Genomic DNA, 72,089 nt, shown 5'->3' with positions numbered 1-72,089 from the left:
GTAGTTTATCCTAATTTATGTCCTCATTTGCCCAAACTAATTTAAAGGCTATTTCAATAGCTGTGAATGACGAATGTAGACTCAAAGTGACTATTTTGAAAAACACACCAAAACGTATGCTAACATTAGCGTAGTTGACATTTCAAATGATCCAGGAAAGATACCATAGAGGTATACATATTAACAAAAATACTTAAAGTCGACTGTAGGTAATGCTACTTAACCAATCTGACACCGTTGTTGAACTTTTTTGAGATAATGTTAACTGGCGATAAAACAGAGAAATCTTCTCCAGCAGTTTGTATTTACGGTTGCCATGGCAACTCTCAACCAGGCAAACAGGCCTTCTCATAAATGCATCTTTATGAGAAGCTGTTAATTATTTATTGTGTTAATAAAGGCTGGCTGTGTCCAATGGAAGACTTAAGTTTGTTTCAAACAATGCACTGAACAATTTTGTTCGTTAATGCCCTAAGTGACTTTTACATCCCATCCACCCACTTGCCATTTAAGGCATGTGATGAATGAAACGCCAATTCCCTGGTTTAGCCAATCACAGCGTTCTATTCAAAAAGAGTCGTAAGAACAAAAGAATCAAGTTTAAAAGTGTAGTCACGTGTGTCCAACTTTAAGCGGCGCTGTGCAGACCGATCGGTGTATGTTGCATCAAAATACCGCGAGAGAGATTGAGAACTCCGTGTGAAGTCGTACCGATCGGTCTGCTTATGGAGTCGACTCACCAATTGTTTTCAAGTACTGATGCCATTGGAGAAATTCACTCACATACTGTCCGCTATTATGAATTTATTTCGTGAGCGAAAGTATCCGATAATAGTGCGGTGATAACGAGCATTTTTAGGCGGGTCATCATCTCAACACGGAGGCCCACACGACATGCTTAATGCAGCTCAACTCTGTTAAATAACCCAGTGTTTGTCTCCTAATACGACTGGAGTCATCTCATGTGAGTGAACACGATTTTAAACTTATGTTTAAGTACACCAACACACACCTTCAAAAGCGATTTCAGGGATCCAAACCACGAAATATACCATTATGTAGAAGACAAACTAATGCTGCCTTCATATGCTCTCGGAATTATCGTACGAGTTTCCTAGGTAAACATTGCATATGAACGCCCTCACATTTTGAAACTTTAATGCAATGAGCTCGTAATCAGGACTTCAGAAGTCGGAATGATCAAATTTCTCCATAGCACGTGAAGGCAGCATAAATATAGGCCTAAATTACCCGGCATGAGAACAGCATAATCCATCCAGACACATGACTCGCCTCTTCTGAGAAAATGTTTTTGTTGTAAGGACGTGTCTATTTTTGTATCTTATCTATTTTGTATATAGCACTTAATTTCCAAGAAGATAAGACAAGTGCTTTAACTTAGTTAAAGCACTTGTCATACGAACATCTGCTAAATGCCTTAAATATTATTAAAATTTAAAGGGATAGTTACCCCAAACATGTCATCATTTACTCACCTGTATGAATTTGCTAGCAGCCATGTCACTGGCAAGACGATATCACTGGGAGCTGCTGGTAGAGGTGTTAGTGAGGCCAGGGGGTGCTCACACTATGGGCTGCGTGGGTCGGGTCCTAATGGCCCAGCATAGTGATGGGGACACTATACTGTAACAAGCATAGGCGTAATTCTATGGGGGGACAGTGGGACACGTCCCCCCAATATTCAAAGAAGGACAATTTGTCCCCCCTAATATTTGATCATACTGTATGATTATGCGGGCAATATCGATGTGATTGCAAATACGTCTTTCTTTCCAGCTCCGAAAATATAAAATCCCGGCAGATCCATTTCCCAAATCCATTCGACTGGCCTTACACTATACACTAACAAAACCTATTTCTCCTGAAATCCATGTCATGTTTTCCCTATACCTTTAGTAGCTCGACGGACAAGTAGCCTGATAAAACGTAATTAACAAAAATAACTAGGGAATCACCAAAATGCAAGAATGATTCTGCATTCATTACTGTAAGTGGCGATTGACAGTGAATGATAATGTATAATGAACTGACGGTAACTAACGTTGCACTGTTGACGCTCGCGCAGCCTCTCGAGGAGAAATCGAAACATATGCACCGCTCACACAGAGAAACTCAGTAACACACTGCCGTAAATATGTAGAAATGTGGAGTTTATTTATATTTATAACATGATACAGTTGCAATGTCACATTACCAAGAGTGCTGTTTTCCTGAATAACATCACGACTGAAAACGTCATGCTGATTTCAAATGACAGCTCCATAAACAATTATTAACATTACGTCACTTACATTTTGATGCAATATTGAGTGTTTTTGTTCTATTTCAGCAGCGAAAATAGTTCCAAAAGATCACAGCAGAACGAGTGTCACCGCAACAGCGTGTTAGTGAATGATTCAGCGTTTTGAATGAATATATAGAATCAAAGATTCAATGAACTATTCGTAAACGACCGCCTCATTCTTGAATGAATCAGTGTTTGAACAAATCGACTCAATGACTCGCTCATTAAGACGGTCACCTGCTGCCACCTACTGGTGCTTTAGTTTCATCTTTACAACATTTCTTATTTGTATATTCAAAAAATATTTAAAACAATCTCATAACATTATTTAATGCAGTTGTAATTTTTCAGTGTAAATTATTTAATTTTACTGGTAACAGCCAGTGTCGTCTTCTAATTTAATTTATTGATACAATTTAAGAATATAAAAGGAAATCTGAATCATAGCCTATATTTAATAAGATTAGGGGAAAATGCCCTTTATAAAAGGTAAAAATATCACAAATATGCATATGTCAAAGCTGATTGAACACTGGTGAGAAAATTGCTTCAGAATAAATGTTATTTACAACACACACACAAAAAAATATTTTGTATTGCCGATTACAGCCGATGTTGTATGTTACAGCCGATGCTGTAATCATTACAGGGTGAGTATACGTTGGTTTGACGATCAGATGTAAGAAAATTCCTTGTTGTGTTACACAATTACAAACATTCAAACTCTGACTTTTATTTTATTTTGATTAAAAAAATGTGTGCATGCGCCACCACAACAAGTCCCACAGCTGTCCCCCCCAATGTGTGATTGACAATTTCGTCCTTGGTAACAAGCGTCATTCGGATGAGACATTAAACCGAGGTCCTGACGCCCTGCGGTCATAAAAAAAAAAAGGGTGTAACCCTGGCATCCTGGCAAAATTTGCCCATTGGCCTCTGTCCATCATGGCCTCCTAATCGTCCCCATATATTGATTGGCTTCATCACTCTTGTCTCCTCTCCACCAATCAGCTGGTGTGTGGTGGGTGTAGCGACAAAGGACCATCTTGTCCCTTAGGCTAGAGGTGTTGTAGGGTTATCTGACGCGTGGGATCCAAAACATGACGCTTCCAGTCCAGTACTGCAATTATCACCTTTATTGTCACAGTTACGATGCTCAAACACATAGTCCTCCTCATACCCACTCCTGACACGGTCAAAAATTGTTTGCTTCCCTCATTACACCTGACCTCACTTCCTCTCTGGCTACCTATATCCATTAAACCCACACTCCACCCGGTGTCTAACAGTGGAACTACAACAGACATATAAATAAAGCATAATGGCTCTTACACTCCGGCCCCTAATTGTACATGACAGGTAGACATTACAATTCAATAAAATATTAATACAAAGAGCCATAAGTCCAAAGCAACACTGTATTCAAACAATCTTCTGTTGGTTAGAGTTCATAGTATTTGCAATCAGTCCTTTTCCATGCCGTCATACAATAGACAAAGCTTTGTCACAGGTCTCTCAAGTATATTGGTTTTAGTTTGTACACGCACAGAACGTACAAGTCCATTCTTATCAGGAAAAACTTCCAAAACTCGTCCCATCAACCAGGATCCACGTGGGGCTGAAGAGTCCACAATGACAACAATGTCCCCTGGAACAAAGCTCCTCCTTTCCCTGTTCCATTTCTGTCGTTCTTGAAGCAAAGGCAAATATTCATTTGTCCATCTTCTCCAGAATAAGTCGCACATATATTGGACTTGTTTCCATCTCCTCTTGCTGTATAACTCCGATTGGTCAAACAGTCCAGGTGGTAGAACTGGTTTGCCTTTCATTTGAAGAAGGTGATTCGGAGTAAGTGGCTCTAGGTCATTAGGATCATCTGACAGCTTTGTTATTGGGCGATCATTTAGAATAGCCTCAACTTCACATAGCACAGTATGAAATCCTTCATCCTCCAAAGTTTGCTGATGTAAGATGGAATTCAGAATTTTCTTGACCATTCTAATCACACGCTCCCACACTCCTCCATAATGCGAGCCTCCTGGAGGATTGAAACTCCACTGGACACCTTTCTGTAGCATTGCCCTTTGAATCTTGCTTTTATTCCATGAACTGAGTGCTTCTCTTAACTCTCTTTCTGCTCCAATAAAGTTGGTACCGTTGTCTGATCTTATATGAACAACTTGTCCTCGTCTGCAAATAAATCTGCGTAGAGAGTTAATGCATGCATCAGTGTCCAAGGAATGGGCAACTTCCAGATGAACTGCTCTACTTGCCATGCAAGTAAAGATAACTCCATAGCGTTTCACAATGGAGCGTCCTCTTTTGACCTCTATAGGACCAAAATAATCGACTCCTACATTCGTAAATGGAGGAAGATCGGGCTTAAGTCTCTCTTTCGGCAAGTCTGCCATCTTTTGTTCACCCACCTTAACTCCAAGACGTCTACAATGGCCACAACTTGATATAATCTTCCGGGCGGCAGCATTACCTTTAATGATCCAATATCTTTTTCTCAGCTTGGAAAGCATATGATTTCTTCCACTGTGACCTAACTGTTGATGAATATGCCGCAAGATGAGTGTGGCAATGTGCTGATCCTTAGAAAGAATGATAGGATGCTTCCTTTCCTCAGGCATTGCAGCATTCCTCAGTCGTCCTCCAACCCTTAAAAGACCATCTTGAAAGACAGGATCCAACTTATACAACTTGCTGTCTCGCTTTACCTTTAAAACAGATGATAGAGCAGCAATTTCCTTTCCAAACTGTTGCTGTTGACTAAATGCAACAATAGCCGTTTCAGCTTCAGTCAGGTCCTCCAAAGTTAAGTTCGGTGTAGCTGTTGAGAATGTTAGCCTTTGAAGCTCCTTCTCCATCTTCTTGGATGATGGTAATACACACTTTGGATCCAAAGAGGCTTTGATTTCTTTCCGCTTTTGACTACGTAGCCTCAGCATTCTTTTTAACTTCAAAAACCAGGCAACAGCAACTTTCAACTTTGTCCAATCTGAGAAGTGTGTAATCAGCCTATGAGTGGCATTTGTTGCACTTGACACATCATTCACAACAGTGGTGTTTACACTCACATTCCTCTTTACCTCAGGATCATCGACTTTAAGAGTAGAATCAACTATTTGTGCTGGCCATTCTTCCTGTGGTTTCCACAAAAAATGTGGTCCGCTGATCCATTCTTCACTCGATAACAGCAAATCTGCTTTCATTCCTCTTGAACAACAGTCTGCAGGATTTTGAGCTGTAGGTATGTATCTCCACTGTAATGGTGTTGTAATTTCTCTTATTGCAGAGATCCTGTTGGCCACAAAGGTCAGAAAGCGTTTGTCCTCATTTCTGATATATTTTAACACAGATGTACTATCTGTCCAAAACACTGAGTCCACCAATGGAAACTGTATCTCTGCCCTCAACATTTTTTCCACTCGAGCAGCAAGTACAGCAGCTGTCAATTCAAGACGTGGAATTGTTACATGCTTCAATGGTGCTACTCTTGATTTGCTGAGTAGGAAAGTAACATGAACATCCTTGTTTGTCTCCATCCTAAGATATGTTACAGTGCCATATCCAAGTGTACTTGCGTCAGCGAAATGATGCAACTGAATGTTGGTAAGTTGGTCCAATCCTGTGGGCTTTAAGCATCTATCGACTTTAAAGTCTGCAATCCTCCCAAGTTCTTTCAACCATAAAGACCATTGTCTTTGAAGATCTGAGGGTAGCAGATCATCCCATCCACATCTTGTCCTACACAGCTCTTGAAGAAGAATTTTCGCTGTAAGAGTGAATGGTGCCAAGAATCCTAAAGGATCATATACAGAGCATACCATCGACAGAACACCACGTCTGGTGCAAGGATGATCTTTGATGGTCATTTTAAACCTGAAAGTGTCTGATTCAACACACCACAACAAACCAAGAGCTCTTTCCAGTGGTAGTTGATCTTTGTCCAGATCCATCAATTTTATGCCCTGGGCTCGATGTTCTTCAGGGACAGTTTGTAGCACAACACGGCTATTACTGACCCACTTGGTCAATTGGAAACCTCCTGTCAAACAAACTTCTGTTAGATCTTTGATCATCAAAATAGCCTCTTCCTCTGAAGCTACACTTTTCAGACAATCATCCATGTAAAAGTTGGCCTGAATTGTGTCAATAACCTCTTCTGGAAAGTTGGGTTTATTGTCTTCAGCGGTCCTGCGTAGTGCAAAGCAAGCACAGCTTGGGGATGACACAGCTCCAAACAAATGCACGTTCATCCTATATTCAACAGGTTCATGCTTTAACTCACCATCGGGCCACCACAAGAAACGAAGAAAATTGATATCCTCTGCTGCAACTTTGACCTGATGAAACATTGCTTTCACATCAGCCATGAATGCAATAGGCTCTTGTCGAAACCTCACAAGAACTCCCAGAAGTGAATTTGTCAGGTATGGACCTTGCAGAAGTTGATCATTAAGCGATGTACCTTTAAAAGCAGCTCCACAGTCAAATACCACTCTTAATGTTCCTTTCTTGGGGTGATAGACGCCGTGGTGAGGGATGTACCAAACTTTCCCTTCATCCTGTTTCAACTGATGCAATGGTACTCTTTCAGCATAACCTTTGTTGATGACTTCATCCAAGAACATTTTATATTCTTGATGAAAAGTCTTATTTCTCTCTAATTTCCTTTTCAATCCCATTATGCGCTGTTTAGCCACACCAAGGTTATTCGGCAACATGGGATTTTCCATTTTGAAAGGAAGGTTCAATTTGTAGTGTCCATCCTGAAGCTCAATTGACCTGCTTACCCTTTCCATAAATGCATGATCTTCTCTGGACATCTCTTTGTTCTCAGAAGCAATCTCATTAAAGTCGTGGTTATACTGTTTACTAAGCATCTTCTCCAGTTTGCATACAGAAATCCTATTGACAGTAACACCTGGATATTCAGTCTTGTTCCTGTTGTCCTTGCTTCCTTGGAGCGGCCCATTCACAACCCATCCCAGTAGGGTTCTCACTGCATAAGGTCCCTCTCCATCACTGTTTTTAACCTCCCAGGGCTCCATTACCTTGGAAGCATTTGCTCCAATTAGCAAATCCACATCCGCAGGAATTTGAGGGATCTTAACACCTTTCAGGTATGGCCACTTGTCCAAATCCCCTTGAGTAACAATGTTATCTTTGGACACAGGCATTTTCTCCTGAGTGAAGACTTCTGGAAGACTGTAAAAGATGTCATTATGAAGGCTAGACACTTCCAATCCAGTCAAGATAGAACTACTAACAGACCTTTGATTGCCCATTGTTTTCAAAAGAATATTAGTTTTCTTTCCTTTTAATTTCAAACTGTGCATTAAGTGTTCTGAACAAAATGTGGCAGAACTACCAGGATCCAAGAAGGCATAGGTTTGGATTACCTTTTGTCCTTTACTGGATTTGACTTGAACCGGTACAATTGATAATGCACATTCTCCATCGCTGGCCCCTGTTTGGCCACATGCTTGAAGGGCAACAAGCGCACTACTTAGTGATGGACGATTTTGCTCTTGTCTCTCCTTTTGTTGAATATGCAGAAGGCTGGGATGCATTTGGCCACACACTGTGCAAGTCATGCGCTCATCACAATCCTTGCTCATGTGCCCAACACGAAGACAGCCAAAGCAAATACCTTTCTCCTTTAGAAAGTTCAGCTTTTCTTTATGCATCTTGGCTTGCATTTGTGTACACTGATCCAATAAGTGATCACGTTTGCAGCACAAACATACAACTCTGGACTTTGGTCTTAAATCAGAGTCACAACACTGAATTGACTTACTGTTATTAACAATCGTTGCAAAGCTATTTCTTATTTTACTCCTAGGTTGAGGTTTCTGTTGTACAGTTGGAGTACCCAGGAGATCACCAAAAAGTGGATCAGATGACATTTTGACTTGACGTTCAACAAATGTTACAATATCTTTGAACTGTGCCCTCCGATTGTGCCTTTCCAATAGCTCACATGCAACAGTTCTCCACTTTTCCCTTAATTTGTACGGCAACTTCATAATGACCATTTTCAAATTACTTGGCATCTCCAGCTCCTCCATGTACGCAATTTCCTCCATTGCATTACAGCATCCACGCAAGAAGACAGCATAACTCTGCAATGAACCCACATCCTCTGATTTTACTGAAGGCCATCCAAGTACTTTCTCTACATATGCAGCAGCTATTTTGAACTCATTGCCAAAATGTTCCTTTAACAATGCTTTAGCTTGCACATATCCTCTTTGCGCATCCATGTGCTGGCAACTGCGCACAAGTTCCTTAGGCTGACCTTGTGTGTGCTGTTCCAGAAAGTACAAACGATCTCGGTTATTGTTGGTTTTGTCCTCTATTCCATGTTCAAATGCTCGGATGAAAGTTCTATATTTCAAAGGATTGCCATCGAACACAGGAATCTCTCGTTGAGGCAGCATGCTGGATTGTTGTTGTTGTACAAGAAGAGAAGTGATCTCATTTTGTTTCTGCATGATACTGTAGATGTTTGAAGTTGATGTTCCATTGCTGTTCTGCATTACATTTGAAGTTTGCATTTGTGACACAGAATGAAGATCAGTTTGAGCTGCACTTTGAGTTTGCTGAATCACCTTCCTTGATCTTGCTTGCTGAGAACAATTCTTTGGCATATATTCCTCTGCATGAGGGTTAAGAGTAACTTCTTTGCCACTTCTTGCAGTCTCTTTTTCACAATATGAATTCATACCATCAGAAAAGGTTTTAGGATATTGGTTGTCAGAGTTATTTAAAACAGCAATTTTGGCAGTAGCAGCTGCTATTTCTGCATCAATATCCATTTGCTCTTGTCTTTGCCTTAGTTGTTCCTGTTGTACCTCCAAAGCATGTTTGTCCTTTAAAGCAGTTGCACGTGCAATTAATGCAGCCTTTTCTGCCTCTGCTATGATTCGTACTGAAGCAGCAGAAGATTTTCCAGTACGCACACTGCTAGAACTTTTCTTACTGGATGGTTTACTTAACACAAATGAGGAAATGTTTGAAATGCTATCATTTGGTTCAATGTCATCTTGATAAGCATTGTCATCAACACCAGAACATGAAACTTGACTCTCGGTACTCAACCATTTTTGAACATCATCCATAAAACCATTGTATATTAACATCTTCCCATTGAACCATGTTTGCTGTCTTTCTTTTTCTTCATTGGGCAAAAGAACCATCACAGAGTTGTGCATTTCTTTAGCCTCATCACACAGTTTAATGAACTTCTCAAAGGAACTTTGCACTTCCTTTTCATACTCTCGGTTAGGCATAAAATTTCTTATGATAACCATCAAGTTTTTGGCTTTATTTACTTTACTCCTTCTTGTTTTCTGCAACGTTTCCAGTTTTTCTTGTAGTGCCTTTGGAGTAAGTTTGATGCAACGCTTTTCTTTCACAGACTCCATTACAACCTTCTCAGTAAGCACATTAGTCTCTGTTTGTTTACCAGCAGCCACAGCACCTTCGCCATAATTACTTACACTCATTTTCACAGAGTTGTTGAATTCATTTACCTTGTCGTTAATTTTTTAAAACTTAGGCAACCAATGCATTGGATTTACGCTATTAAATGTGTGCACACAGAGTCATTCATAAGGTAGCGCTACACATACCTCGGATTCATCCACTCGCGTTGCTGCAACTGGTCCTTGATGCGTCCAATTGTATCCAAATCCAAAGCAGAATCCAGTGCTTAGTCCATTAAAGTTCAAAAAGTTCCAAACGATGCGTGATACTCCACAAAGAAGCAATTTTTGACAAAATGTAGCGACAAAGGACCATCTTGTCCCTTAGGCTAGAGGTGTTGTAGGGTTATCTGACACGTGGGATCCAAAACATGACGCTTCCAGTCCAGTACTGCAATTATCACCTTTATTGTCACAGTTACGATGCTCAAACACATAGTCCTCCTCATACCCACTCCTGACACGGTCAAAAATTGTTTGCTTCCCTCATTACACCTGACCTCACTTCCTCTCTGGCTACCTATATCCATTAAACCCACACTCCACTCGGTGTCTAACAGTGGAACTACAACAGACATATAAATAAAGCATAATGGCTCTTACAGTGGGCTTTCTTGCACATTATGGCTGCCGTTGCCTCATCCAGATGGATGCTGCACATTGGTGGTGGTTGAGGAGCCCCCCCCCCCCATATGTAAAGTGCTTTGAGTACCCAGAAAAGCGCTATATAAATAACAAATTATTGATGAAAAAAGCGTTTAAGTATCATAAACTTTTATTGATCACAGAGCTTGTTTTTTTGCGACAATCCAAAAGCCTATGGGAAAATCCAGTCCAGTGCGATGTTAACTGTCTGTTGGTCTACAAAGTGACGTCATACCTGCACCACTCTATGTGGTGTGTCCACCAGCTGCTTTAAAGCTGCACTATGTAACTTTTCCGTTCACTAGATTTTGCCTGTTCAAAACAAAGGCGTAGTTTGATGACGCCACGTTTGAGCGCAGAATCTTGGGACATGTGGTCTTCACCTCACAGCCGGTGGAAAAGAATCAGGATAGAACTCGGGCAGAAATCATGTTCATGGATGAGATCAGGGTGGTAAATTAACTTTTTTGTCCAATTTTACCAGCCACTTATATTTTTTACCAGCCACTTTTTCCATAACTCAAATTTATAAAAGAAAAGTGCACTAGCATAGTATTGGTTGAATTCAGGTTGATTGGGAGACTTTTTTCCCCCCAAGTCATTTCAATGGCAAAACATTTTCCAACATTTTTTGGAAATTCCTCTTTAAAACGAATGCTCAGTTTGTGGTTCACTATTATTTGATTGAAAACAATAACAATAAAACAAAGACAAACTCTTACATTAAACAAATCAATATTTTTTTATTAACAAAAGTTATCTTGCGCTTGCCTCCGCTATCGTCCTGTCAGTCATCTCCTTGCTTCGCGGCTCTCATTACAGTTACAGTAAAATTTAAAATCACCATCATCGCTACCCACCCTCTGCCGACATGTATTAGGCCTACAGTATTTGCAATGACCATCCCTTGTCCAAAACCGAGCGTATTGTAAAGAAAAGTTATGACTGCTGCGTATAACACTTGTCTGAACATTGCATGGTCACACCCGCTCTTCGCTGTCTTGCGCAGCTTCACCACACATATTTAGCCTACTCCACACAGCTAAATAAATCAGGCTGGGTGCAGATTAATATTTGATATTTCTGATATAACTTTTTCTGTGAAACACGTTAAGTTGCACAGAAGAAAGCCCATGCCCTGTACAGTTAAAGAAGACTATTATTTTGTTACACAGAACTGGGGAAGGGCTGATGACGTCACATGCTCAGATTTGCTTGACCAATCAGCGGAAAGGGGCGTCTCATGACCGCCCACATGTGGAAAATGAATTTTGAAGTCATTTATCCGTTTTTTACCCGTGAAACGAAAAACGAAAAATCAAGCCGAAATCTCGTTTTTTCGGGGGTTTTTTAAACGAGAAAAAACGAATAAAGGAGCCATTTTCTAATTTCTGCTTTTTTCATTTCAAATAGGAAATCAAACGATCAAAACGTACACGGACCGTGAACAGTGCGCTTTGCTTTCTTTTCGTTTCGAATTGTTTCGTAATCGTTTAAAAGAGGACATTTCAAGCTTTCTATACACATATTTCTCATGTCTGTGAGAAGTAGCCTTTACGCTGAGTTTTGGATTATTTATGAGACGCGCTCCAGTTCATGTGCAATGCAAGTGATCGCTCCCGTGCCTTCATGTCACGATTATTGTCTGCTATAGTCGATTTTAGGGATGCAACAATACAGTTAATCCACGGTTCAATACATACCTCGGTTTTTAACCACGGTTTTCGGTTCGGTTCGGTTCTGATGGCTTGTCACATCAGATTTTTGCTATTCTATTCTTAGGCAACAGGAACAGCAAGAGCTTAAGGAGAACATATTTTTTTATTATTACAATACTCTTTCTTTATTTTACTTAAAATAATTGAAAAACCTTACTTAAACTTAAAACTTTACTTAAAAAAAAACCTTGTACACATTCCTAGTGTATTGTATAATATAAAATAAATATATATAAAGATTTACACTGGCAGCCCAGAGCAGTACAGCAGCATTTAAGTATGAAATTGAATAAATGTAAAAATAAAACAATACTTCACTACAACATAGACTTCACTATAAAATATACATTAATTCTTAGCTACTGTATTAGTTTTTCAGTCAAGATCAGTGAGTGATTTTGAGTGAGTGTCTTTTGTTGTTGTATTAACATTAAAGGGATAGAATTTTCATTTTTTAATGAACTGTCATCGAGAAATGAATACAGGTTTGGAACAATATTAGAGTGAGTAAATAATTACATAATTTTACAGGTGAACTGTCCCTTTAAGGACAGTGCTCAGTAGGCTGCGCTGCTGTCATTGTTAGTCCTGCGTGCATCTAATATACAGATACGCGCCGATTTTACTTTCACTTTAGACATAACCGACTGTGTTTATGTTAACCTTGTATGTATTTGACAGTATTAGCGCAGTAAGACGACTACTTAGTCCAGTAATCACGTGTTTGACAGGCGTTTAGTGCGCGCGCTCGGAAAAGCGCATGTTAAAACCGCGCACGCGAATGAGCCGGCAAGGCTTTAAAACGCATGCAAATAATGAACTTTCGTGATTGTGAATAACTATAGTGTTCCGTGAGTATAACTCTACCACTAACGTGTGATGTGAATGTATGTCGCGTTGTTCAGTATTGGGATGGAGGCAAATGATAGAATTTGTAGAAAAATAATTAATTAAATGAAAAACCGCAATTCACAAGCGCGTATTGAACCGTGAATGCTGTACCGAACGGTTCAATATTATATTGAGAATTGTGGCATCCCTAGTCGATTTGCTTCTTATTTATTAAATTCGGGCAATTGGCTGATGAAACATTGATTCAAATTAAGATACAATTTATACAAAACAAAATTCACTTTAAAAGAAAGGCTTTCTACAAAAAAACTTAAGTGGTCAAAATCATTTCTGACCCTATGTCTTTGACATAAATTATGCATCTTTGCACTTTTAATTATCAATATAGCCTAGATGAAATTTAAAAATAGCATTATTATATTTAAACATAAATATGAAACAAAATACATTGTTTAATGGCTACAACAGGTAGCCTATAGTAGGCTACAGTACAGATAAATGTCATGTCTGAGCGGGATTTGAGCGAACGTTGTTTTACCGGTGAGCCTACACTGTTTTAAAAGTAACTGATCTACTGAAAAATGTAGTTAAGCTAGTGTCGCAACTTGTATCTCGCTGCTGCCCAACACTTGGCTGTATGGCAGTGCACGTGATATGAGACTTAGATGACTCGTGGTCTTTTATTGCCTCTAATTTAAAGGTTAGTTGTTCCTCTAACGAACAAATTGTTTGCATTTTCTGACGACGCGTAGGTTCGACAGTTGTCGCGTTTCCATTAGCCTACAGATTTGCGCAAAACTTTATATTTTCTAAATGTCAATAAACTATTGTGAAATAATGGCGTTTCCATTAAAAGTAATTCCAAAAATTATGCCACGTATGTTGGTTTGCATATCCCAGCCACCGTACCAGACATTATTGTTAATGGAAGGAGATGGTGAGATGGTGAAATGGTGAAATGGTGAGATGGTGAGATGGTGGTCCAGTGGGTTAAACTACGCAACTGACACGCAGAAGGTTGCTGGTTCGATCCCAGTGATCACCACCAGTGTGTCCTTGAGCAAGGCACTTTACTCCATGTTGCTCCTGGGGGATTGTCCCTGTAATAAGGGCACTGTAAGTCACTTTGGATAAACGCGTCTGCCAAATGCATAAATGTAAATGTAAGGAGATATAGGCGTGTTATTCAAGCATTAACTAAAATTAAAAGAGAAAAATTAATTTGCATGGTGGTAACTCCAAAATAACCATTTAGTTATTTTGGCTTGAAATTTCGTTTGTTGGAAATATGAACTGAATTTAGAAATGCTTTTAAAATTAAAAACTGTGCGTTTAATAAACAAAATACATTTTTGAAATGAAGACAGTGTTTGGAGTGGAGTGCAAAATAATCTGTTCCCTGAGTCCACGACCTTGGTTGGTATTGTGAGTGTACACAAATAAAAGTAGACAGTTTATAGTTTATAATTATGTCTTGCACTTGTATGTAATAGTATAAGTATTTGAACACCCTGCTATTTTGCAAGTTCTCCCACTTAGAAATCATGGAGGGATCTGAAATTGTCATCGTAGGTGCATGTCCACTGTGAGAGACATAATTAAAAAAAACAAATCCAGAAATCACAATGTATGATTTTTTAACTATTTATTGGTATGATACAGATGCAAACAAGTATTTGAACACCTGAGAAAATCAATGTTAATATTTGGTACAGTAGCCTTTGTTTGCAATTACAGAGGTCAAACGTTTCCTGTTTTTCACCAGGTTTGCACACACTGCAGGAGGGATTTTGGCCCACTCCTCCACACACATCTTCTCTAGATCAGTCAGGTTTCTGGCCTGTCGCTGAGAAACACAGAGTTTGAGCTCCCTCCAAAGATTCTCTATTGGGTTTAGGTCTGGAGACTGGCTAGGCCACGCCAGAACCTTGATATGCTTCTTACAGAGCCACTCCTTGGTTATCCTGGCTGTGTGCTTCGGGTCATTGTCATGTTGGAAGACCCAGCCTCGACCCATCTTCAATGCTCTAACTGAGGGAAGGAGGTTGTTCCCCAAAATCTCGCAATACATGGCCCCGGTCATCCTCTCCTTAATACAGTGCAGTCTCCCTGTCCCATGTGCAGAAAAAACACCCCCAAAGCATGATGCTTCCACCCCCATGCTTCACAGTAGGGATGGTGTTCTTGGGATGGTACTCATCATTCTTCTTCCTCCAAACACGTTTAGTGGAATTCTGACCAAAAAGTTATATTTTGGTCTCATCTGACCACATGACTTTCTCCCATGACTCCTCTGGATCATCCAAATGGTCATTGGCAAACTTAAGACGGGCCTGGACATGTGCTGGTTTAAGCAGGGGAACCTTCCGTGCCATGCATGATTTCAAACCATGACGTCTTAGTGTATTACCAACAGTAACCTTGGAAATGGTGGTCCCAGCTCTTTTCAGGTCATTGACCAGCTCCTCCCGTGTAGTTCTGGGCTGATTTCTCACCTTTCCTAGGATCATTGAGACCCCACGAGGTGAGATCTTGCATGGAGCCCCAGTCCGAGGGACATTGACGGTCATGTTTAGCTTCTTCCATTTTCTAATGATTGCTCCAACAGTGGACCTTTTTTCACCAAGCTGCTTGGCAATTTCCCCGTAGCCCTTTCCAGCATACATACATACATACATGCATACATACATACATACATACATACATACATACATACATACATACATACATACATACATACATATATTCATTCGTCCATTCATTCGACCATTCATTCGTCCATCCATTCATAAAAAACAACAGCACAAAAATGTAGGCAGAGTTCACTTGCAGAAACAGTAATGAACACAATGCTGAATGGTTGTATAATAATACCTCTTCAGTGCCGTGTTGAGCACTATAGGACTAAATGGGGCTAGCAAACCTCCTCCAGTAGGATAGCACTCCAACAGGGATCCTATTTTCCATCATAAAAGGCATGAAACATAATCCCTGTGACCTTTCACATGCAGCTTGATCTGATCGTCTTGTTCGTGGATTTCTAGATAGTCGAGACCTTTCTATTCAAAAGATTGATTGTCACTAAAACGACACAATTTATCCCTGTGATGAAGATTAAATTGGATCAAGGTCCTTTTTTATGTGGGAAAAAAGCCATTAAACATGAGATTTACAGCCTGTATGTGTTTTCAAAAGGGTGAATCTCACAAATATGGAGGGTTAATGATTACACTGGGTCATGTAGTAGACTACCTGCTTTCTAAATTAATGATTGACCTACAACTTGCGCACTTTGAAATATGTTATGCAAACAAAATCACACATATTAAAGATTTCATAGAGCAATGTTTAAGGCATCTTAACAATTACTTTACAATCCCATGAGGCCACAGGAGAGGAGGTCACATGACAACATGGTGGATGCAGTAGTCTGAATTTCAGTCATAATATCCATATTCATACTATATCGAACATACTTTTTAACGGTCGGCAAGTTGTACCTACCAGACTCACCCATCATTGTCATTGCAAACCTGTATGCCTTTTTTTCTCTTGCAAGAAACACAAGTAGATATTTTGAAGAATGTTGTAAACCAAACACTTCTGGTGACCAATGACGTCCATTGCATGAAAAAAAAAAAGCAGACATTTCTCAAAATATGTTCCACAGAGAAAGAAAGTCAAACAGGTTTGGAATGACACGAGGGTAGTAAATTAGGACAATTTTAATTTGTGTGTTATCTATTACTTTAAAAATGTTATGATTTATTACAATTATACAATGCTTTTTGTTCCCACTTCTCATTGTTATGATCCAATTACTAAATTAAATTAAATTTAAATCCATCATTATTATTCTAAGCACAATAACAAGCCACACTACAATCAAAAGTGGTATAACCCGCCTAAGGTGTGACGCCTAACCCCACCCTATAAAAGTGGCCCGGCAACAGGTAGGTGGGAGCTAGAGAGAACGCACACACGTGAAATGTGGCTCAACGGGTCTGATGGGAAACAAGGCTTACGTAGCCAGCTCAGTTACTGAAAGACTGACAGCTCTCTCACTCTCCCTCCCCCCCCCCCCCCCCCTCTCTCTCTCTCTCTCTCTCTCTCTCTCTCAGTCAGGAGGAGTCTAAATGGGACGCTGTCACTCTGGAGTTGTCTGCACACTGGAGGGCTGTGTTTCTACTGACCTCTGCACATTGGAATACTGAGCCTCTTTTTTCCTCCTGATTCCCTCTCACTCTTTCTGTTCTCATCCGGGGGAAGGAATTCAGGCAAAGCTGTTGAAGGGAATTTTTTTTTCATTCTTCCTCTCTTTCACACACACACACGCACACACCACGGTGTGTCGCCTGCAGTGGTGGGCGCAGACGTTGATAGTATTTTGTGGATGTGTGACTTGGGACAGTGAAAAGGAGATATGCATCCAAATGGCATGACTAGTGCCTTTCGCACTATAACCACCACCACCACAGAGATGCCAGACCTCAATGAGGTAGGAAACACTAGTGAATAGTACAGCTCGCTCATGTTTTCTTGCTCTTTTGAACTTTTTTTCCTTGTGAATGTTCGACTATATAACTGATTCTCAATGAGGTGTTTGTTTGTTTGTGTTTTGTTCATCCTCAGTCCTCTGTGTCTCTCACTCTTTCTCTCTCATGCTCTGGACTGTGCCCTAATGGCTCGTCCATATCAGGCTAATAGTGCCCTGTTGACGTGTGTGAGGCAGCGTTGTGTTGTTCAGAGAGGGGCCTGTAATAAGAGCCACCGTCCTGGGAGGCAGGGCCCTGTCATGTTTATTTTATCAGGGCCTGGCGCTCAGCCGCTGTTGCTGCGGTCAGCTGCCATTCAGAGACATTCTTACAGCTAATCAACTGACACCCTCTCAGATGGTGCTAACCAGCGGAGAGGGCATCAAATCGCTGAGAACCACATTTTTGACTGTAGTAATTATTGATTTGAATTGAATAGACGGCCACATCTGAAGTGGTTAATCATTGAAGCATTTATAAGGGCAGTCATGTTTTAATTACAGTATTGTTATTCTATCTCAGCAGCCTGTTCTTTTTTCCTTTTCATGCGTGATTTCTTGTATCAGATAAGCGCTACCTTTCACTGGACTGGATGTTTTTGTTTTGGTTTCAGTGAAATTGCTTTGCGTTTCATCTTGATAACAATCATCAGATTGTCTGCCTAATGAAACCAATGTTGTGACTAATCATTGTTTGTTTGTCCTTTTTTTTGCATCTGTGTATATCTGTGATGAATGTCCACCAGAGGACAATCAGGCGTCTCAGATTAACTCTCCGGCCTGAGGACAATCCTAAAACTGAAACCGTCAACTCTGTAAGTATCATTTTAGCATCTTTCAGTAAACTTCTTGCAGCCAGACAGATTGGTACTAACCATCTCTTCACGTCATAATGATACACTTCCTCTTTTCACTGACTTTGATATCTTCAATCTGTTTGGCCAGCCCCACAAATGGCATGATGGCCTGATAACAGGATAAACTCAACAAGATTACATAAATGACTGATTTCTTCAGATTATGACACATCAGCTGGAGATACTCTACATCTTGGGTTATTAACTCGGGGTCTGTGTTCCTTTAATGGTCCCTGCAGATGTTTTCTTCCATTTGCATGACACTCTCAACAATTTTAAAATATTTAAAACATTTTTTAAATATTGTATTGTGTGTTTTTAACACTATATACGATGCAAGGAATACAAACAAAGCAACAACAACTTTAGGCCTTTTATTCAGCAAGGATGCATTAAATTCATCAAAAGTGACAAAGACTTTTTCATTGTTACAATTTTTTTTAATTTCAAATACATTCTATTCTTTTGAACTTCCTATTTATCAAAAAAGCTTAAAATGTATCATGGTTTCAACATTGATAATAACAAGAAATGTTTCTTGAGCATACTGGAATATAAAAAGCATATTAGAATGGAATAGTTTTTCCATCTCATTAATTAATTACATTTTAAAATATATTAAAATATAAAAAGTTTTTTTAAATATTTAAATATTTTTTAATATTAATATTTCACAATATTACTGTTTTTACAGTACTTTTGATCAAATGCAGCCAAAAATGCTTCCAAAAATATATAGAAGGATATATTGGATATATATATACAAAAGATGATTGACAATAAGGGGACAAAAAAATGAACAGAAAATAATTATGGTGTAAAGGATTTACCTTTAGGCCTTTTAAGGGTGTGACAGATGGAATTTCAGAAAGGGAAAATGTTCAACATTGTTTTGTCTGTGAATGTTGGGTCAGTGTTTCAGAGAGATAAATCAGAGACTGTGTCCTTTCTCTGGGCCAATCTCTTCCTTCCTCTGTATGTCACAGATCCATGTCCTGCCAGTAGCATGCCACACACCTATACTGATAAATACACGTGCAGATATGCACACAAACGTGAGAATCCACGCACTATTGGCCACCTACTCTCATTATCGGAATTGCATGTAAAGATTTCATAGTTAAACTTCACTTTACTTACCAAGCCAGTATGTTTAGAAACAAGTTAGGCTTATAAATATCCTTGAGCTGCCCCCAAAGTTCAGAGTCACATGAAACAAAGCTCATGAAATTGAAACACCTATTTACCAAGGGAGGTGTTGTTAATTTTGAGCTTGTTTACAGATACATTTTAGTCTGTGTGACAAATGAATATGTGTCCCTGCTATAAGCCTTCTACAGACAGTGGTGTACTGAGAAAGAAGTCAAGAGAGGTGTGTCTGACTCTGCATGTACATGAGAGTTTTTATCTGTACCTTGGCCTGGAACTTGCACCCTGCAGCTCTTTTAGTCCTTGAAGTTCAACTGATATCCGCCCTGTTTGGTCTCTGATAGGAGCTGCTTTGGGAACATCAGCCACTTTCGTAGCCCAGATACTAATGAGAAATAGAAATCCAGGAGCTCAGCCAACACAAAACTGTTGATGGCCTTATCAGTGTCTGTCTCGTGGGAAGGGCCAGCTGTGGCCATTATGTTGTGTGCAGCGTCAATAAACAAAACCCAGGCCTGCCTGATGAGCTGCCAATGACCCATTCCTTTGGGAATTTGACGATTGTGAACTTCAAGTGAGGGCAAAAGCATTCCCCACTCAGATTTTGTATTGTGTTCAAATTGGTCACGTCGGCTAGAAAGCTGTTTTGTTTTTTTTTGGCTGTGAAATTTTGCAGACATTTTGCTAATGCGACTGCACCTTTATGCATATAGATGAGCTTTCAAGGTGCTTTCATTGTCAACATATTTGAGAATATTAAACTTTTAATTAGCCTTTATGTTAATATTAACCAGTTATATCTGGATGAGGTCAGGTTTTACATGGGGATTTTGCTTTGACTTGCAATATAAAGGCTTTTTAAACGTAATCCGTTGCAACATAATTGGTACATACCTGTGCAAAAGTGAAACAAGGTCAAAGGAAGACAAAATGAGGAGAGGGAAGAGGACAGTTTGGAAGCGGGATAGTAAAGTGTAAAGACTAGAGAACATTTAATTTAAGTGAGAGATTCTATTACTGCCATAACAAAGAACCAAGACAGGAATCCACTGCAAAATTAAGATGGGTGTGTGGGGTAATCCTATCCCGCATTGGATACTAGTTTACCTGTGGCCTGGATTGCACCTGTTGGATTACAGGAAGGCTTGAAATTTACACTGATCCAGGACCAGTATTACTGATAAAAACATTTAGTTAAACAGCAAATAATGATGACATAACTGGTGGGCAGCTGTATACCAACACCACCCACTGCACGCAAATAGATATACAGTATATAGTGTACTGTAAAACACAGAGGCTAGACTTGAGTTTACACCCTCCAGCACATCTTTATACAGCAACAAAAGACCTCAGTGAATAGTGTTCTATTCAATTAGTAAGCTTACATGAGCAGCAAAGAATATGAAACAGGGAAAACACACACAAAGATGGCGGATACAAAGTGCTATATTTATATATTAATATTCTGCACAGAAATATTGTTAAAAAAACACCATGAAATTTGAATGCAACTGAACTTTGTTAGTATTGTCTGCCATCGTAGTATTTCTGTGAAATGTTAAACTGTCTGGAGGATTGTTTATACCAGTAACTCTATTTTATAGCACAAGTATGGTGCTTAGTGTTTTATTATTGAATTAAGATGGATAGTTCACCCGAAAATGAAAATTCTGTCAATATTTATTTACTCACTCGCATGCAATTCGTAATCCATTAGACTGTCATTTGTCTTTACAACAAAAATTAAGATGTCTTTATTTTCTGATGCATTTGTGAACTTTTTTGACAAAAATGTGTCAATGATTTAATGGAATATACTTTTAATAGGCCAGAAATCTGCTTTGATTAAAAATATCTTAATTTGCGATGAACTGGCTTTTTAAAAAAATGTTATACTGTTGTCTGAGGTTTACTTATGACGTTCGCATGGTTTTTACATTCAAAAACATCATAATGAATTAGGGACGCACCGAAATGAAAATTCTTGGGCGAAGCCAAATAATAATAAAACACTTGGCCGAATACTGAATGCGTTTTATCAAATTTATTTTGCCAATTTTTTTCACCATTGCATAAATTGCTATTTATATATATATATTTTGTCTTGCTTTTTAAAAAAAGTAAATAATAATAATTACAAAACTACAATTTAAAAATATTTTTTTAACCCTGAAATTTTTTTGCATGCCAGCAGACATTATACAAACAAAGCACAATATAACTTTAAAAACAAACAAGTAAAATAAAGGCCTATTATGCCTACATGTATCATAATCAAATCATAATCAAATTTCGTTTGTTTGTTCATGAGAGGCTTTGCAAGCCTGTATAACTCGGCACTGAATAAAAACTGCAGTGAGTGGAGTCTGACTAACTTAAAACATTTTGGCCATTTCGTACAAGAGATCAACCACTGTCACCGCTGCAGAAACACGTTGTAAATGGATACATTTGACGTTCTACCAATATGCTCTGGAACATTTGCCTATACATTATTACAGTATCCACTGAGGGTGCTCTTGCTTGCATTTGAGTTTGCTTAGACAATTCAGCAGAATAGTGTCTGCAAACGGCCATTTCTGTGTCTTTCTCGGACACTTTAAAGCCTTCTTTAAGCTTTGTTTATACTCGAGCGCGAGGGTGCACACGGCAAAAATTACATCATCGCAGAGTGCCAAGTGGACGAGGCATGCACGCAGTTTTCGGCATGTGCTGCATTTAGAAGTGTGCGCGCCTCTCTCCCGCTGGTTGCTATATTTGATTGCGTCATCAAAAACCTCATTGTTCTGTAAAATGTATTTGGTCTTTTCACTTATTCAGAATAATTGAATAATTATTCCAAAGACTTGGAAGCAGGGGCGCCGCTAGCAATTTTGGGCCCTATGAAAGAATTTGATGTTGGGCCCTCTACCACACCAACCTAGCTATCCAAAATCTTTGTCTGCAATTTAATAATACTGACCAATTAAGCTCCGCTCGCTCAACCCAGAATGCCCCGATTGGCTGATGAAACATTGATTAAAATTAAGATACAATTTATAGAAAACAAAACTTAATGAAGTGGTCACAATCATGTCTGATCAACTCCATTCATCTCATGCTGATCACTTTTCATAATCGACATAGATTGACAACATAGACATAAAAAAAACAACCTAATATTTAAACATAAATATAAAAATAAATACCTTAATGGCTGCAACAATTATAGCATATAATAGTCGGTACAATTATAGTCGGTAGGCCGATGATATGTTTTGGTAGACCGTCTGAAAAACACATAGTCCTGGGACGTTGAGCTTTGCGAGCCCTGGCCCATAATGTTACAAGTAAGATTCTGATCACGAATGAACCAATAACGCCTCAAATAAAGGATTCTCCAGCCAGCGCGCTAAGGTATGTAATCAATAGATATCAAACGATCTGTAACAATGCAATACTATCACATATAAAAAACTTTACTCACATAAGTGTGTTGCACCATTCCTGTCGGATCCAATATAGAAGGCACAGCATTGTTTTAATCTCAATCTGTCTGCAAATCCAGTCTCGACCTGTATCTTGTTTACAATCGATTCCACGGTGAAATGAACAAACGCGCAATGTCTTGCGCACGTGAGCTGGAACCAGCATGTTTATTGCTCAGTAGTACGACCCGTTTAATTCCACGAGTCGGTGGGTGGGGCTAAAGAAGCAGACGTACATATTTATCTGTTGAGGCGGCGTTTCTGCATTCTATGACGTCAATGGTCGACATATTCTGAGATTGAGCGTTTTCTGGGCCTGGTGTCAATAAAAGCTTTTCTTTGACTAACAAGGAAGTTTTCAGCTCCGAAACTTACTGGATATTCTTCTATCACAATTAACTTTTATATATCAAAGGCTTGAAGGAAAGTTTATTTCTCAATTCAGCACCCCTTTAAAGATGAATGAAAGTCTAATGGGTTTGGAATGACATGAGGGTGAGTAATTGATGACAATTGTAATTTTTAGGAAAACTATCCCTTTAATACTTTATGAAGTAATCATTTTATAAAAGGAAGAAAGCACTCGAGGCTGCACTGTATCAGGATGGCCACCCCAAACAATTCATTCCTATGTTAATTTTATTAGGCTGAATTAAATCCAGAAAATGATTCACAAACGCTTTTATGTATAACTTCACATAAGGCCAAAAATAGGAGGAGGAGGTCCTGTTTTCAACTATTTAAATGTAACTCTCTTTCTTCGAGCCCCTCAAATGTACTCAAATGGGCTTGTGTTTTTGTGGATTATCTGTCAAGCTCCATGATGTCCAGTGCAGAATGCCATGACCAACACTGGCATCATTGTTCTATCTTATCTCCACGCACTCCCACACATCTCTCCCCTTCAGTCTGAATCAGAGGAAAACATTAATCCAGCATTCACAACATCTGATCCTTTTTCTAATGAAGGATTGTTCTCATGTTTGCCCTTAAAATTGAAAATTCGGTCTCTGTCAGTGAGGAGGCTGAAGCTCTGTGCTTTGTTTTGGAGAGGAGCTCTGAGGAGGTGTGGTCATGACTTGAATGAGATTACAGTTCTAAGAAACTATGTCCTGAGAAGAGCGAAAGGGAACACCACACCCTGAGAGTGTGATCACAGCTGGAATTCATTAATGTTGTTTCATCTCAGTACAATGTGAAAACAGCACCATGTAAAAGATAAAATATGGTTTCTTATAAACAGAAAGACTGAGCCTTTTTAGAATTGTTGCACAAAAACATCTGACAAGGGCCTGTGATGTCTGATAATGCCTTTTTGTCAACAATGTGTGAACACAACATTAGTTTTCTAAATATCAACCCAAGCATCAATATGTCTGACATTTTTTTATAAAACCTATAAAGAGACCATGTGTTACATCACAGGCAGAGAAACTGGTCAATGGTTCCTGGAAAAGGAAAAATGGGCTCATGCAGAGAGAAAGACCACCTGGGAGAGAATCACCTCAGCAAGAAGAAAAGGTATGGTAGCTTCCCGAGAACACACACAAAACCAAATGTCTATTAACCTTACTTGCATAAAGATTTATCATATGATTCTTTGTGAATTTTAATATGATCATCATAAGTTGTTCCAACACTTGGGGTCAGTAAGATTTTAAAAAAAAATTTGTATAGCCTTTTATTCAGCAAGGACACATCAAATTGGATTAAATATTTCACATTCTGTTCTTTTGAACTTTCTATTTATAAAAGAATCCTGAAATAAATTAATCACGTTTTCCACAAAAAAATATTAAACAGCACAACTGTTTATTAGAATGATTCTGAAGGATCGTGTGAGACTGGAGTAAAGATGGTAAAAAATACAGCTTTGACAGGGATCACATTACATTTTAAAATGTATTCAAATAGAAAACAGATATTTAAAATTTTTACTGTATTTTTTATCAAATAAATGCAACCTTGGTGAGCATAATAGTTGTCTTTTAAAAACATTTAATCAAAAATCTTACCGACCCCAAACTTTTGAACAGTAGAAAAGACAGTATTTTACGCTGGATCCATTATACAACTGCGCTTTCAAACACAATAGACTACATATGTTTTCTATATATGTTTGAATGTATTTGCACCACCTGGTAATATTATCTGAGTAATTCTATCTATGAAAGTGATGGAGTTGGAACACATGGTTTCCCAAAAGATATTTGAGTTTGGTGCGTTATTGTTTGCGAAGCAACCATGATCTGAAGTGTATCTGTACAATTAGGCTTCAGGGCATTCTTTGCATAGTAAAATGCTTGTTTACTTATTAAACAACACAAAAGAGCTTTCTTACGGCATGCAAAACTTGAAATATGACTCCTTTAGAAACCAAATCTTAGAGACATAAATGACCCAGTGTGAAAAGTTCCCAGAACCCAGAATCCTGCAGCGGAATCGGAATGAATTGCAAGGCCATTGATCGCTAGCACTTTGCCCTTGAGCGAGAGCTTCTCACATGTAGTTTGCCCAGGGGTTTGCTATTATGACATTTCCCTTTCCCCTTGGCAGTGTCATGAAATAAATATTTCCTCTATGTACTTTCACTGGATAATGTTAACACAACAGCATTCCAAGTTTCAAGTTCCTTTTCAAATTCATGGTGAAACTGCAGATTAAAAAAAAGGACTTGGGTTTTTATTTCTTTTGGTCTGGCCATGCAGAAATATAACACCCTCGCTTAGGACTATTCTGACTGTCTGCATTCCAACCTCTCATTGTGAACACTCAGCAGCAATGCTTAGTTATCACAAATATATACCCACAACAGCCAAAGTCTTGCTCTTATTTGTCAACCCGGATGCTCCAGTAGACATATATACACTCAGAAACACAGCGGTGACATTGGTCTTCACGCCTGTAAACACAACAGAGACACTCTCCTTTTAAACATCCACAAGCTGAAATCTGACCCCTGTGGTTCTGTTCCCCCAGCACTCTGTGACCAATGGCATCGGTAGGGAACAGCTTGCTCAGAACGGGCCCAGCGTTTATGGCGTGGTGCAGAGCACAGGCACCAACCGCCAACAGGAAGTGATGGCACGAGAGTGGTCTGTCGGTCACCTGAGGGATGAGATGAGGTACATCAGAGAGGTGAGTGCAGAGACAATTATTTTGGTACCTAGAAGCTAACTGTAAGGTTAACTATTATTAGCAGATACTTTATACTCAGGAATGTACATCCAAACAGATAATGTATTTTTGTTCTCAAAGGTACGTGACTCTTTGGAAAAAGTCAGAGAGCGGATGTATGGCCAGTTTGGAGGGATGCAACAATCAGTGCAAAAATTATCTCAGGAATTAAAGGTGAGCAAAATGCAGCATGTCAAGGTATTAAGGAAGGGATTATAATGTACCAGTAAAATAAACCCCCTTAAGGGTGATGCAATCTCCCTGATCACCCTGCATAATGCTATAAAGACTAGACATTATTACACAGCTACTCACCAAATAAATAAATATGTGTGGACATGAAATATAATTTGAGTTTGAAATTATTTAAAAATGATGAATTATACATTATTTAATAATGATAATTTTAAAAGGAATGTATAATTCATAAGTCAATTTCAATGTACAAAACAATCGGTCTAGCAATAAGAAGTCCTGCCAGGTTCTTTTTTTACTACAATCGGTAATGGTTGGAAAATAAATTAGATGACTTTTTGCACAGATTTTTACCCCAATTTGCAGTCTGGACAAGTCGATACTAGCTGTCGGAAGTCAAGGCCAGTTTTCCAGTAGTCAGAGTTGACAGATTTCACAGAAAATTGTATGGTGTGTGATGGGCACAGATTCTTTTTATTTTTTTTATTCAGAATTTGGCACTGTCCGTTTTTGGGATTGTCCACCACATTTACTTACCGGAGTCTCGAAATGCCCCGTTCAAATATCAACTTACAGTAGCATCTCAAATACTGTCTGTATGAACGTGCAACAGGATCCAAGCCTGTATTCTCTTAACAGAACCCATAGCAACAGTGACCCAAATAATATCAAAGATTGCAACCTCCACAAAACTGAAAAGTCTTATCACTTTTGAAATGCCATGAGTCCAGTCGAGCCGCGAGTTCATATGTCAAATCTTCATTAACCGACAGCATATTTTATATCTATGAGCAGTTGAGTCATGCATAGAACACAAAACTGACGGGAGCAGCTCTGGTGCAGAACTAATAAAACCCTCATATCTAAGTCAGAGTTAACAAAACCACACATGAAAATGTGTGCGGTACACGCGTTTGTGCAGAGTGTCTTTCTCGCACTGTATGACGTGTTTCAGACAACTAGTTGTCCAGTCCGGTTCTGTTCACACAGCACGGGTTTTCCAAGAATGCGGTTGTGAATGTGAATCATAAAAATGTACAGGTGTGAGTTCAGTTATAGAATGCGGTAAATAACTCAACTGTGTATGTATAAATAACTGAACATATTGTTTTCATTTGTCATGTGTCTCCTAGCAATAAAGTGCATGTTTTCATACGAGTTTGTTTTCAGAATGACTTGAAAAGTCTGTGTGACCCTCTTCAGTGTATGATGCACATTCACAATCACAGTTATTCTCTGTAACCAAAGTCGACAAGTGTATAATGCCTACTATTCTAAAATCAATTTCAAATGTTTCAATTTCCAGCCTTAAGTGAGGCAGAAAATGGCGGTAGTTGCGTTTGTGTGAATTGAGAGAGATTGAGTCGTGAAATGAGAGACATGAAAGTAGGGCATTATTTTATTTACCCAATGTCACGATTAACCATCAGTATACCAGAGAGCTGTGTAATAATACCCAAGAATATTATCTACCACAAAGCCTTACTCTGTAAGACTTGATTAAAAAAAAATACAATTTATAGTGGTTCGACAAGTTCTCAATGTGCTGACTTTGTTTGTACCAGGCGGCCAACTCTCACAAGCGTTTGCTAGAGTCAGAGGTGAGGACGAGAAGTGCAGCTATGGACAGCTTTGACCAGATGAACAACTCCCTCATATCAGCAAACATTGATCTGCAGGTACACAATCAATGCGGTCATTGCCACCTAACAAAGGTCTGTTCAGAGAACACTCTTTACGTTGTTTTTGTAGTCAAGCTGCTTAGACTGATCAACATTTAAAGGCCACATTAGAAAAAACTTTACTGCCAGCATAAACGCATTCTTTTAGAAACTACCTTTGTATTCATCCATATGATTGTTATAATGCTTGTGCTGCTGTTTTTGTTGATGATGGCTGTTTTAGAAATCAATACTGGAAAGCTGTCATAACCGTGTGGGAAACAGGGATGAAATGAGATCTCTGCGCTGCTCATTGGAGAATACAGAGGAGAAACTCAAGGAAACGGAGAGACAACTAGCAACAGCACAGGCTGAAAACCGCTCTCTCAAACATCAGGTGCACTTGCCAGCACACACAAACAGCTATTATACAATGCTATTATTATCGGGCAGACCCTTCATGGTGTGAACTTCCTAATACCATGGCCTCTTTTTTCCTATTGAAACAATACATGGCAGATTATTGAGAACACCACCTACCGGCTAGTATACAAACTTGGGCACAATTAAAAAAGGAAAAGATTTTTCTAATTAATATATTCATTTTTTAAACCTCATATTAATTGAGAGACTTATGTACATGGAATAATAGTACACTACACACTTTTACATATACAGTGTTTTGTATTATCCAGTGTACTTTGATTGATTTTCTACATGATATATTTGATATAATTATAAATTAATGTCAAAAAGTAAACTTTTACTGTATTGTATTGCAGTGTTAAAGTACAAAATAAGAATATAGTTAAAAAACTATAGTTAAAATGTCCGTTTTGCTTTAATGACTTAATGGCTGTTTGTTAAACCTGAAGATAATGTTCAACACAGCATAATTTGAGATGATCCAAAGAGTATCTCTTGTGCTTAGTTGGAAAAAAGATATTTTTTTTTTAAATGCTTAATGTCACTTTTTACATGTTAATATCCATACTAAATAGCTTTTTTGTGTGTAGGTGGAGACTTCTCAAGAGGCGAAGACCCAAGCATTGAAAGAGTTGAGTGCTAAGCTGCAGAGGGAATATGAGGAACAGCTGCAGGAACAGCAGAGGAAGTACAGAGAGGAGATAGAAGCTTTGCAGGTACAGATATAACCAAACAAACAAACAAACAAACACTCTCACAATGCCTTACTGTCAAATAAGTTCAGCAAGAACTGCACTGCATGATCATGCGACAAATGCATTAGTTTGTGTGTGTGACTTTTTGAAGACTTTGTAATATCTACAGAATCATTGTAAAAAGACTGCTTTTGTATTATACTTCACAAGCAGGGCATGAGGATTCCAATTTCATAACAGGAAACATCTGTAGTTATTCACCAGGGAAGAGAGAAAAATCCATTTGTTTTTTCGAAGTAAGGGTGCCACCTAGTGATGATAGTGATGATTTCAGAGCGGATGATGGTAACTGACTGATGAACAGAGGAAAATAAGTGTAAAATGTATGAGCTGTACGTCCACAGGCACAGCTTGATGACTACATGAGGAGACTTGAGGAGGCAGAGAGGAACGCTCAGATAGCTGAGGCAAAGATCGCTGAAAGAGACCAAAGAATTACAGAAGTGGAAAGGCTACTAAATTGTATGGCTCAGGTAAATAATATCAGTTAGTTCAGTCTTTGCCTGTTACCCCCAAAGGAAACTATTTATGCAACACTTCTCTCTTTATAACAGGAGAAGGGTGACCTGACAAAAAGACTTGTTGAATGTGAACAACGCTTACGTGGTTTGGACCAAATTGACCATGCAGACAAAGCTGTGGCCACACAGTAAGACATTTAATGTATACATATAATGAGTCTGCAGCTGCTGAGTCCAGTAGTTATATGTTTTCAGGATGGTTTCAGTGACAGCCTAAGATTTATAATAACCAGATACCATTACTATAATAATAATTACTATATTTTAAGTAGGCCTGGGAGAAATAATGCATTAATTTCTGAAATATATTTGCTTTTTAATGCATTCCATTAATTAAAGCAATGAATTCAGTGTCTGAAGTAGCTATGCTAAGGTTTTTCCCCACATCCTTGAAAACTGAGAATATTGAAACATCACCAAACACACTATATAAAAAGCACGCTAAATATGACATTTATTATAATGGGTTTATGTGAGTATTATTTAAGGTTCACTTAAATTAAAAGTTATAATATTTGTAATGTTCTGAAATTAATAAATGATTAATTAAAACATTCTGATAAATTTCAGTTTAGGCCTCAATTATACTGTTATTAAGTTATTATGTGGCTATATTTACTTAAATTATCCCCTGAAATGGAAAGAAAAATCAATTAATCAGTATCAGTATTATCTGTGATACTTGCATTCATTCATAGTACATAGTAAAAAGATGACATGAAACAAATATTTAATATAATTTAAAATACTGTCTTTATGTTGTTTCTACGTTTAATTTGGAGATTCATGTGAAAATATATTAATGATTACAAATTATTATGTTAGGTTTATGTTCAAATCTACAATTAAATCTAGAAACCTGTGTAACGTTTTATCCACTGGAGGCAAGCGTAGATGAACCCATGTGCAGTTAACATGAAGTGATACAAAATAAACAAGGACTTGGACTTGACTTGGAACAGACTTGACGCATGAACAAAAACACTCACCAACTGCAGGTTTCATCAACAATACTCAACAAGGACACATGGCAAACATGAGGGCATTCAGAACAATGAACCAAGGACAGAACTGAAGTGAGAACACATGTCTAAAACAACCAATGCGAACATAGGCTTGTTCGACGCTGACTTGAAGCAGTGCATGCCGGTTAGAAATTTTGTCCGACATGAGACCGCACCGACGCCACGTGACACTAGCCGCGTTTCCATTACCCTTCAAATTGCGCAAATTGCGAATTTAAAATACGCCCAATGGAAACGCCAAAAACTTGCATATATCGCAAAAAAGTTTTTACGCTCAAGATTTTTGAGTGCAAGAGATAATTATAAAAAGTAAACTGTCTACTTTTATTTGTGTACACTCAATAACAGCAAAGGCCGTAGACTCAGGGAACAGATTATTTTGCACTCCACTCCAAATGCTGTCTTCATTTCAAAAATATATTTTGTTTATTAAACGCAAAGTTTTTCATTTCAAAAGCATTTCTAAATTCAGTAAAATATTTCCAACAAACGAAATTCCAAGCCAAAATAACAAAGTGGTAAAAAAAACCTTTGAGTTATCACCATCAAATTCAAACTTTTCTCTCGTCTCTGTATGTGGCAATGCGTCACACCTGGCATATTTAAAGTGGATCATTCTTTACAGATGATGGTATGTTTGGACAGAAGACGAGTTCTTTATTAAACTCATAAAAAACAATAGAATATAAAATGCCACAATTTATCATAAACACCTCATATGTGACGCTCAAGTATAAGGTGCCTTCCTTGCCATCAGTGCTTGGATAACACGCACGTCTCCTTCCATTAAAAATAATGGAGTGCGGTGGTTGGGATATACATAAACCTAACAACATACGTAGCATGATTTTTGGAATGATTTATCAAGAGAGGAAAAAAATAGTTTTAGTCGCATAACATCAGTTAATGGAAACGCCGTCATTTCGCAATATTTTTTTATCGACTTTTAGAAAATATCACAAAAGTTTTGCGCAAATCCGTAATGGAAACACGGTTAGTGACGTATGGCATCAAAATACCGCGAGAGCGATTCGAGAGCAGCCGTCTAATACAGCCGGTACAGTTTCTCTAAAGCAGCTGCACGGACTCAGATGACGACAGCCAGGGCCGTGCAGAGAGTTCGTCAGGGGCAGGGGCTCAAATGTAAAAAAGGGGCAATGTGTAAATATATATATATATATATATATATATATGATATATATTTATATATATATTATGTTATGACAACGCCTCAACAGAAATTGTCCGACTTTTGAGCCGTTCGTTACTATTGTATACATTGTCATGTTATAATAATCACATTTATTTTAGTTTTATTGACCACGATATTATCATTGATATCTGTCTGAGAGGGGCACTTTTGATTCATTTTGAAAAAGGGCAGGGGCTCGAGCACCCCCCCCCCCCCCCAAGTTCCACTAATGCTCACAAACCTCAAGTTCCACTAATGCTCACAAATCTGTTTTTTATAACAATAAAACCTCCTACCATGTAGGCGCGGCGTTATATTGTCATGTTTATCAAAATATAACTGATAAAAACGTAGACCTCACTTCATTGATGGTGTAGGCTTATATGTTGCACTTTATTCTTGTACAAACACACGCTGAGTAAAGTATTACATGACAATAATGTCTCTTAAACATCTGTGTATTGACAAATATTGCATTTATTTAACTTCAGTTGTGATAAAGTATGCAAACACAGCGCGAGCGTCACTATGGGAAGCAGAAAGTGTCCGACTTCATGTCTCCGTTTGCAGTTCCTCCCCGCCTGTACGCGGCTACTCTCACCGATCGGTTGCATCCAGCCGCAGCCGATATCGAACACACATTTTAGGACAAGGAAATCACATAACAATGGAGCACATGGCAGGAGAACATGACAAAACCAGGAAACAGGACAAAATAAGAACATGAAACCTGAACTTGAAAAAAAAACAAAACACTAGACATTACAACCTGTGCGATTTAATTCATTATTTTTTTATTTAGTCTAAAAATGTCTTAATTTTGCCCTCTCAGAGAGAAAAAAAATGCTACCAATAATTTTATTTCAATATTTTATTTCATATATTATATCTCTCATAAGCCTCATGCTCCCTCTTAGGTCCGAGCAGCTGAAAGGGGAAGCGGCAGAACTGCGAGAGAGAATAAAGCACCTCAACGACATGGTGTTTTCACAACAGAGGAAGGTCAAGGGCATGATAGAGGAGGTGAGGATTTACAGAGACAGTTTCTTCTGATAATAAAGAGTATTCCATGTACACAAAATGAACCAAAACCAAAAATCATGACACCATTATTGTTTTAATTATGAAACAAACAACCAAACAAACAATTCCACAGGTTGAAACCTTGAGAGCAAAAGTTGCACAGAAGGATATGTTCATTGCTGAGCTGCTGGACAGGATTGCCATTGTGGAGTGTGAGGTAAGAGTGTCATTTTCCATGTAGCAAAATGTGATTTTTGCCTGTCCCTCACCTTTACCAATCTAGAAAGCACAGATTGGTTGGAATAAGCATGCTGAATGTGATTATTCCAAAATCCATCGCTATTCTGTCAGCTGGACTCGTTGAGTCCCTTTGGTTGTCATTCAAATTTCTCATATATCTTATTTAAATCAGTCTTTGTCCAGTGTCACCTTTATATATCTGTGAAATCAATTCTCTACTCAATTTCCCATTGCCTCTGGTCTGACTCTGTCCTTTGCTTTGCTTCATTCCTAGAATAATGAGTTAGAAGACAAGTTGAAGTATTTTATGTCTGTACAGAGAGCAACAGAGACTAAAGTAGCCACCATGGATGTTGGAGTTGGCTGTGACCTGCCCCTTAGGTAATGAGCGCAAGATCACCTTGCCATAAGAAATTTAAAACTGCTTTCGAGGCCACGCCTTTACACACATCCTCTCCCTTTTCTCATAGATCTGAGCCACAGTATGTCGCTCCTGTCCAACCCAGCCCTGTCCCATCGACCCCAAGATCCTCTAGCAGACTGACCAATAGTCTACTTAAATACACTCCTGGCCAGTACACCACAATGCTGCGGTCCAGTGTAGTACATATACAGGAAACTATTAGCAGTCCCACACAAACTGCACCTCTACCTTCAAGTGATGTTCAGACAAGCAATGAAGACGGGAAGTCCGAATCTCCAACGGCCTCAGAACTGTCCTCTGCCACCAGCCCTAGAGCGAGAACCAGCCCGTCAAAGATCTACACTCCTTTTATGAGGCTGATGGAGATGAGCGCGAAGATGAACATTGATTGAAGGGCAGTGGCAGAAGCTGATGGAACATGAAGTATTTTTGTTTTGTTACTGCTCATGTATTAATACAGTATATGTAAATAACCTACTGATCTGTGAATAACTTATTTTAGTGATGCACTCTATTTTGCTTTGTTTACCAAAAACCTAGTGATTTTGTGATAGCCCTCTATATTTTACAATTATCTATTTATATTTCCATTTTTCTGAGCCCAGGTTTGCTTGGATTATTTTCTAAAGTATATTACCCAGATATTATTTTGTTATATATATATATAAAAAAACTAAATTATAGGCTCTATGTATGAAGGGGTTTTCAGCAAAGAAATTATGCTATCAGCTGTGATCAAAGCTCAGTGCTTGGGTTCTAATAGATGTTTTTCACTTCAGTGTGTATTAACGTGTTTAATGGTTCCATTTATTTGTATAAAGAGAATTGTTGACATCTGTGGCCTCATACTCTATTGCACTTTCCCCCCTGGAGCTGATTAGATGCACAGACTCCAGCTTATTCACCTGATTTTTACAGCTCAACGTGAAACTTATTCAGATTGTCAGTTTAAATAAAAGGTGTTGGCTATAGATCCCATTCGTTCTAGGCGAGAGTACATTACACAGAGCGAAGATTGCCGAGAGGAAACGCTCTGTGGATTGTTAACAGCGTTAATGTGTGAATGCACTTTTCTGAAGACTCGCTTCAGGTGCCAAAATCACATCATGATTTATTATGACTGCAAATGAAGGTTTATAAAGTACATTTGAGTCTTTACCTGTAATACAAAATGCTAAAATATGTTTGGTATTACATATTTTTCACTGACTGAGCACTATATTTACATATAACTGGGTATATTGTTCAATAAATAAAATGTCAAAAACTCTCACTCATTGTACTGTTTGGTTATAGGCCTACTGATCTGTAAGAAATCTTTTTTCAAATCTTCCTTGCAAATTATGTCTCATTCTTGTGTCTCAGGCTTTACTGAGTGGAAACAAAAAAACAAAAAAAAAAGTTTTTTAATGCTTTACTGAACACCACAACAATAACAGCAGTATTAGTATAGAATTATTCATTAACAGGAAATTAAAATTATTTCATTAACAGCAGCCCATCTTTTTTTAACAGGTTTGAAGCACCTTTGGCACCAATTACAGCCTCAAGTCTTATTGAGTATGATGCTACAAGCTTGGCACACCTATTTTTGAGCAGTTTCTCCCATTCTTCTTTGCAGGACCTCTCAAGCTCCATCAGGTTGGATGTGGAGTGTCGGTGCACAGCCAGATCTCTCCAGAGATGTCCAATCGGGTTCAAATCTGGGCTCCGGCTGGGCCACTCAAAGACATTCACAGAGTTGGCCCATAGCCACACCTTTGTTATCTTGGCTGTGTGCTTAGGGTCGTTGTTCTGTTGGAAGATGAACTGTCGCCCCAGTCTGAGGTCCAGAATACTCTGGATCAGGTTATCATCAAGGATGTCTCTGTACATTGCTGCATTCATCTTTCCCTCAATCCTGACTAGTCTCCCAGTTCCTGCTGCTGAAAAACATCCCCACAGCATGATGCTGCCACCACTATGCTTCACTGTAGGGATGGTATTGGCCAGGTGATGAGCGGTGCCGGGTTTCCTCCAGACATGACGCTTGCCATTCAGGCCAAAGAGTTCAATCTTTGTTTCATCAGACCAGAGAATTTTGTTTCTCATGGTCTGAGAGTCCTTCATGTGCCTTTTGGCAAACTCCAGAAGGGCTGTCATGTGTCTTTTACAGGGGAGTGGCTTCCATCTGGCCTCTACCATACAGGTCTGTTTGGTGGAGTGCTGCAGAGATGGTTGTTCTTCTGTAAGGTTCTCCTCTCTCCACAGAGAAGTGCTGGAGCTCTATCAGAGTGACCATCGGGTTCTTGGTCTCCTCCCTGACTAAGGCCCTTCTCCCCCGATCGCTCAGTTTGGCCAGGCGGCCAGCTCTAGGAAGAGTCCTGGTGGTTCCAAACTTCTTCCATTTACGGATGATGGAGGCCACTGCTCATTGGGACCTTCAATGCTGCAGACATTTTTCTGTACCCATCCCTAGATCTATGCCTCGATACAATCCTGCCTCGGAGGTCTACAGACAATTCCTTGGACTTCATGGCTTTCTTGCAAATTATGTCTCATTCTTGTGCCTCAGGCTTTACTGAGTGTAAACTGAAAAACAAAAAAGTTTTTTAAGGCTTACTGAACACCACAACAACAACAATAACAGCAGTATTAGAATATAATTATTCATTAACAGGAATTTATTAGGGCAGATTTCATAGTGTTGTAGGTGGTGACTGTATTAGTAGAGATCTCTATTGACCTTATTCAGCACCATCTTTTATTTTTAACGGGAATGAAAATGAGGCATACATACTTCAGTGGGTTGAACTGCTTTAATGTGTGTTTTGAATTGTTCTGCTGACGAAATACTGCAAAAATATCTTTCCAAGAAATTTAAGGTGACAAAAATCTCCAGAAAGAATGAGCTGTGGAAAATTATAAGTGATCTAGTAAATTATACAGATTTTTACAAGCGGGTGCCATTGAAAACATGGCAAGTCTATAAGTTAACAAATAGATTTACAAAAATATATGCACGAACCTTCATTGTCATTGCTAGAGAAAGAACCATTACAAGTAACAATGTACTTTTATGTGTTATAAATAATTTATTGACATATGCAATTAATGTAAAATGTAACGTTTTATGTATAATGCTAGGCCATAAGCGTATTTATTATAATTATAATTATTATAATTATTAGATCTGACTGAATCAGTAGCCACGTTTACATGCGCACTTTTTTTGTCATTCCGATTGAAAGATTCGGTGGACTGTTTACATGAGACGTTATCTAAACCGATCTGGTGTTTACATGTGCTGACTTTCAGTAGGAATCGTTTTGTGACATGCGCACACAGTTTGTCTGCCGCCTCAGATCCGTTACGTATCGTGGATCTTTGTTGGTAATTTTTATATTTATTTATTTTTCTGTGGGCGGACATGCAGTTTAACCTAATTTATATCCTATACAATGGCTATTTCAACAGCTGTGAATGATGAATGCGGAATCAAAAATGAATTCAATTCATTTATTTTGAAAAACACAAAATCAACAATAAAATGCACTCAAATTATTAATAAAAACATAGGATATACGGTGAAACATGAATGAAGCATTCAAGACGTGCTCAGCATCATTACTAGTAGGCCTAGTACTAAACATATATATTTCAGATGATTAAGGAAAGATACCATAATCACAAAGGTATAAATATTAACAAAAGTAATTAAAGTAGACTGTGGGTAAAACCAATTTGAAGCAGTTGTTGAATTTTTTTTTTTATAGCTAACTTAACTAACGAGAAACAGAGAGCAGCTTGAATGTTCCCCGTTGAAATGGCAACGGCCACCAGGACTTGTACAGTTTTATAAAAGCTATTTATTATTTGTCGTAAAGTGTAAGAATCACCTCAGAAAAAATAATTATTCTGTCAGGCACAGTTGAAGCCTCGGACAAACGCTGTCAAGATGAGATGGTGTAGCACATGCTATGTCTGTGTCATAATTCCAACATCATAACATGTTACGAGATAAAAAGTTTAATATCTCAGAAAAATGAACTTTCCTCTCTTGTCAACATTAGACTGGTGTGAGCGCGGCGCGCTGTATATCACGTCACAGAAAGACGTGCACTCAAAGTAATCGGATCAGGTCGTTTATGGTGGAATTTTTCGTTTGATCGGTTCATGAAAAGGTTTATCCCACCCCTCTCAAACCGATTACAATTTCATTCGGTTTGGCCATTTTTATTCCGATTGAGGTGTTTATATGGAGTATTTTTTTTCGGATTGGACTTTTAAACCGATTAGTGTATTAACGGTTATTTATGACTGAAGGAGTACGCACGCGCCGCCCCATTCAAAGCAACCACAGAGTGTTGTCATGACAACCTAACAATCCGGAAGAACTCCACTGGCGCGTCAGCGGTGAGCGGTTATGATATTATTTTTCATCATTATTCAGATCACTGTTGTGTTACAGTCTGATTATACAATGAGTATTCACAAAAATATTTTATTGACCATCCAAATTAACAGATTTCACACTTTTTATTGCGTTTTTATGGAGGTCAAAGGTCCGACAAACACTATATGAAATAGCAAACTAGCTAACAACTATAACATTTACTTGCTGCTAGATTAGAACGAATTAGACCAACGTTATTATTGTTTACTTGGTACTCCTGTAATTCCAAGAATACCATGGTATTATTATGGTACATGGTCTAAAAAACACAGTATTACAGCAGTGCCATGTAAAAAAAAAAAAAACGATGGTTGTTTTTTGTTTACTTTGTTATTTCTGAAAATATTACTGTTACGGTCTGAATATTTCTAAGGATTTTCTAAGGTCCACTTTATTTGACTGACACATTTAAAAAAAAAAAAAATAATAATAATAATAATAATAATAATAATAATAATAATAATAATAATAATAATAATAAAATAATAATAATAAAAAATAATAATAAAAAAAAAAAAAAAAAAAAAAAAAATATATATATATATATATATATATATATATATATATATGTGTGTGTGTGTGTGTGTGTGTGTGTGTGTGTGTGTGTGTGTGTGTGTGTGTGTGTGTGTGTGTGTGTGTGTGATTCAACAATGTGTGTATAAATGTAACTCGGCAAAGGGGGGTTTCAGTTTAAAATAATTTTTTCCCCCTCCAGAAATAGCACAACATGGCTGTGAATGTCATAGCAGGTTTGGAGATCCCAGAGCCGTCAGACTACAGTAGCTGTGAAGATGATGATAATGTGACTTATTTCACAGATCTGCATCAGCCTGATAATAATCTGCCTGAGCCTGCGAGAATGATCGATAAGCTGTTAAATAACCTTGTTGACAGTGCATGGGAAGTTATATCAGAGCAGGAGAAGATCGACAGGGATGCACAAGAAGCAAGACAAATTCCTGTGCTGAATGCTACTAAAGAAATGAAGGTACAGTGGCAAGAAAACGTATGTGAACTGCTTGCAGAAACTGTGAAAACTAAATAAAAGAAATCATACAAAATGCATGTTATTTTTTATTTAGTACTGTCCTGAATAAGATATTTTACAAAAATGTTTACATATAGTCCACAAGACAAAAAAAATAGTGAATTTATTAAAATAACCCTGATCAAAAGTTTATGAACCATTGATTCTCAGTGCTGTGTGTCGTTCCCTGGATGATCATCGGCTGTTGTTTTGTTTTGTGATGGTTGTTCATGAGTCCCTTGTTTGTCCTGAGCAGTTCAACTGCCCAATGTTCTTCAGAAAAATCCTCCAGGTCCTGCACATTCTTCAGTTTTCCAACATCTTTTGCATATTTGAACCCTCTCCAGCAGGGACTGTATGATTTTAAGATTACACTTTACACAGATTTTTTTGTTTTGTTCTTAGCTTCCAGCCAGAACTAACTGTATTGCGTGCTCTGAGGATGGACTTTACCTGTTTCTGGGTCACGCTCATGGTCTGTCAGTCATCAGTACATCCACTCTCACCTGTGTAAGAACATGGCAGAATGAAAGAGTGGAGCTTACCAGCATCTCTTGTGCCTCTCTGGGAAACCCGCTCACACACCTCTTATGCACAGTGGATGACATGGGTAAGTTATTGAGAATGGGGGATATTTTTAGACAATTTGCATTCAAATCTCTCCACTGTATTTATTTATACATAATTATTCTCTGTCTCATAAGGTATTGCTCGACTTTTTGTGCATCACATGGAGAATGTTTATTTAATAAAAATCATCAATGAAACTGTGAGTTCGTAATAGTGTTTTAAGAGCTTATTTTGCTTTTGGTTTTAAAAGGCTTTAAAAAAATGACGGTGTGTTATATTTCTCACAGGAAGATATAAACCAAAGAAACATCTGTGGAAAATTTGAAGTGTCTAGAAGAGGGGACTTTGGAGCTGCAGTCATGATGTGTAAATGTTGTATTGAAATATAGGTATATTATATAAAACGGTGAAACCGCTGATTTATTAATGCTATTGCTATACATTGTCAATGTCTTTGAAGCCAGTGGTTCTGTTTGGTTGGATGTCTATCGCTTTCCACAAGATGTGTGGCTCAAAGAGCTGGAAGCAAAACAGGTAACTGTTATAGTTATTGGAAAGTTACCTGGAAAACCATCTATTCTTGTTTACTGTTTTTAAGTATCCAAAACGTAATTTGTTGATGTCAATTCAAAATGCACAACAAAATTTCCCTGGAGGAACAACTGTTATGTATTTATTTCAGAATAAAATGTATAGTTTGTCCTATGAGTTTGCTTGTTTCTGGCAATGTTTGCTAAATTGCTGCAATGAGATGATCATTTTCTGCCCTGTCTCTTCTGTAGGCTACACAATCCTCATGGCCCACAGAAGCCAGATTGTCTCCAATAGTCTTAGTCATGAAGATCAAACCTCCAGAAATCCCTGCAGGTATCCACTGATGCAAATATGCTTTTTTAGATGTCTGTTATATTTTTCTTTTTAATGGAAGTGTTCATGTCTTTAAGGAACCTCTCTAAAAAGTCCATTTGAAGTCCTAAAGAAGACAGAGGAAGGCACTATAATAGGCTCAGGCCAAAATCACCTCATTAGTAGTAATCAATGGGAAAACCAGGATGTGGCATTTAGGAAAATGTTCACGAAGTACCTCAGCTCCAGCTCTATGAGACCACCACAGCAAAAAGCGGAAGGTCCCAGGTAGGCTTGATTAAAGTGTTTTTGAATTCAACTTGATTTTGGAGACATATACTTAAGTCACCCCCAAACAGTACTGTATTTTGACACTTTAGCCACACTTATATATATATATATTGCAGGTCTCCAATCGAAAACTTTCTAGTGACCGATCACATCAAAATTTTCCAGTTGGCCAAATTTAATTTCTGTGAATTGATGTAATTTAATTCACAGAAATTCGATTTGGCCTAAAAAAAATTTGATGTGATTTCAATTGGAGACCTGATTTTTTTTAAACAGTGTAAGGATGAATTTATGAAATTATTTGTACTTGAATTGAGTGAAAAGAATGTTTTCTGTCATAAATGCATAAATGTGAGCATATGTAGCTTACATTTATGTACAAAAGTATGTATAGTGTGGCACATCTGCATGGCCATACAACTTCATCTGATCACTTAATCGTGAATATTGTGTTCAAAAAGGTTATATTTCAAAGTCAGTATGGCCTCATAAATAATAAAATGATAAGCCTGATGTCACGCGGCGCAATTGATTACAACCAATAGAGAGTGTCGGCAATAGTTCTCAGAATATATATAGAATAAAGTGATATTTCAATTATTAATAAAAAGATGTGGTAACAATAGGGTTTCATTAGTTAACTACTTTAGTTAACATGAACTAATAAAGAACAATACTTCTGCAGCATTTATTAATCTTAGTTAATGTTAATTTCAACATTTACTAATACATTATTAATATCAAATATTGTATTTGTCAACATTAGTTAATGCTCTGTGAACTAACATGAACAAATACTGTAACAAATTGCTCATTGTTAGTTCATTTTTAACTAATGTTATCAAATGAGACCTTATTGTAAAGTGTTAACAAAGAGGTTTATGATAAAAATTATTAATAATAAAATTTTGTTCCAAAGAAATATTGTTTCTTTTTCCAGAATGTGAAATGAGCTCTTTTCCATACAGTGAGTTATAATTGCAACCACGCACATGAAAAAAAAAAAAAAAAAAAGATATCGTGGCCACAAATTAACAATTCATTCCCTTGTTTTAGTTTATAGGACATGTTTGATTAATTCATTCTTTAGAATAATGTTCCGTCATTAATGAATAACTACAAATCTGAGTAACACACTATTAACATAATAACTACTATTAACTCTGATTAACAAATTAATAGCGCTCACTTGAATATGTGCGGTGTATTTAAGTCTCAAATTGCTCGCCTTCAGCTAGTCCAAAACGCTGCAACCAGACTTCTTCACAAGTGTCATAAACATGAACATATCACTCCAATTCTAAGATCTCTACACTGGTTGCCGGTTTGTCAGAGAATAGACTTCAAAATTCTCTTCTTTGTATCTCTACATTACCTAGCTCCTGTTTACCTCTCTGAGCTTTTATTACCAAATCCTTCTAAAGGAATTACTATATTTGGATTAGTAACATGATTCTAACATGAAGAACGTGGTAACCCACTAGTAATAATGACTCAAGTTTGACCAAATCCATCAGAAGGAATTGCTATCCAAAACGTTACAAAAATGTACAGAAACCTCTAAAGCTTACAACGACTTCAGTAATTGAGTCATTCTATGAAACGGGTGCCATTTCCACGTTGCAATTTTCAACATTTTCATTAAGCAAAAAAAAAAAATATATATATATAACTTGAAAGATATCTTGATCTTCCCAAATAACATATTTTCCCACCTCAGGAACAAAATTCTTATTAATATTATCCTTTTTATTTATGCAAGGGAGCCTTTCTTGTACCACCCCGTCACGGACAATATGTACAACATTAGAGTATTATGTACAATTGTACAATTACTAGCGAGTTATCATGTTTTTCACTTTAGAAAACTGATCCAGAAACTAGTAGTTCCTAGTTCTAAAGTGTTACCATTTATTCCCTTGTTTTAGGTATATCATGGCCATGTTGTACTAATTCAGTCACTCATTTTAAGTTAGTTAATTTGTGGCCACGATTAAAGTAAAATGAAGGAATACGTTAAAAAGTTGCATATAAGAAGCGACAGTACTGACTACATGTGAAATGAGAAACCTTTGTCAAACTGTGTGGTGAGTCACTTTAGAACCTCTAGAGATTATGAAAGGTGTCAAGATAATTTTTTCACATTACAAAATTTGTTACAGTTTGTGAGTCTTTTTTCATTACAGCAACTGCACTTGTCACTTCTTACTGCATGAGGGGTTTTATTCAGTACCTGGGGAAACGAAGGCAGCTAGAGGTGAGTCATTAACTCGAGAGATTATTTCATGCAAGTTTTTCAGTGATAGATATAAGCCTTCTCTCAGAATGTGCATTTATGATATTTATTTGGATTATCTTTGTAGATATTCCTGTTGCCATGTGCCTGTGGTGGAATGGCAGTCATAATCTCTTACAGTATCTTCTGTTGAAGAAAGAGAAAGGTACTCCAGCCACTAACTCATACATTTATAATCTGGTATATTCACATTACATGGACACATTTGTTCATGTTTATAAATGATATTTGAATCTGTTCCTGAATCAGACAGTGAACCCAGACCGGACGTTTTGTGGCCCAATTCTCAGGAAATCCTTTGCTCTGCCATCAGTTCCTGCACACGGTTCATAGTTCTAGGGCTTGATGGTCAGCTGGTTACGATATGGGACAGACGGTTTGGTAAGTTTCCTTCAGAGTTTAGTCATTTCATATATTGTTTATGATAGATATTGTGTGGTTCTCGACGACAAAATGATATAATGGTACACTACTGATATCATCCTGAAAGAAAGAATCTTACCCCTGATTGTCTTCTGCTGGTGCAGGGTGTCCATATGCCAATATTGTGATTCCAGGAGAAAGTGCCATTTGCAGGATGAAGCTTCTTTTGCAGAGTCAACTACCGGTCACTTCTCTTCCTCTGGGTCCAGTTTTACCCACATTACATTTAGTGCTCACCTGCAGAAGTGGGGAGAGCTACAGTGTGACAGCGAGCAAAGGTGGAGACACGTGCACTGTTCCACTTATTGAGAGGTACTAAACACCCACAGTTATTATAAAGGGTTTAGAAATACTGAACATGATGTATAAATAAATACAATGACTATCTCCCATTAGACCCGCAGACCCAAGCAGTTCTGTATCCGTTGCTGTACCTGTGCCCTTCCTGAAGTGTCTGGTATTGTACAACTTAGCAGCACAATTCGGTGTTAAAGCTTGTTCACACCAAAGACGATAACGATAGCTATAAAGTTTTAATAATCGCTCTAATTTTATAAGAATAGGGACGTCCACACCATATTGCTATCGACATTGGATTCTTGATTAAATGATTTCAGATTACTTTTTCTTTCTTTATTGCTCTGTAAAGTGACTATATGGTAATTGTTTACAGGTTTTGTTGATGCAGAGAAATGGGCAAGTATCTATATGGGAAATGAAGGATGGCGCACCAATGTTCCTCTTAAACCTGCCTCACACTCATGTGCTCGGCTCGCTCAGAGAACCTGTGTATGTGCTCGAGCCAGTCCAACAAAATCTGTATATTATAGGTAAAATGAAAAACAACAAATCCATTCTGTTATGTTAGCTGTTATTTGATTGACACTTGCTTTCCACAGCACTGCTTTTCCATTGTTTTTCTTTGTAAATATGCACTTGACGAACATGTTTGACTGTTGTACTTGCGTCTCAGATCTTTTGCAGTGTCTCATGCATGACACAGCATTCTAAAAATGCAGAGGTCAAGTTAAAATAAGTTGTTTTTTTTAAACTTTTGTTTTACTTTTCGTTTCGGATGGTTCTTTGCCTCCACGTTGTGCATTAAAATAATTTAAAGGCACAGTATGTAAGATTTTTGGAGTAAAAACCACTATTACCAAAAACCACTTGAACAATGTTATATATTTTGTTGACTTGTGTACTTACATTATTCCAAATGTTTCCAAGAATGTTTAAATCCAGAGAAATACGCCGTTTTAACCAGGACACGGACTATGTCCGTGTGTAACCTATCAAAGACATCATTCGGATTTTATGTTACCCTCGATTTCCGGTTTTATTTTGTAGAAACCATGGAAACACCAAAGACGCTTTAATATCTTACATGTTTTATTAAACAAGGGAACAACTGTTTGGAGACATTTATAGACAGAAAACTAATTATTGTACAGTAATACAGCATTTTCTCCGTCATACAATATGTTTTCAAATTAATTTCATGTCATTTAGCAACACAAGCCATCCAACATTTATTAAAGGGTTAGTTCACCCAAAAATGAAAATTAGCCCATGATTTACTCACCCTCAAGTCATCCTAGATGTATATGACATTCTTCTTTCAGATGAATAAAATCTGATTTATATTACAAAAGTCCAGGCTAATCCTAGCATTATAATAGCAGTAATTGTTGCTCTGTTTTTGAAGTCCATAAAAAATGCATCTGTCCGTCAAATAACGTGCTCCACGCGGCTCTGGGGTGTTATTAAAGGCTTTCTGAAGCGAATCGATGCGTTTGTGTAAGAAAAATATCCATCCATCCATCTTCTTCCGCTTTATCCGGGGCCGGGTCGCGGGGGCAGCAGTCTAAGCAGAGATGCCCAGACTTCCCTCTCCCTAGACACTTCCTCTAGCTCTTCCGGGGGTACACCGAGGCGTTCCAAGGCCAGCCGGGAGACATAGTCCCTCCAGCATGTCCTAGGTCTTCCCCGGGGCCTCCTCCCAGTTGGACATGCCCGAAACACCTTCCCGGGAAGGCGTTCAGGAGGCATCCGGAACAGATGCCCGAGCCACCTCAGCTGTCCCCTCTCGATGTGGAGGAGCAGCGGCTCTACTCCGAGTTCCTCCCGAGTGACTGAGCTCCTCACCCTATCTCTAAGGGAGCGCCCAGCCACCCTGCGGAGAAAACTCATTTCGGCCGCCTGTATCCGGGATCTTGTCCTTTCGGTCATGACCCAAAGCTCATGACCATAGGTGAGAGTAGGAACGTAGATTGACCGGTAAATCGAGAGCTTCGCCTTACGGCTTAGCTCTTTCTTCACCACAACAGACCGGTACATCGACCGCATTACTGCAGAAGCTGCACCGATCCGTCTGTCAATCTCCCGTTCCATCCTCCCCTCACTCGTGAACAAGACCCCTAGATACTTGAACTCCTCCACTTGAGGCAGGAACTCTCCACCAACCTGAAGAGGGCAAACCACCCTTTTCCGACTGAGGACCATGGCCTCGGATTTGGAGGTGCTGATCCTCATCCCAGCCGCTTCACACTCGGCTGCAAACCGTCCCAGTGCATGCTGAAGGTCCTGGTTAGAAGGGGCCAACACGACAACGTCATCCGCAAAGAGCAGAGACGAAACCGCGTGGTCCCCAAACCTGACACCCTCCGGCCCTTGGCTGCGCCTAGAAATTCTGTCCATAAAAATTATGAACAGAACCGGCGACAAAGGGCAGCCCTGCCGGAGTCCAACATGCACCGGGAACAAGTCTGACTTACTGCCGGCAATGCGGACCAAACTCCTGCTTTGGTCGTACAGGGACCGGACAGCCCTTAGCAAAGGACCCCGGACCCCATACTCCCCGAGCACCCTCCACAGGATGCCGCGAGGGACACAGTCGAATGCCTTCTCCAAATCCACAAAACACATGTGGACTGGTTGGGCAAACTCCCATGAACCCTCCAGCACCCTGTAGAGGGTATAGAGCTGGTCCAGTGTTCCACGACCGGGACGAAAACCACACTGTTCCTCCTGAATCAGAGGTTCCACTATCGGCCGAATTCTCCTCTCCAGTACCCTGGCATAGACTTTCCCAGGGAGGCTGAGAAGTGTGATCCCCCTGTAGTTGGAACACACCCTCCGGTCCCCCTTCTTAAAAAGAGGGACCACCACCCCGGTCTGCCATCCCAGAGGCACTGTCCCCGACCGCCACGCGATGCTGCAGAGGCGTGTCAGCCAAGACAGCCCCACAACATCCAGAGACTTGAGGTACTCAGGGCGGATCTCATCCACCCCCGGTGCCTTGCCACCGAGGAGTTTCTTGACCACCTTGGTGACTTCAGCTTGGGTGATGGACGAGTCCTCCTCTGAGCCCCCAGCCTCTGCTTCCTCAATGGAAGGCGTGATGGCGGGATTGAGGAGATGCTCGAAGTACACCGTCCGACGACATCCCCAGTTGAGGTCAACAGCCGCCCATCGCCACTGTAAACAGCGTTGGTAGGGCACTGCTTCCCCCTCCTGAGGCGCCGGACGGTTTGCCAGAATCTCTTCGAGGCCAGCCGATAGTCCTTTTCCATGGCCTCACCAAACTCCTCCCAGGCCCGAGTTTTTGCCTCCACAACGACCCGGGCTGCAGTCCGCTTAGCCTGCCGGTACATGTCAGCTGCCTCAGGAGTCCCACAAGCCAACCAGGCCCGATAGGACTCCTTCTTCAGCTTGACGGCATCCCTTACTTCCGGTGTCCACCACCGGGTTCGGGGATTGCCGCCTCGACATGCACCAGAGACCTTACGGCCACAGCTCCGAGCGGCCGCAGCGACAATGGAGGTGGAGAACATGGTCCATTCGGACTCAATATCTCCAGCCTCCCTCGGGATCCGGTCGAAGTTCTGCCGGAGGTAGGAGTTGAAGATCTCTCTGACAGGAGATTCGGCCAAACGTTCCCAGCAGACCCTCACAGTACGTTTGGGTCTGCCGGGTCTGTCCAGCTTCCTCCCCCGCCATCGGATCCAACTCACCACCAGGTGGTGATCAGTTGACCGCTCCGCCCCTCTCTTCACCCGAGTGTCCAAGACATACGGCCGCAGGTCAGATGAAACGACCACAAAGTCGATCATTGACCTACGACCTAGAGTGTCCTGGTGCCATGTGCACTGATGGACACTCTTATGCCTGAACATGGTGTTCGTTATGGACAAACCGTAACTAGCACAGAAGTCCAATAACTGAACACCACTCGGGTTCAGATCAGGGGGGCCGTTCCTCCCAATCACGCCCCTCCAGGTGTCACTGTCATTGCCCACGTGGGCGTTGAAGTTCCCCAGTAGAACGACGGAGTCCCCAGTCGGAGCACTTTCCAGCACCCCTCCCAGGGACACCAAGAAGGCCGGGTACTCTGCACTGCCGTTCGGCCAGTAGGCACAAACGACAGTGAGAGACCTATCCCTGAGCCGAAGCCGCAGGGAAACGACCCTCTCGTTCACCGGGGTGAACTCCAACACATGGCGGCAGAGCTGGGGGGCTATAAGCAAGCCCACACCAGCCCGCCGCCTCCCACCATGGGCAACTCCGGAGTGGTGAAGACTCCATCCTCTCTCGAGGAGTGTGGTTCCAGAGCCCAAGCCGTGCGTAGAGGTGATTCCGACTATCTCTAGTCGGAACCTCACAATCTCAGGCTCCTTCCCCGCCAGTGAGGTGACATTCCATGTCCCAAGAGCCAGTTTCCGTGTCCAGGGATCGGGTTGTCTAGGCTCCTGCCTTCGACTGCTGCCCGATCTTCTCTGCACCGGCCCCTTACGGTCCCTCCTGTGGGTGGTGGGCCCACGGGAAGGTGTCCCCACGTCGCTCCTTTGGGGCCCCGGCTGCGCCGTACCGGGCGACGTCACAGTCCTCTTTTTTTTTGGTCATCATAAGGTTTTTTGAACTGCTCTTAGTCTGACCCGTCACCTAGGACCTGTTTGCCTTGGGAGACCCTACCAGGGGCATATAGCCCCGGACAACATAGCTCCTAGGTTCATTCGGGTACTCAAACCCCTCCACCACGTTAAGGTGGCAGTTCAAGGAGGAGTACGAAAAAATATCCATATTTAAAACTTTATAAAGTAAAGTTCCAGCCAATCGCCTTCTGTGTTCAATTTATGGGAAAAGTCTTGAAAGTTCCCCTGCCGAACGAAAGACTAACGCGACCAGGTACGCTCGGCATGACGTCACGTACACATCTTGAGTTTCACTTTCAACACTTTTCCACGGAAGGCGATCGGCTGGAACTCTACTTGATTAAGTTTTAAATATGGATATTTTTCTTACACAAACGCATCGATTCGCTTCAGAAGGCCTTTATTAACATCCCTGAGCCGCGTGGAGCACGTTATTCGATGGACAGGTGCATTTTTTATGGACTTCAAAAACAGAGCAACTATTACTGCTATTATAATGCTTGGATTAGCCTTGACTTTTTTAATATAACTTGTTTATATTATTATTATATTATATTCGTCTGAAAGAAGAATGTCATATACACCTAGGATGACTTGAGGGTGAGTAAATCATGGGCTAATTTTCATTTTTGGGTGAACTAACCCTTTAATATGATATTCTAATATCGATCTAGCTTACTGCAGTGTCTCATTGCAGCTGCGGAGCGAACGCACAGAATAATGTTATAACATAATTTTCAACACACTCAGATGTATCTAATATGATAAAACAGCGCTGCGTTACCCCACATACACTGGACCGGAAGAAGCGGAAGCGGCGACTGTGGCATAATAAAAGTTCTGCTGTCGAGCCGTGTGTCACGCTCGTCTCTCATTAGCAATGGCTTCAGCGACCTCGTTCAGCTCCCACAGCACTCGGCCCTGCTCTGCTTCACTACAGTAACGTTAATAATCTCATCCATGAACATGATTTCTGCCCCCGATTCTTTTCCACCGGCTGTGAGGTGAAGACGACAACTCCCAAGATTCCATGTTCAATCTCGGTTTCATCAAGCTACGCCTTTGTTTTGAATAGGCGAACTCTAATGGCGAAAAACTACATGGTGCGCCTTTAATGCACAGCTAGTCGTGGATTATCCCTTACATTAAAAAAGTCTCTAGACCTTTTCTTTTATTCCATTGCCCTTCATCTCAAGTTTTCAACAGAAATACATGTTCTGTGTGAATTCCGTTGTTTACTGTTGGGATGCAATGTGTTTAAGGTGGCACATATTGTTATTTATTGAGTGTCAGTTACAGAAAGATTTTGTGTTCATGGTGACACACCACCTGATTTGTTTTTTTTAGGTAACAGAATAACACCTTTAGCAAAGGTGATGGAAAGTGGAGAGGATGAGAGCTCTCTCTTCATCTTCAGCTTTTCAGAATGTTCATTGCTTGATCTGTACCGTGTCGCAAGGCCTGCTGTAACTGAAAAAGAGACCAGAGCCACACTATCCAGTTTGGAGGAGGCCTGCAACCTTTACTTTAAGGAAAGGTTTGTGAACTGTTGTTCAGTATTAAATAATTTGTGTGTACACAACTGCAAGAAATTTTCTCTTAGAACCTCTTAGAACTCTTATTTTCTCTTAGAACCTTAGAATCTCCACACGAAAGTAAGAATACTCTTGTTAGTGAATGAGACCCAATGTGAGACTGCACTGCAACCTGTTCATCAAATGCAAAATTATTATATAAAATTACTACTATGGTATAGTAACAGATCATGCAAATATGTGACCAGTCACGGAAAGTAGGGACACAAGTTGGTTCAGGGGCATTTTGAGTTATTCACAGATTCTGAAAGTGTAGTCTCCAAGCTTTCCAACGATGTGTAACACATGGAAATCTGATAATATTTGGATACGTTGTGGCCATTTGAAAGTAGGCACTCAAAAAAGCTTAATAGGGAGAAAACGACCTCTAAACATTGTGCAGTTCTCACCTGTTCTCACCTGCTGGGAGTGACAATAGGGCTCATTTAGATAAGCCATACCCCCTGTAAAGCTGCATGGTTGCATAGCAACGACAGACCCAACGGGATGCATTGTGACATTTTGAACAGGATTCTGTGATAACCGTGATCACTTTGCTAACACTACCATCTAAAAGCCCATTATAGTAATGGGGGTTTTTGGCAAGTGATACGATGCTAACGATTACAATTAAAACGACAGTCATTATGGTATGGGAAGGTCTATACAAGGGGGGGCAATAACAAAAGAAACAAAAGCCGGCTTTTCCACACACAGACAATGACACGCCCCTACTGCATGCTACAATCTCCGAAAAACAAGCCGATTTCAACCTCAAAATGTACGCTTTTAAATATACCAATACTGATCTCAACTAACAGATTCTGCAAAAAAGCGAAAATCACCAATTTGGAAAAAAAAACGCTTCTTTCTCATTTTGCTCGAAAGTTGTGCTTCTGACTTGTGTCCCTGGTTCCCGTGACGGGTCACATATTTGTGATGCATAAAGGCCTGTTCACACCAAGAGCAAGAACTATAATGATAACTATTTTAGCATCCACAACAATGGATGATAATGTTGTGCTCTTTTTAAACATGCTTTGGGTCATATTTACAGCATGTGCTTTAAAATAGTAAAGATTTTATCTGTCAATGTTTTTATAGTTCTTCAGCTAAAAAGACTCTGCTAGTCCTTTAGAGTTAGAACGTCTTCTTTTTTTGTTGTTGTTACGTGATGTTTATAGTTATTGTTCTAGTAATGTGTTAATGGGCCTTAAAGGGGTCAAGAACTGGCTTTTTTTATACTGTTGTCTGAGGTCAACTTATGACGTTTGCGTGGTTTTTACATTCAAAAACATCATAATGAATAAGTAATAGGCTATTTTCTTCTAATATATATAGGCTAATATATACTTTCTAGTTTTGAGCCTCTCTCATGGAACGCTCTGTTTTTATGGGCGTGCTGCACTTAAGACTTGGAAGTAAACGCTCACTGCAATGATTGGATAAGCTTTACATACCCCTTCCATGTGCAGCATGGGGTCAGAAAAACAACGCGATCTACTGTTGTCATAGTGAAAGCGCTAATATAAAGATAGTCTGTAACATGCCACAGGTCACAATTATTGCCAGATAACCTAACTATTAAATCAGTCTACAGTTTACAGAAAACATTTAGTTTACTTACAATGGCTTAACTCTACCGTTGTTGTCACAATGTTGGCGCTAGCCTGCGGCGGCTAACTACTACCACTTTTTGTAACACTTTACTCTTTTTACCCTGGCTTAGTCACTGAATTTGCACCAGGTAATGGATCAGCATTAGGTTCGCTACAGAAGGCACATATAAAACACAGACAATGACTAGAAACCTACCAATTTATATTGTTAGTGCAAGATTAAATGAATATGCAAAAGCATCGTTAGCCAACTATGGTCGCAAGTTCCGTCGTTATCAACATAGTTCAACGAGTCTGTGTTTCCCGAAACCATAGTTCGAACGAACATTCGCAAAGAGCATCGCAATATTGTGGTTGGAACGACAGCTCCCGACCTGTGGTTAGAAGCATAGGTTCTTGTTTGCATGACATGTGGACTTAATAAATCCTTATCTTGAGCAAAATAAGCAAGATGACATTCAGTACAATCATATACTTTATTTCGAATACATACATGTCATTTATGTCTTTTAGTTTGAGATTTATTGAGATTTATAGCACCTTTTTTGAACAGTGCGCATGTAGGCTACGTACGTGCCCTAGTAAGAACGAGCTTATGATTGAATGTGGAAATAAAGCAAAATAATGGAGAAAAAAAGAATTACTCCTCAAATAACATGTACATAATTTATAGCAAAAAATCTACAATGAATTCGATCTCAAACTCATTCATTAAAAGTAGTTATTACTCCACCACCTGCGTGACATCATTAACACACCCCAGCCCGTTTAATAGCTTGCAGCCACAGATGTCGTCAAGTTTTTTTTTTAACGGATGAGATCCTGCAGGAATCCTGAAAAACTTGAGTCCACAACTGGTGCGATTTTCACAGTTCACGATGCAAGTAGGCATTTTTTTCTTAACAAGAAATTCTCTGTCAATGGGATGAAATTAACTTTCTGACCCCGACATGCGCACTGCAAACTGCGAATTTTCCTGTGATGTGAACCGTGAAGGGGTTTATTATAATGAGCTTCGGCTCCCCCGTGAGTACACGTGAGAAATTGTTTTGAAAGCGTGTGGGAAAATGGCAACCGGATTCGCCCACAGGGCTCGCAAAATGTCTTTATCAAACAAACACAATGATTTCTCTCTCATCCAGCCGCAATTAATTGGAATGTAATTTTTTATTACTTGGCCCGCCCGATCGGTGGATACAACCACGAACCATGCATCACCAACACACATAAGCCTCACTGCAGAGTCGGACAAATCAGGATGATCAAAACTTCCACGATTGTATTTTTCCTTCAAATATCAAGTCAAGAGAGTGAACAATGCACATCAAGAAAGGAATGTTATTTCACTGTTTAAGATAGCCCGTCGGCAGGCCATTGATACGTTTTGGTAGCCCGTCTGGAAAACACATAGCCCCGGGACGTTGGGCTTTGCGAGCCCTGGCCCATACATGTCCAAGTCTGATCACGAATCACAGCACAATGAACCAACAACACCTCAAATAAAGGATTCTCCAGCCTGTGACAGCATGCTAAGTTATGTGTTCAGTTATACACGTACACATAATCAATAGATATCAAATGATCTGTAACAATGCAATACTATCACATGTTTTACTCACATAAGTGTGTTGCGTCATTCATTCATGTAATCTCATCCTGTCTGCAAATCCAGTCTCTTGTTTACAAACGAATCCGTGGTGAAATGAAGGAACAAACACGCAATGTCTTACGCACGTAAGCTGGATATTCATAAAAATAAATTCACACATTCCTAATATTAGAATCCGAATGAAGCTTATGCAGCATGTTTTTTGCTGGGAAGTGCGATCCGGTTTAGCACCACGTAGGCCTATGTTATTTATCTATAACATGCCATGCACACATCGGTAGACGGGACTACAGAATCAGAAGTTCGTCTTCTTCGGTTAAGGCGATGTTTTACCACACTCACTGGGAGGCACATTCAGGGAAGAAAAGACGATCGCATCTTCCGTTTCATGCCGACTTTAACAGTGATTTATCTTCCTAAAACACAGACTATACTTTATGTATGCAATGTCTTTGTGTGTGTAGAGCTGACTCTTGGAAAGAGAGGAACAGAAATTTGGCTTTCCAGTGGGAGCAGTTACCGAAGCATGCTATTAAATGAAACTTCACACAATAAGAAGAGAATCAGACCAGACGCAACTTGCTGACAGACATTTCTTTTTTTCTGTATTTATGTGGATCAAATACATGCATTCATTCATTTATCTTTGGTTATGTTGATGCCTGCAGGGCAGAGAAAATGGTAACTATTGATGTCATCTTTTTTTAAAACATCAAATTCAGTCATTTTGATAAAACGAATGAAACTGTATAATGAAAGTTCATTTCAGGTCAGGGCTGTGAGGAGGGTACATGTCAGTTCTCACAAAAAGCTCTGCTACATGCAAATGTGTTTATATCTGCATGAGTAATCTGTGCATTTGATTAAGTTTATTCTGACTTGATTCCAAGCATTTTTACTACATTTACAGCTCAAATGCAAAAAAAGTTGTTGAAACAAAAGGTCAAGTAAACAAAATTCAGTATATTTGTTGGCTGGGCAGTGCACAAATTCAGAGACCATAGCAAACGGACTGTTCCGCACAATCTCATGGCCTGTTCTGAAGTAAATTTACATAGCATCACAGCTAATGATATCTCCCATTATTATACTGAATGTCAACACCATTTTCCATGTTGTATTGTTCTTATTCATTTCATATGACAGGCCATAGGCACTGGCTTTCAGCTTTGCTCCACTTAAGTCTTTTCCGGCAAGCAAATCTTTTCACAATTAGTGCCGTTTGTACTTAACATCAATTTAATTGAACTTGAGCTGCATTATTAATCAATGTAGCTATTTTTTCCTTCCTCTGGCTTATTAAAAACTTCTACCATTCCAAGTTATTCATGTCATTTTTTGTCAAATTTTTTACATGCTCTTCTTTAATTGGACTGGCCATGGGCAGTTGAGTATGGGAGGATTTTAGTTTCAGAATGATTAATAAATGCACTCTCAAGTATCCATGAACTTGATAAATGTTGCAGATATGTTTTATTATCCACAAATGCCTTTCAACTTGTGTGTGCAAAATACAGATTTACACGAATGTGTAGCATTTTGTACAAATAGAGAAATAATTGTGAATACAAAAATTCGATTTTGTTTTAATGTTGGTCAGAATTTGTGCGTGCAACGAGTAAAATGTGCATTTGTGGATCTGGTGACGCGCATGCATTCATTTACTTGTTTGTGAGTCGATCCTATTTGGTTCATTTGGATTTTGAGACTTTCATTTCGCCGGTTTGGACTTGCAAGATCCACACACAGCTGTCCAAGAAAACCTGCTACCACTACATGGCAGTGTTCTGCCAAAACAGACAACGGCACCGTAAGCGTTCTTCTGCCTTTAAGGCGCTTAATGTGTCCTCGTTATAAAGACGAGGAAAACGCTTAACAGTAGGCTAACATTAAAAAGGTATTGATAATGCATACTTTGTATAGGCAAGCAGATTAAATCAGGTTATGAACACAACATTATTCATCACAAAATTGTTCTCCCATCGAAAACCATTATAAAATGATTAAAGCTGTAGTCCATAGTTTTTCCTCTTTGTCGCCATCTCTGTTGGAAATCTCCAATTGCCGTTATTCCAGGAATTATCAACTTTACGTGAATTTTGCCTCGGCACTAGACTGGGTAAACCCAGCCTGATCTGCCGGCGATTTGATTTCGCCCTGCAACTCAGTCTGGAAACCTGTACATTCATTTCTACTGCTTCTGTTACACTTTTGGGGGAACCAATCACAGACTGGCTTATCCACCTGGCGTGCTATTGGCGGCTTTAACACAATGACGGACAGAGAAGCGATGGATCGATGCCCGTTGATCACGCCTCTTGTGGTCTGATAGGCTGAAGGACTATCCAATTGCGTACAGAGTCTTTTAATTTATGCTAGTTGATCACGCCTCTTGTGCAGTAGAAAATACAGAGCAGACTCTCCAGACCAATGTTTAATCTTAAATTGAGCTTGGTCTGGTGATAGCCAGACTACCTTGGCACGGCACAGCGTGGAGGAATCCAATGTTTTGAGGAGAATGTGCGAGATTTTTAATATCATGTCTTACTGCATTCACATTAGCACCTGGCGTATTCACTGGTAGCTAGTTGTGTGTGGGTTGTCAAATGCTTGAAAACGCGAAAAGAAAGTCTCAAAATCCAAATGAATCAAATGAGATTTACTCAGAAAAGACGGCAATAAATGCACGTGTCACATGATCCACAAATGCACATCTTCTTTGTTGCATGCGCAAATTATGATACATTAATGCAAAATAAAACATTCCTATTCACAAAAAATTCTCTACTTGTACAAATCACAGCACATTCATGTAATTCTGTATTTTGCACACACAAGTTGAAAGGCATTTGTTTGTGGATATTAAACATATCTGCAACATTAATCAAGTTCATGGATTCTTGTGCGTGCATTTATTAATCATTTTGATTAACATGGTTTTTGTGAGGTTATGGAAATCAACATGATCTGAGTCACAACCCATATCCACATTGAGTTGATTTATTTATCTGTGCCAAACCCCTCAAGTCGTCGATGTCCAATTAATTTTACTGTGATTTCAACTTTTAGGGTACTCAATATCAACAACCCTTATAGTTATCATTTTAAATCACTGTACACATAAAAAAGATATCTGCTCAAAAATGCATGTGATGTTTGTTCGAATATCTGTAATGCCCAAGTTCACAAAATGCATGAAGACCCTTCCGAAGGACAGTGTGATAACCCTCAGAAATAAAAAAGATGATACACTATACATTTTTTTGTTTTGTTTTTTAAAAGAAGACTCTTTGCTCAACAAAGCTGTATTTATTTTACCATAATTACAATTAAACATGAATATTGTGAAATCATTTCCCAATGTTAAACAACTGTTTTCTATTTTATATATATTTTTTAAAATATAATTTATTCCTGTGATGACAGCTGAATTTTCAAGTCTTCAGTGTCACATGATCCTTCAGAAATCATTCTAATATGCTGATTTATTATGATTATCAATGTTAAAAAAGATTTTGTTGCTTAATTATTCTGTATAAACCCTTATCCACTTTTTCATGATTTGAGAACAGGCATTTATTTGAAATAGATTTTTTGTATCAATGTAAGCGTATTTATTGTCTTTTGATCATTTTTTTAATGTCCTTGCAGAATAAAAGTATTTGTTTTTAAATCTTGCTGAAAAGAATCTTACTGATTTTATCTATGTAATGAAATTCATCAGAAGGCTTAGCCAGTATTAATGTGCTAATTACAGTAAATAACCTATTTTTGAATCACTTGTAATTACATATGTGCCCATAACGACTTTAATGTTAATTAAATGCAAAGCTATACATACAGACAACTCGTGTTTTAGCCTTTAGTCTATACAGGTGGAATAACTTGCAAAAGCCACACCATTTTTTGGCCCATCATCTCCAATCCCCTGCACATGCTCTCCGTCCCATTCTAGCTTTTCTCCAGAAGTCTGCTGAACTGTCAGTCTCTTTAAAGTGAGAGAGGAGGTGGAAGTTCTGATGGAAGTCATCAAAGAGTTATTAGTGTTCTTCAGTTCAAAAGCTACAACGTTATGTTCACGCCGTCTGTGCCTCATGCCTCTACACAGTGGAATGGTGAAGAGGCCGTAGATGATGGGGTCCAAACAAGCATTTAATAGGCCAAAGATAAAAAGGATGTGTGAGAGGGACTGTGACACTGTTACCTCCAGGCCAGCGGGGTAGAACCAGTACCACAGGCCAAGCATGTAGTAGGGTGTCCAACACACCATGAATGACAGGACAATGACCACAGTCATCTTCAGGGTGCGCATGCGTGCCTTAGGGATGTTGTTTTTTGACCTGCGCAGCTGAACCTTGTTGGACAGCACTGGGTATGACAAAGATCACAACAAAAGCAAGACGTTAGCTTGACAGTTAAAGCAAATACGCCTCAGGGTTATGTCACATGCAAACCGATCAAGAAGCACTACTGAACTGTTGATTCAATAATGGATCTTCCTTTAAAAAATAAAAAAAAGAACTTACAGCTGTCTTCGGTCATTTTCTTGGAGATCACAAACAGTATCCTGGTGTAGCAGGAGATCATGATGAAGAGTGGGAAGAGGAAGAGGAAGGTGAAGGTAAGCATGTTGTAAAGTGTCTCATGCCAGCGTGAGCTAAAGCTGCCGTAGGTCGTACACTGGATAAACCGCTTCGGGGAATCAATCACCACAACATGGAAAACAAACATCTGCACAAAGAAAATATTACAGGCATTACAGATATCAATAAGTTACCTTTTCCTTTTGTTTTGGAATATGTTAATAGTTTTTTATTATATATTCACAAGATGCATCAGCTCATGCATCAAAGACAATACTTCATTTGCTATGCACAAAATGTGAAATTATTCAGAGAGGCCTCTACCGGAGTAAGATGACCCTGGGGCAAGAAGCCCTGGGCTAAACCTTACAGAATGTGTAAATGACTTTGATATCATTCCTATGACATATATAATATTGTCATTAAAGGGTAATTAATGTAAAATACTAAATCAACAATTCCATTCCATGAAGAATTGCATAAACGACAGACAAAGCAGAATCCCAGTAAAAGAGATTAATCTGAAAGGTAGGCTACATTTATTCTATGATTTGTAAGAACAAATTGCCTACTTAATTGCCTAATTGAAGATATTCCATAGTAGCAACGATATTAACGATACTCGGTTACTTAACGTAACCTCGGTTCTCTCTAGAAGAGGGAACGAGTATTGCGTAAGTTCCTTACGCTACGGGAAAGTATTCTTTCTTCGAGATTTCTGAAAAACCCAAAATTATCCTTAATTTTGTAACATTGTCAACGCAGTGCGGCAGCCTGGCAGACCATAGCAGGCTATTCCAGCGTGCTATTGGCTGCTCTGCTGGCAACTGCAGCAGCCTATCGGTGAGCCCGCGTGACGTGGCGACCAATGAGGGCGCTTCGCGCCCACCTGGCTTCATTTGCCTACAGGTGGGGCGTGGCCACGTGTATATAAGCAGGGCTCACGGGCTGCATATTCGGTTTTCTTAGTTCTGAAGCGTAAAAGCCAGCGGGGCGCACGGCAAGGAACGCAATACTCGTTCCCTCTTCTAGAGAGAACCGAGGTTACGTTAAGTAACCGAGTATCGTTCTCTTACGAGAGGTTCTCTCGTATTGCGTAAGTTCCTTACGCTACGGGAACATATTGTCAACGCCGTGCGCGCCTCGCATACAGCATATGTATCCCAGGGAACCGGGGACCATAACACTGCTCGGGCAGGGTGGCCGGTAAAGAAAAAACGGGCCACCACATAAACAGACACTTCATTCGAACTGACGGGTGGTTTACGACGGGTGGTTACAACACCCTGTCCCATGAATGAGGGAACGGCACCTGCCGGTCTCCTTCAAATTCACCACACCTTGTCTCATGAATGAGGGAGCGGCAACGCCGGTCGCCTTCAAATTCACAATATCTTGTTATATGAGTGAGGTAACGGCACCGCCGGTCACCTTCAAACTCACAACAGCTCGTCTCGTAAATGAGGGAACGGCACCGCCGGTCTCCTTCAAATTCACATGAGCCTAGTACCGAACTTACTACCAGTATGTGAGCTATGTCTGCGCAGAATCACTGGGCAGAACCAACGGCCCTATTGAACTGATAACACTTTCGCCTGTAAGGCAGGAACTTCCAGATTGTAAAATCTCACGAACGTAGACGGGGAGGCCCAGCCTGCCGCCATACAGATATCGTGGATGGAAATCCCTCTGGCCCAAGCCCACGAAGAGGCCATGCCATGGTGGAGTGTGCTCTGACACCTAGCGGGCACTGCAGGTGTTTGGAAGCGTATGCAGTTGCAATCGCGTCCACTATCCACCTGGACAGGGTCTGTTTCGAGGAGGCGAGACCTTTAGTGCGCCCACCAAACGAAACAAATAGCTGCTCAGAACGCCTGAAGGCGGCGGAGCGTGTGACATAAACCCTCAATGCCCTGACAGGGCAGAGGAAATTGCCACCGTCCCCCTCATCGGATGCTGGCAGAGCCGAGAGGGAGATAATCTGCGCCCTGAAGGGAGTGCCGATCGCTTTGGGGACATAACCATGCCTCGGTCTGAGAATGACCTTAGAGTCATTAGGACCGAACTCCATACACGTCGGGCTCACTGAGAGCGCGTGTAGATCCCCCACGCGTTTCACTGAAGCCAGAGCTATCAGAAACGTGGTTTTCAGCGAAAGGAACCTTGGTTCCACAGTCTCGAGCGGTTCAAAGGGATGAGCCTTCAGGGCCTCTAGGACCAAGGCCAGATCCCATATAGGAACCGACGGGGGCCGCGGGGGATTCATCCGTCTGGCTCCTCTGAGGAAACGGACGATGAGCTCGTTCCTTCCTAGCGTGCTACCTAGCGTCGTCTGAGCGAACGCTGCTATAGCCGCCACATACACTTTGAGCGTGGAAGGGGACCTGCCCAATTCCAAAAGCTCTTGGAGGAAGGAGAGCACCCGCTGGACCCCACATTGCTGTGGGTCCAATCCCTTGGAAACACACCACTCAGTGAACACCGACCACTTAGAACTATATAACCGCCTCGTCGAGGGGGCTCTAGAGTGTGAAATCGTGTTCATAACCCCTTCGGGCAGGTCAACGGGTATCCGTTGGTCACCCATACATGCAGAGACCATCGCTCTGGATGGGGATGCCAAACTGAGCCTCCTGCTTGAGAGAGAAGGTCTGCTCTCAGCGGAACTGGCCAGGGGGGTGAGTGCGACAGCTTCACCAGCTCTGGGTACCAAATCTGGTTCTCCCAGCGCGGTGCTATAAGGAGCACCGGACGGCGCGTTTCCCTGATTTTCGCTATGACCTGGGGCAATAGGGAGATCGGCGGGAAAGCATACAGCGGGAGGCTGGGCCAAGTTTGGGACAGCGCATCCTCGCTTTTGGACAGAAACGTCGGGCAGCGGGCGTTCTCTTTTGTTGCAAAGAGGTCGAGCTCCGCTCTGCCGAACAGGCGCCATACCAGCTGGACTGTCTGGGGGTGCAGGGACCATTCTCCTGGGAGAATGAGGCCCCTGGACAGCTTGTCCGGGCCCACATTGAGGTGGCCCGGCACGTGCGCAGCTCTCAACGAGCGCAGCGAGCTGTGTGCCCACACGAGCAGGCGTTCTGTCAGATTGCCCAGACCTCTGGACCTGACACCGCCCTGCCGGTTCACGTAGGACACCACTGTGGTGTTGTCCGACCGGACTAACACATGGTGTCCTCGTATAAGCGGGAGAAACTGCTTGAGCGCGTTCTCTACCGCTATCATCTCCAAACAGTTTATGTGTAGGAGTTTTTCCTCGCTCGACCAAAGGCCCGAGGCTGATCTGCCCTCGAAAACGGCGCCCCAACCCGTGGTGGAGGCGTCCGTCGAGATGACCTTGCGGTGTGAGATGGCTCCCATCGTCACTCCCCTCTGGTACCAGTCGGCTACTAACCAGGGCTCTAGGGCTGACACGCAGCCCTGAGTCACTCTGATCCTGAAGCCACTGGACGCCCAGGCCCTGTGAGGCACTCGGGCGTTTAACCAGCATTGCAGCGGGCGCATGCGCATTAAGCCCAGCTGGAGCACAGCTGCAGCTGAGGCCATACGTCCCAGCATCCTCTGAAACAGCTTGAGAGGTGCGATTTTGCCTGGCCGAAAATACGCAGCCATGCGCCGAACTTGGCGCGCGCGATGGGGTGACAGGCGGGCTGACATTGCCACAGTGTCCAGATTCAAACCCAGAAATGAGGTTGATTGCGTGGGCACTAATGAGCTCTTGGTCCAATTGACCGTGAGCCCTAGGCTGTCCAGATGGCTGAGCAGCATTGCCCTGTGGGCGAGGAGCTCGGCCTCCGACTGCGCCAGGATGAGCCAATCGTCCAGATAGTTCAATACTCGCATCCCTCGATTTCTCAGAGGAGCGAGGGCCGCGTCCATGCACTTCGTAAATGTACGGGGTGCTAGTGACAGGCCGAACGGAAGGACGGTGTATTGATAAGCCTGGCCGTCGAAGGCGAATCGTAAGAATGGCCTGTGACGCGGCGTTATCTTGATTTGAAAATATGCATCTTTCAAATCTAGGGAGATTAGCCAGTCTCTCGGGCGAATATGCGCGAGGATCTGCTTGGTCGTGAGCATCTTGAACGATCTTTTCATAAGAGCTTTGTTCAGACGCCTCAGATCCAGAATCGGTCTGAGCGACCCATCCCTTTTTGGCACGAGAAAATACCGGCTGTAAAAGCCTGACTCGCTCATAGAGTGGGGAACCGGTTCTATAGCCCCTTTGCACAGCAGCGTGGCTATTTCTGCTCGAAGTAGATGTGCTACTTCCTCGCTCACTCTCGTCTCTGTACGCGCACAGAAGCGCGGAGGGCGGCGAGCGAACTGCAGAGTGTAGCCGTGCTTCACTGTTTTCAGCACCCATTCTGATACACCTGGAATGGCTTCCCACGCTCTCGCGTGCGCCACACGGGATAGAACGGCCTCCGGGCTCGAAACGCCGCGCTTCGCGGGTTTGACGGCCCGTATAGGAGGGGCGGGCGCAGTGGCTTGTGTGCGGCCCTACACTCATCGCTCCGGCCACCCTGGGCGGAAAATAAATGGTGTGTGGCGTGGCGCGTGGCGCCTGAGGCATAATGTTCGCGAAAATGTGTGAGCGCGTTTGAGCGGGCACAACTCTTACGCGTGGAACATGACCGGTTAAGAGTGGCTGTGTGACAGCGCGTGTGGTGGTTAGTCGTGGACGCAAACAAGCGGACACGTGACCCAACTCTAGCACTCGAGCGGCCGGTGGCCGCTTTATGTGAGTGGGGGACACAGGGTTTATAGTGCTTGTGTGCAGGGGTGAACACAGAAAAGTGGGCACATTTACTGCATTTGAAACACATACGGCGCGAGCCGTGCGACCAGAAATAATGCAACTTTTGTGATTTCTCTGGTTCGCCGTAAAAACGGCGGTTGTTGACAGGCGAGAAGGCATTTTTGCCGGCTCGTTGGCTGCGTGAAATCCATCTGCAGCAGCCACAGTGGTGGGGGCTGACAGGAAAAAGAGTTTTGACGGTGGTCCGGCCGCGGCGGGACTTAACCGTCGTTTCTCGCCTCTTGCTAGGAGGACTTTGGAGGCTCGGGCTTCAGCGTGATCCTAGGCCGGGGGCCCCGAGGTGGAGGCGGCTTACCACGGCTGGAAGAGCGCGATCTGGGGCGGCCGCTCGGTCTTCTCTGAGACGAAGGGGGCAGCGCTGGGCGCTGCGCGGAGCTCGTTGCTGGCTGGTCACGAGGACGGCGAGCAGCGGAGCTATTGCTAGCGCCGGGGCGTCGAGGCAGGAAAAGGTTCATGGCCTGCGTCGTTTTCTGCACTTCGGAGAAACGGTCGACGATCCCCTTGACCGCTGGTCCGAAAAGCCCAGACGGAGAGAGCGGGGCGTTTAGGAAGGCCGCGCGCTCTGTTTCTCGCATGTCCGCGAGCGTGAGCCAGAGGTGGCGCTCAGCTACCGTGAGGGAGGCCATAGAGCGTCCGAGGGCCTGTGCTGCGGTCTTGGTGGCGCGAAGGGAGAGATCCGTCGCGCTTCGCAAATCCGTGATTAACTCAGCGTCACAGCATTTCTCGTCCATGTCGCGGAGGAGATTAGCTTGGAGGATTTGCAGCACGGCCATAGAGTGCAGAGCGGACGCAGCTTGACCGGAGGCAGCGAAAGCGCGGCCGATCAGCGATGACGTCACTCTGCAGGCCTTAGACGGGAGGGCAGCCTTTGAGCGCCAACCAGAAGGCGGGCAAAGGTGCGCTGCGACCGCCTCTTCCACCGGAGGGATAGCGTTGTAGCCTTTCTCGGCCGCGCCGTCAACTTGTGAGAGCGTCGAAGAAGCCTGAGACGAGACCCTCGCGGAGAATGGCGCATTCCAGGACTTTGCGAGCTCCTCGTGAAGCTCCGGCAAAAAGGGTGCAGTCCTGGAGGTGGGCGCACGGCGGCGACTGTTTAGGAAGCATCCGTCAAGTCGGTTCGGCGCTGCCACCTTGGGCGGGGCCCATTCGAGGCCTAGCTGCTCGACAGCCCGGGTGAGAAGGCGCAAGAGTTCGGCGTCCTCACCCGCTCGAGAGCGTCCGGAGCCCCGGACTGAAGAGGATGCGGAAGACCAGTCCTCGCTGTCGGAAGCCATGATGGAGCAGCTGTCGGCGCGTTCTGCGGCCGCATCCGCCTCATCCCCGGAGGCGGCAACAGAAATGGCGGCCTGGGGTGGGGGCGGGGAAGGCGAGAGTGAAGCGGGCGGGAAAGGTTCCGGCGAGCTTCTCTCTGCGAGCTCCGGAGTCCGCTGCGAGCGGCGCTTCTTCTTGCGCGGCGTGGCAGGGACTGGAGGGATATCATCTTCGAACAGGACGAGTCGAGCCCGCAGGGTCGACATCGTCAGTTCTTCGCACTCTTGGCATCCGCCAGCGTGGAGTGCGGCGGCGGCGTGATCACGGCCCAGGCAGAGAGCGCAGATCCCATGGCGGTCCCCGGAGCTGAGCTGCGCGTGACACGAGCCGCAGGTGGAACGAGACATTTGTATCAACGCTCGGCTCTTTTTGTGAAAAGTGTGACGCAGCGGCGACAACACTTTGAGCGTAAAAGGATATGGGGCTGCCGGATAGCAGAGCAGGCACGGAAGGCTGAAGGTGGCGCGAAGCTGCCGGCTTCCTCAGGCGCTGTCCTCTGCTTGCTTGTCTGCGCGGTCACGGCGGCGGGTTCCAGATCCAGCGATGCGAAGGGCTTCGCTGAAGAAAAGAATACCGAATATGCAGCCCGTGAGCCCTGCTTATATACACGTGGCCACGCCCCACCTGTAGGCAAATGAAGCCAGGTGGGCGCGAAGCGCCCTCATTGGTCGCCACGTCACGCGGGCTCACCGATAGGCTGCTGCAGTTGCCAGCAGAGCAGCCAATAGCACGCTGGAATAGCCTGCTATGGTCTGCCAGGCTGCCGCACTGCGTTGACAATGTTACAAAATTAAGGATAATTTTGGGTTTTTCAGAAATCTCGAAGAAAGAATACTTTCCCGTAGCGTAAGGAACTTACGCAATACGAGAGAACCTCTCGTAAGAGAACTCACATTTGATGATTTAACTCAGCCTATATCGGTTTTAATGTCTGAAATGTACATCTAACTCATGGTATAATAATGAATAATTATTACATTTAAACTTTACTAGTAACAACATATTACCCTACTAAGAGTCTAATTTGATCTTTTTACTTTAAAATAAAAAAACGATATACATATATGTGTGTGTGCGTGTGTGTATATATATATATATAGCCTATAATTTATTTTTTTACATTAGATGATTTTGTGACATCTCAAAATGTCTCCCCCGTACACCTCACTTACCTGTGGTATGGATAACACGACACTCATGGTCCAGGCTACACTCAGCAGAACTTTATTTCTCCTCCTCGCTTTGTTGATGGACAGAGGATTGAGAATGGCAGCCTGTCGATCCAGACTAATCACCACGGTCACGAAAGCGCACGAGTACATGGCCACGAGTTTGAGAAACATCAGCGTCCGGCACGCGAGATCCCCCGCGAGCCACTGCACCGTTATATTCCACACCGCGTCCAGCGGCATAACGATGAACGTCACCAGCAAATCCGCCACCGCCAGATTGGTGATGATCAACCGAACGTGAGACCGTTTTCTGGGGTCGTGGTTGGTTAAATAAAGCACGGCGAGATTGCAGCAGGCGGACAGCGCGCACAGGATGAGGGTGAGCGTCACTCGGACCTGAGCCGCGGTGGTGAAGCGCGGAAGATGAGGAGGATGAGGTAGATCTTCTGTGCTGCTCGAGTTAAAGTGTTTGGCATCATGCTTACAGGTGGAGTTCTTCTGAAAAGGATCTTCGATGTCATGAGTTGAGTTCATGCTGCTTCTTTTTTTGCCTCAGTGGCCAGTAGTTAAATCAATGTGAGGATGCTGCAGTCCTGGTAAACACGTGGAAACTGGAAAATAATCCCAAAAGTCATTCCAGAAACTGTATATGCTACTTACTTTAAATGACAGTTCATAAACTATATATTTATTTTAAACTTTTTAATTAGGTTACAATTAGAAACGTGAATAAATAACTACCTTATGTTCTCCCCTTGTTTAGATGGTGACCAGAGATCTGTGGTCTTTTGACTGAGCTGACCATCAGTGGTAGTCAAGTGTCCAAATAAATCGCAGCATCACCGGGGGCGTGGTTAATTGAGATATGCCAAATGTGTTCAAAGGACCCATGTGTCTAATGGAGACTTAAGGTTAGTTTGCTAATTAATTTTAAAGAAGGGAGGAAAGATAAAAGCGTTTGTCAATTAAAGGTCTATAAAGCATGATAGAGATTAAGATGAGGCAAGACAAATAGTCTTTATTTTTATAGCGCTGGTGTTCATGTTTTTCTATCCCGGTGGGGACTTCAACCTGAATGCACACTGACTCATGGGGACTTGTGTCACCGTAGACACCTAAAATGTGGTCCCCATGAGGAAACAAGCTTATAAATCATAAAGAATACGTTTTTTGAAAATGTAAAAATGCATATTATTATCTGTGGTGGGTATAGTTCCAAAATCCTTGTTTGTGTGGGGACATTTTTTGGTCCCTATGAGGAAAACAGCTTATAAATCAGGCTAAACGATTTTTTGAAAATGCAAAAATGCATACAGTTTTCTCTGATGGGTATGTTTAGGGGTAGGGTAATGTAAGGGGACAGAATATTTACAGTATAAAAATCATTATGTCTATGGAAAGTCCCCATAAAACATGAAAACACAACATGTGTGTGTGTGTGAGTGTGTGTGATTTTGTTTTTGATTTGATTCGTGATGTGCTTAGTAATATCATGCTCAGAGGCAATAGAGACACATGTGATGTGAAAGAGTGTTGTCAGGAAGGTCAATGTGTCCCGCAGCAGGACAAACGCTGAGCTCAGAAGTGATAGTGATTCCACTCTGAAAGCCTCACAGCCTTAAAACGGTTTCAGTTTCAGGGACGAGAACATTAAGCATCTTTATGAAATCCACTTCCTTAGTTTTTTTTCCAAATGTTCCAACACTGGTTTTGTCATGTCTCTTTTTTTGTCTTCTTTATTCATTTATTTACTGTAAATATGAAAGTAATTTAAGTTTGTTTTAAAAGACTTACATTAGCAAATTTTCTTTTCATGCATTAATAACAAGATCTGACGTATTTATGAGTGTTAGTTCAAAAACATTTAGGCTACTGAACAACATGTCGTAAAAAATGTAATTACTGCAACAGTCTGAAAATATTAATACTGTTAGAACAACAAAAACATTTTCAAATTTTTTTAATGGATTATTAACAGTCATGTAGTTTCTTGAAATAATACACATGGCCAGAATTATTGGCACCCTTTTATTAAATACTTTTTACAACCTCTTTTTGCCAAGCTAACAGCTCTGAGTCTTCTCCTATAACGCCTGACGAGTTTGGAGAACACCAGACAAGAGATCATAGACCATTCCTCCACACTGTATCCCTCTAGATCCTTCAGATGTTGGTGCTTCTTCTCTTCAGTTCACCCCACTCATTTTCGACTCAGATCAGGGGACTGGGACAGTCATGGCAGAAGCTTCAGTTTGTGCTCAGACACATGCACAAAATGACACATTTGTTTAGTTGATTTTGATGTTTGTTTTGGATCATTGTCCTGATGGAAGATCCAACCACAGCCCACTATAAGATTTCTAGCAGAGGTCGTCAGGTTTTGATTTTTATTTATTGGTATCCATGATACCATGTATCTGAACAAGATGTCCAGGACCTCCAGCAGAAAAATAGGCCCACAACATTAACCCATTTGTGCCCAAATTTTTCTGAATGGTTTCATGCATATAGTCATGTTAATAGTGTCCTATGTGAATATGTTCTACATTTATTTTCCCCGTTTTTTTTCTTGAAAATCGTATTTGAATGTGCGGCAACTATAGTTGCCGGTGGGCAAATATGTTGTATGAACCCCTTCAATGTCAAATTTGACTAGGAGGAGAACATGTGGCATCTAACTCAAAATAACTGCTTTCAACAGATCAATCTTTATTCATAAATACATTTATTATGTATAAAAGTCGAAGAACATTCGATGCAAACTCAAAAAAGCTGCCTCTATCTTATAATCTGTTGAATATGAAAATACAACAAACAACAAATTAATGTGTCTTAAAGTGGTGGAACATAATGCAGAACAAAGTGCAGCCATTAACTGTGCATTAAGTGCATTAAGTTGCCCTAACAGGGCGTTGTATAGGCCTATCAAAAAGTTAAATGAAAATAAATTAATATAATGACGAAAAAATTACATCTATATAACAAAAATAAATACATAAATAGTCCCATAGTATTCAATGGCTGACTGTAGTAGGTGATTTCATAAAATGATGTAAATATAAACGCATTACTTGTCTGAATTTCCACATTATAATGGAATCATAAGCTACTAGTCATAAAATGAATTGGGGTCCTTGACCGATTAGAATGAAACGCATCAATTCCAAACTGGATGAAGGGTCTTCAATATTTTGGCCCTTACAAGACATAATATCATAAAATATGATATTTTTCCCTATCGAATTAAGGTCTACTGTACAATAGAGATGTCAGTTAAAGGGTTAAGATATGTTTTAGGTGGGATATTATGAAAGCAAAAAGCACTAAACAAGACCAAAAATCTTGATTTATTAACCTGTTAACACAGTATACCCCATTTCCCCATTATATTTACTTACAAGTCATTTGCCCACCGGCAACTATAGTTGTCGCTTGGACTTTTGACTATATACAAAAGTATACAAAAAACTATAGATCTCTTGTAAGAATTGTTTTGTTTGGATGATTCTAGAGACCTTCACGATTATGTACATATATATATGTCGACAAAAAAATACTTATTAGTAACATGAAAATAACCTTTCTTTTCGCTATGCTTCCTGGAAGTATAGGGGTAGGAAGTTGGCAGCCTCATGTGACAGGAAGGAGGTTAATACCTTTTTTTTTCTCTTGAAATCCTTTATTTGGTTGTTTTCTTGCGTGTCATTGAGATATAAAACATGGACACTATCTAGAAAAATACTTACAAAAGGAAAATGACAACTATACACTGCGGCAACTATAGGGGCACTGTGGGCTTAAATGGGTTTGAAAGCTCCAGCGTTATTTAACCGTGATCATGGGGTACTTTTTATCCCTGTTTGCACCAAACCCATCTGGTGTTTTTGCTGCAATAAAGCTCTTTTTTAAGTTTCATCTGACTACAGAACCCGGTCCCGTTTGAAGTTCCAGTTGTGTCTGACAACTGAATATGCTGGAGTTTGTTATTGGAATTGTAAATATGAATGGGAATATACTTCAGAGATATTTTACTCATAGGGGTTCCAAAAATTGTGTCCAATGTGTTATGGAGAAAAACATTTATTTCATAATGTGATTTCTCCTCCACTTTCAATTCTTTTACTTCAATTAAATATTTATTTTTATTGAAAGATCAAAACAACAAAGATTTAGTTTCATAGTTTCAAATGATCTTTGATCATATTTACCAAGGGTGGCAATAATTCTTACAATGACTGTGTATTTACATATTTTTTCAAATGATTTCTCTCATTACCACAACACCTTGCACAATTTACAATGTTTTTTTTTTTTTTACATTTCATTGAAACCTGACTTTTCAGAATCATGTGGCAAACCTAAAAGAACATAGATTCTGCATTTAAAAGCAATATTTGCACAATCATGGATTCAGTTCAATGCATTTTATTTTGCAGTGCTTCAAACAGAATCTGGGCTCATTCACAGATGCACATTTAATTATACTCACTGAAACTTGGTTAAGCAAAGCTATTCCAGATAATTAAATAAATATAAGTGGGTTCTCTCTGTTCAGATGTGATCGTTTGAAAAAGGGTGGTGGAATTGCAATATACGTAAGGAGTAAATTCCACACTAGGGTGATAACTGCTCTATCGATCAGTAAGAAGTTTGAGTTTTTTTGCTTTACAAATTTGAGCTTTCTAAAGATGTTTATTTGACTTTGGTTGGTTGTTACAGGCCTCCATCAGCAGATTCTGAATCTCTTGTTCTATTGCAACAGCAACTTTCTACTATGAACTTTAATGAAATACTATTAGGCTGCGATTTTAACTGGGATTGGTTATATCCTGTTTCAAATCATTTTAAATCTTTTTGTTACACCTTTTATTTAACACAGTTGATTGATAGTCCCACTCGATTAAATCTTTTCATTTTATCAATTTTTTAATATTTTTGTATATTTTTGACTGGAGTCGTATTACTTTAATAAATGATGTTGACTTAGCATGGAACTTTTTACATAGTACTTTTATGTACTTGGTAAATAAGTATGCCCTGATGCGTAAAATAAGAGTGACGGCCCAAAATAATCCTTGGTTTACATCAGAGCTAGCTTGGCTTCTGCATGACAGGAATGCAGCTTCGGATAAAGCCAGAAGCACCAATGTTGAATCGGACTGGCTTCATTTTAGAAAGTTGAGAAATCTCTGTACTTCTCAGATAAAAAAGGCCAAACATCACAAAATGTAAATAATCGTTACATTTTGGAAAACAATTAAGTCATCGTCTCGAGCCGATGAGATGGAAATGAATTCAAATTATTACCAAAAATGATGACCTGACTAGAGAAGTCAGTTATTTTAGATAGCTTAAAATAGCATTTTATATCTTCAGGTTCCTTATATTAATCTCAGTCTCTTAACTCTCTTATCGTACCCTCAATTGATGTTCCATGTAAATTAACTACATAAAAAATTTAATTTACCCAATTCTCTGTTTCTGAGTCAGTTGGAACCAAATATGTCTGCAGGGCCCTATAAGCTGAAACCATTTTATTTAAAACTAGCAGTAGATTTTATTAACTTATTAATTTAATCTTTATATTTCCCAATGCGAACTCCAAATGATTTGGAAATGCTTTTATTTCTCCTCTTTTTAAAGGGGGGTTTCACTGCAGCTGAACAATTATAGGCCAATATCTTAACTGTGTTTTATCTAAGCTTTTTGAGAAATTAGTGAATGAACAATTAAACAGTTTCCTGGAAATAAATTATTCTTTCTTCTTTTCAGTCTGGTTTTAGAAAGATAGCTCTGTCACTGCTGCTATGAAAGTGTTTAGTGATATTATTAATGCCTTAGGGTCTGTAAACAATTTTGTTCGGCTCTTTTTCTTGATTTATCGTAGGCTTTTGACAGTTGACCATGACGTCCTTTTAAAAAGACTTGCCATTGTTGGTCTCTCAGAAAATGCTATCAAATGGTTTGCCAACTATCTTTCAGCGAGAACACGGTGTGTGTTTTTAAAGGATTGTACCTCATCTGTTTTGTCAGTCTCTAAAGGTGTCCCTCAGGGGTCTGTTTGGGACACATTTTATTTCCTTGTATATAAATAATGTTTGTGAAAAACATTCCCAACGCATGTACCATCTTTATGCAGACGACACTGCTATTTATTGCTGTGCTTCATCGGCTTCACAAGCTCTTCATTATTTACAGTCAGCGTTTGATATCATAAAGTCTCGTCTGTCAGCTTAAAGGTGCACTATGTAAAATTTTTTCAGTAAAATATCCCAAAACCACAAGGCCAGTGTTATATATTTTGTTCAGTTGAGTACAATATCCCAAATGTTTCCAACTATTTGTAAATCGTGCGAAAATTGCTAGTTTAACCAAGGAACCGGGACTTGTGAGGCAGTCGCCTATCAATGGCGTCATATCTGCATTACCCTCGGTTTCCGGTTTTATATTGCAGAAACGATTTACTCTTACTGCAGTGTGCAACAAGTGACATAGCAGCCGCCGTCATAACATCATTTTCAACATGCTCAAATGCCTCTAATATGATAAACAGAGCAGCGTTACCTCATACTCATGACCGGAAAAGCGTAAGTGGCGCTGGCGACTGTGTCATTATAAAAGTCCTGCTGCCCGCGAGGTGTGTGTTGCGTTCTTCTTATTAACAATTGCTCCAGCGGCCTTGCTCAGCTCCCACAACACTCGGTCCTGCTCTGCTTCATACAGCAGTAACGTTAATAATCGCATCCATGAACATGATTTCTACCCGAGTTCTATCCTGATTCTTTTCCACCGGCTGTGAGGTAAAGACCACATGTCCCAGGATTCTGTGCTCAAACTTGGCGTCATCAAACTACGCCTTTGTTTTGAATAGGTGACCTCTAGATAATACAGATATTACTAAATAAAACT

The 72,089-nt window shown here is 40.5% G+C and overlaps 3 protein-coding genes across 4 annotated transcripts; 2 read left to right on the top strand and 1 right to left on the bottom strand.

The window, feature by feature from the left end:
* Positions 1–16,901: 16,901 nt before the first annotated feature.
* myzap (myocardial zonula adherens protein) lies at positions 16,902–34,939 on the top strand. Of its 2 annotated transcripts, none has more exons than XM_079842650.1 (14): positions 16,902–17,517; positions 18,300–18,368; positions 24,455–24,550; positions 26,009–26,167; positions 26,288–26,380; positions 27,967–28,080; positions 28,307–28,459; positions 29,079–29,204; positions 29,588–29,716; positions 29,798–29,892; positions 32,899–33,004; positions 33,138–33,221; positions 33,519–33,625; positions 33,715–34,939. In XM_079842650.1, exons 1-14 carry the CDS (start codon positions 17,443–17,445, stop codon positions 34,058–34,060), a joined length of 1,752 nt encoding a protein of 583 aa, XP_079698776.1. In that variant the 5' UTR covers positions 16,902–17,442; the 3' UTR covers positions 34,061–34,939. The 2 variants fall into 2 exon arrangements, with proteins under 2 accessions (XP_079698776.1, XP_079698777.1); XM_079842651.1 differs by having other exon boundaries at positions 17,166–17,517; positions 33,564–33,625.
* A 3,891-nt stretch (positions 34,940–38,830) lies between these two features.
* On the top strand, positions 38,831–53,829 carry wdr93 (WD repeat domain 93; the record flags this gene model as incomplete). The annotated part of the gene is given in 16 exon segments (XM_079839558.1): positions 38,831–39,091; positions 39,536–39,740; positions 39,835–39,899; positions 39,988–40,086; positions 40,090–40,104; positions 40,106–40,234; positions 40,483–40,567; positions 40,645–40,834; positions 43,024–43,094; positions 43,201–43,278; positions 43,383–43,514; positions 43,661–43,868; positions 43,953–44,013; positions 44,230–44,386; positions 49,835–50,024; positions 53,754–53,829. Coding segments are annotated over 16 exon segments (2,022 nt in total).
* Positions 53,830–57,151: 3,322 nt separating this feature from the next.
* Positions 57,152–65,714, bottom strand: gnrhr2 (gonadotropin releasing hormone receptor 2; the record flags this gene model as incomplete). The annotated part of the gene is made up of 3 exons (XM_079803591.1): positions 57,152–57,657; positions 57,816–58,020; positions 65,181–65,714. The coding sequence occupies 3 exons, from the start codon at positions 65,712–65,714 to the stop codon at positions 57,152–57,154; spliced, it is 1,245 nt and encodes a 414-aa protein (XP_079659717.1).
* Positions 65,715–72,089: the final 6,375 nt, after the last annotated feature.

The sequence above is a fragment of the Gobio gobio genome, assembly GCF_949357685.1.
Source record: "Gobio gobio genome assembly, chromosome: 2".
NCBI classification, from domain to species: domain Eukaryota; kingdom Metazoa; phylum Chordata; class Actinopteri; order Cypriniformes; family Gobionidae; genus Gobio; species Gobio gobio.
The sequence above is the reverse complement of the archived record's forward strand: the minus strand, read 5'-3'. Positions and strand labels throughout refer to the sequence as shown.

What these genes read in the sequence shown, in the direction of transcription:
- myzap (XM_079842650.1), top strand. Translation starts at nt 17,443, where the DNA reads ATGCATCCAAATGGCATGACTAGTGCCTTTCGCACTATAACCACCACC. An exon ending in TACTAAATTGTATGGCTCAG is followed by an intron (nt 29,717 to 29,797) that starts GTAAATAATATC and finishes TCTTTATAACAG; the next exon opens with GAGAAGGGTGACCTGACAAA. An exon ending in TTGCCATTGTGGAGTGTGAG is followed by an intron (nt 33,222 to 33,518) that starts GTAAGAGTGTCA and finishes CTTCATTCCTAG; the next exon opens with AATAATGAGTTAGAAGACAA.